The 72,089-nt window shown below is 42.2% G+C and overlaps 1 protein-coding gene across 1 annotated transcript; it reads left to right on the top strand.

The window, feature by feature from the left end:
• The first annotated feature begins 866 nt into the window (after nt 1-866).
• LOC139418736 (ADAM metallopeptidase with thrombospondin type 1 motif, 8a) lies at nt 867-32,141 on the top strand. Its single transcript, XM_071168402.1, has 9 exons — nt 867-1,920; nt 18,395-18,634; nt 19,589-19,721; nt 20,052-20,219; nt 22,190-22,506; nt 25,162-25,348; nt 25,840-26,012; nt 26,200-26,375; nt 26,595-32,141. Exons 1-9 carry the CDS (start codon nt 1,186-1,188, stop codon nt 27,325-27,327), a joined length of 2,862 nt encoding a protein of 953 aa, XP_071024503.1. The 5' UTR covers nt 867-1,185; the 3' UTR covers nt 27,328-32,141.
• The last annotated feature ends 39,948 nt before the right edge of the window (nt 32,142-72,089 follow it).

Genomic DNA, 72,089 nt, shown 5'->3' on the forward strand with positions numbered 1-72,089 from the left:
GCGATTGCATTTTTTTTCATTGTAATTTTGGAAATGTTATTTAACTCCACATTTGTGTGTTAGGTGTGGGCGTGTTTTAACTTAATTTAATGTGTCTAACGAAAACACAATTATTACATTATTATTGTTGTGTAACAAATAGCCATTTTACATTTTTACTACCAGGCTATTACTGGCAATGGCAATAGCCATAAACTGCCTACTGATCCTAAATAATGTGCACGTGTCGAGCTCAGTCAATCACTGAGAATGAATAAGCAGCACAAGCACAGCCTACAAAATTATTCCAGAGAAAGAAAAATGTGCTCAAGTCTTTCCTCTATGTATCACTCACGGCTTTATTATGTAATCTATGTAAGCGCTTCCTTTGAGCTGAAATCAAGTATTTGGTGGTAAACAGTCCAGCCACAGAGGTTCTAAATACTGTACTGTCTTCGGTCCAGTCTTGTCAGATGGAACGTGAAGATGAGACTCGAGCCTTAAGTGTGTGCATGCAGTTCTGGAAGAGATTTGATTATATTTTCAGACTTATGCTGCAGTTTGCCGCTGAAATAGAGAGCTAAGCGTAATGGAGTGAGTTGAGCCAACGGTTTGCTGCTATTACTTCGACCTTACTCGGTCCAGGGACGTCCCAAGGATCCCGTTTAGACTGTCCCGTCTAGAATATCTTTTGGATCTATTGAAGAGTGGGCGTGCCAGTGAGGTCCCATTGGATCAATTTGATTTTAGTTTATGTTTTTTTCTGTAAGCACGAGGGGGTGGAGAGAGCAGGAGCAAATTATATAAAAAAATAAACCACTTAGGCCTATGTTTAAGAAGAGCAAGGCTGTATAAATACCACAGTCACGAGAAGTCGCCGCTTATTCAGTCTGCTACAGGTCTCGAGTTCTGACTTCAACTAACTATAAGAATAATTCTTTATTTTTAGTATAGCCTACTGTTTTGCAACTCCTATAGATGTCAATGGCTATAGGTGATTGGTGGTTGTTTAATTTTGATTTATTAAGTAAAATTAAGATTTATAGCGCAATTTTATGTTGAGCACTCAAGACTGAATGGTACCTGTCATACGCGCTCTTCTTTATTCATAGCAATTTCTCTATTAAGAAGATTAAGAAGAAAAAAGATCTTATCACACATTTACATCGTTTCTTTGATATAAAGGGTGCTTGTGATAGTAATAAAATGGGTTCAACTTTACATATCACTTTATTAACCCTGTCCTTAAACAACGTTGTGCTGTCGGAATTGTTCCACTCCGAGGAGACCATACCCGTCATAAACAGTGTGAAGACCAGCGGTCGGCTCTGGAAAAGGAGCGAGGATCAACATAGCTTCAGATTGACAGCTTTCGGCCAGGACTTCACATTGAATTTGACTCCGGACGACTCGTTTGTTGCTCCAAAGTTAACCATTCAGCACATACAATCGAAACATCTGGCTGCGCTTTTCAACGGAACCAGATCAGGGCATTTTACCGGTGGTATCATCAAGACAGGGGGGAATGGGGACGAGTTTAAAGGCTGCTTCTTCTCAGGGAAGGTGAACACCGACCAGGAATCTGTTGTCGCGGTGAGCCTGTGCCACGGGATGCAAGGGTTCTTCATAGCGCATGGGGATGTGTATCTAATTCAACCCAAAGTTATTGGCCATGGTAAAACAGAGAGATCATTCTTGCAGGTGCACATTATAAAAAGGAGAGTTTTGACCGAAGTACAAAATTTGTCCAAGACTTTCCAAGCTTTTGATCAGGTGAAGGATAAAAGCCGTCTGGCCACAGATGACGGCACTGCATATCCTGTTGATGATGCTGAGCTAGCGACGGGACGGAAGCGACGGTTTGTCTCCTCTCCAAGATATATCGAGACGCTGGTCGTAGCCGACGCTTCAATGACACATTTCTATGGAGACGAAATAAAGGTGAGGGCATGAACTGGCACAAATTGATAACGATATATTCCGTTTGTGGTTAACAAAAATTATAAACCAATACACTAATTATATATTTTTTTGCATTGGATGCAATGTGATGGGCACATGTCCAAACGCGTCATTACACACAAGGGATTTCCAATGCAGTTTAATTTTCCAGGCAAAAATAAGCGCCTGAAATGTCATTTGTGAAACTGTCAAGGCAGCCCAGCCTGGTCTCATAGACCAGGCGTAATATAGTTCATGTAAATCCGTGAAAACTAAATTAGTATATGTTACTTGGTATGGTTACCTGGTAAAATAAGGGTAAAATAAATAAAAACATATTAAACAAGATAGAAGGTTATTTAATGCAAAATTAAAAGGAGGGTGGATGGGTGGGCATATAATGCAAATGTCTAGCAATCTTTGTTCTAATCTCGTCATGGATAACTTTAGCATTTTAGCTAATTAGCAACTTTGCAACTATTTACTACTTTTTATGTAGTTTGGAACCACTTAGCATGCTAGCTAACACTTCCTCAACCTTAACCCTAACCCTTTTAGCTAACCTTAACCCTTTAACCTAACTCCTAACTGTAACAATATCCCCTAGCCTACTAATGTTAGCCATCTGGCTAATTAGCATTAGCATTAGCCACCTAGACACCTACCTAACGTTAGCAACAAAAAATTGGAATTCGTAACATATCATATATTTGCATATTCGTAACATATTGTACATTTTGCAAATACGTAACATATTTTACAAATTGCACATACAGTGAAAGTCAAAAGTTTGGACCCACCTACTCATTCCAGGGTTTTTATTTATTTAAAAAAAATCTACATTATAGAATAATAGGGAATACATCAAAACTATAAAATAACACATATGGAATCATGCAGTAAGCAAAAAAGTGTTAAACAAATCAAAATATATTTAATATTTGAGATTTTTCAAAGTATCCACTGCCTTGATGACAACTTTGGACACTTGACATTCTCTCAACCAGCTTCACCTGGAATGCTTTTCTAATACTCTTGAAGTATATCCTGAGCACTTATTGGCTGCTTTTCCTTCACTCTGCAGTCCAACTCGCCCCAAACCATCTCAATTGAGTTGAGCTTGGGTGATTGTGGAGGTCAGGTTATCTGATGCAGCACTCCATCACTCTCCTTCTTGGTCAAATAGCCCTTACAAAGCCTGGAGGTGTGTTGAGTCATTATCCTAAGTGCAAACCAGATGGGATGGCGTATCGCTGCAGAATGCTGTGGTAGCCGTGCTGGTTAAGTGTGCCTTGAATTCGAAATACATCACTGACAGTGTCACCTGCAATGCACACCATCACACCTCCTCTTCAATTCTTCATGGTGGGAACCACAAATGCAGAGATCATCCATTCTCACAAAGACATGGTGGTTGGAACCGAAAATCTTACATTTGGACTCATCAGACCAATGGACAGATTTCCACTGGTCTAATGTCCATTGCTAGTGTTTCTTGGCCCAAGCAAATCTCTTATTATTATTGGTGTTCTTCTATAGTGGTTTCTTTGCAGCAATTTGACCATGAAGGCCTGATTCACACAGTCTCCTCTGAACAGTTGTTCAGATGTGTATGTTACTTGAAGTATGCAAAGCATTTCTTTGGGCAGCAATTTATGAGGCTGGTAACTCTAATGAACTTAACCTCTGCATTAGAGGTAACTATGGGTCTTTCTTTCTTGTGGCGGTTAAAGTAATGATGGACTGTCATTTCTATTTGCTTATTCGAGCCATTCTTGCCATAATATGGACTTGGTCTTTTACCAAACAGGGCTATCTTCTGTATACCACTGCTACCCTGCCACAACACAACTGATTAGCTCAAACGCATTAAGAAGGAAATACATTCCACAATTGAACTTTTAACAAGGAACACCTGTTAATTGAAATGCATTCCAGGTGACTACCTCATGGAGGTGGTTGAGAGAATGCCAAGAGTGTGCAAAGGTGTCATCAAGGAAAAGGATGGCTACTTTGAAAAATATCAAATATAAAATATATTTTGATTTGTTTAACACTTTTTTGGTTACTGCATGATTCCATATGTGTTATTTCATATTTCAAAGTAGGACAGACTATGTTTGTTTCCACTCTCTATTGGTTAAACAGACTCTTGGCCTCCCATCCTATTCTAACCACCTCTTCCCGGCTTTGTATTCATGTTTCCTGATGAAATTGCTGTACAATATGATCTTGTTTCCATTTAATGCACATTCAAATGTCATAAATCAACACTGCAGAGCTCTCTCTATCCTCTGCCGTGCCCTGATTGTATTACTGGAACATCTACCCTGGACCATCTACTGTTGCTAGCCGCAATTCAGACTTGATATCTGCACTGATTTCTGCTCTCGTAAAAGCCTGGGTTTTCTACACGTTAACCCTAGAATCTTATTACCTAAAATTGATCAATTGAAAGTGTGGGTTCACAGCTCCAATCCAGATGTGTTGGTCATTACTGAGACGTGGTTAAGAAAAAGTGTTTTGAACACTGATGTTAAACCTTTCTGGTCATAACCTTTTTCGGTAAGACAAATCTTCCAAAGGTGTTGGAGTTGCAATCTTTAACAAGGAACACCTTCAGTGCTCGGTTGTCTCCACCAAGTCTGTCCCCAAACAATTCGATTTTCCGGTTTTAAGCATTAAACTTTCAAATAGCTCTTTGTTGACTGTTACTGGGTGTTATTGTCCACCATCAGCACTGGCCTGTACTCTAAATGCCCTATGTCTGAATTTGTCCTGCTAGGTGACCTAAACTGGCAGATGCTTAAACCACCTGACCAAGTCCTAAAGCAACTAAAATAATGGGACTCCCTAATTCTTTCTCAGATTATTACTAATTCCACAAGGTATGTCTCCAAACACCCAGAAAAGGCTATTTTCCTTGATGTTATCATCACATAAAAGTCTGGTGTTTTCTGTAATGACCTTATCGATCATTGTTTTAAAGCCTGTGTTCATAATGGCTGCTCAGTGAAATGACCTGTACTGATTTGTCATAGGCGCTTGCTAAAAAACCTTAATTAGCAAGCCTTCCTTCAAATCAAATAAAATACAATTTTATTGGTCACATACGCGTGTTTAGTAGATGTTATTGCGGGTGTAGCAAAATGCTTGTGTTTAAGCCCCAGTAATATCTAACAAGTAATATCTAACAATTTCACAAAAATACCCACAATATACACAAATCTAAGTAAAGGAATGGAATTAAGAATATATAAATATATGGATGAGCAATGTCAGAGTGGCATAGACTAAGATACAATAGAATCGAATACAGTATATACTGTACATATGAGACGAGTAATACAAAATATGTAAACATTATTTAAGTGACTAGTGTTCCATTATTGAAGTGGCCAGTGATTTAAAGTCTATATACATAGGCAGCAGTCTCTAATGTGCTAGTGATATTTAACAGTCTGATGGCCTTGAGATAGAAGCTGTTTTTCAGTCTCTCGGTCCCAGCTTTGATGCACCTGTGCTGACCTCGCCTTCTGGATGATAACGGGGTGAACAGGTAGTGGCCGTGTGGTTGGTGTCCTTGATGATCTTTTTGGCCTTCCTGTGACATCGGATGCTGTAGATGTCCTGGAAGGCTGGTAGTTTGCCCCCGGTGATGCATTGGGCATACCGCACCACCCTCTGGAGAGCCCTGTGGTTGTGGGCGGTGCAGTTGCTGTACCAGGCGGTGATACAGCATGTAAAAGTTTGTGAGTGTTTTAGGTGCCAAGCCAAATTTCTTCAGCCTCCTGAGGTTGAAGAGGCGCTGTTGCACATTCTTCACCACACTGTCTGTGTGGGTGGACCATTTCAGTTTGTCAGTGATGTGTACGCCGAGGAACTTGAAGCTTTCCACCTTCTCCACTGAGGTCCAGTCGATGTGGAGAGGGGGGTGCGCCCTCTGCTGTTTCCTGAAGTCCACGATCAGCTCCTTAGTTTTTTTGACGTTGAGTGGGAGGTTACTTTCCTGGCACCACACTCCAAGGGCCCTCACCTCCTCCCTGTAGGCTGTCTCGTCACTGTTGGTAATCAAGCCTACTACTGTTGTGTCGTCTGAAAACTTGATGATTGAGTTGAAGGTGTGCGTGACCATGCAGTCATGGTTAAACAGGGAGTACAGGAAGGGGCTGAGCATGCACCCTTGTGGGTCCCAGTATTGAAGATCAGTGAAGTGGAGGTGTTGTTTCCTACCTTCACCACCTGGGGGCGACCCGTCAGGAAGTCCAGGACTCAGTTGCACAGGGCGGGGCTTCAGACCCAGGGACTCGAGCTTAATGATGAGCTTGGTGTTGAATGCTGAGCTGTAGTCACTGAACAGCATTCTTCCATAGGTATTCCTCTTGTCCAGATTGGATAGAGCAGTGTGCAGTGCGATTGCTATTGCATCATCTGTGGACATATTGGGGCGGTAAGAAAATTGAAGTGATTCTATGATGTTGGGTAAAGTAGAGGTGATATGATCCTTGACTCGTATCTCAAGGCACTTCATGATGACAGAAGTGAGTGCTACAGGGCGATAGTCATTTAGTTCAGTTACCTTTGCTTTTTGGGGTACAGGAACAATGATGGCCATGTTGAAGTATGTGGGGACAGCAGACTGGAATAGGGAGAGATTGAATATGTCTGTAAACACTCCAGAAAGCTGGTCTGAGGATGCAGCTAGGGATGCCGTCAGGGCAGCCTTGCAAGGGTTAACATGCTTAAATGTCTTACTCACATCGGCCACAGTCCTTGGCCCGCGTCGTTGGCACTGGGTTATCCTTCTTAAATGATATCAGCATTGCCCTTGATTCTAAGGAATGTTGTGCTTCTATTTTTATTTACTTGGCCAAAGCTTTTGATTTTATTTATGTTTTACCTTTCTAAATTCTTATTTTCAATGACAGCCTAGGAACAATGTGTTAACTGCCTTGTTCAGGGGCAGAACGACAGATGTTTACCTTGTCAGCTCAGGGATTCGATCTTGCAACCTTTCGGTTACTATTCCAACGCTCTAACCACTAGGATACCTGCCGCCCCTAATACGGTAGACCATTCCATTCTTGTGGGCCGGCTAAGGAGTATTGGTGTCTCTGAGGGGTCTTTGGCCTGGTTTGCTAACTACCTCTCTCAAGGAGTGCAGTGTATAAAGTTTTAAAAAACTGCTGTCTCAGCCACTCCCTGTCACCAAGGGAATACCCTAAGGCTCAATCCTAGGCCCCACGGTCTTCTCAATACACGTAAACAACATAGCTCAGGCAGTAGGAAGCTCTCTCCTCCATTTATATACAGATGATACAGTCTTATACCATCCTACCCATGCTAGATTACGGAGACGCAATTTATAGATCGGCAGGTAAGGGTGCTCTCGAGTGGCTAGAGGTTCTTTACCGCCGTGCCTCTACACCTGCATTGCTTGCTGTTTGGGGTTTTAGGCTGGGTTTCTGTACAGCACTTTGATATCATCTGACATACGAAGGGCTATATAAATACATTTGATTTGATTTGGCCATCAGATTTGCCACTAATACTTCTTATAGGACACATCACTGCACTCTATACTCCTCTATAAACGGGTCATCTCTGTATACCTGTCGCAAGACCCATTGGTTGATACTTATTTATAAAACCCTCTTAGGCCTCACTCCCCCCTATCTGAGATACCTACTGCAGCCCTCATCCTCCACATACAACACCTTGTTCTCCCAGTCACATTCTTTTAAAGGTCCCAAAAGCACACACATCTCTGGGTCACTCCTCTTTTCAGTTTGCTGCAGCTAGCAACTGGAACGATCAGCAAAAAACACTCAAACTGGACAGGTTATCTTCATCTTTTCATTCAAAGAATCAATCACGGACATTTACTGACAGTTGTGTCTGTTTTGCTTGATGTAGTGTTGTCTCTACCTCCTTGCTCTTTATACTGTTGTCTTTGCCCAATAATGTTTGTACCATGTCTTGTGCTGCTACCATGTTGTGTCGATGCCATGTTGTGCCGATGCCTGTGTTGTCATGTGTTGCTGCCATGCTATGAGGTGTCTTAAGCCTCTCTTGATGTAGTGTTGTGGTGTCTCTCCTGTCGTGATGTGTGTTTCGTCCGAGGAACCATGCCACATTTTTTCAATCTCCTAAGGGAGAATACGTTTTTCCGTGCCCTCTTCACGACTGTCTTGGTGTGCTTGGACCTTGTTAGTTTGTTGGTGATGTGGACGCCAAGGAACTTGAAGCTCTCAACCTGCTCCACTACAGCCCAGTCGATGAGAATTGGGGCGTGCTTGGTGCTTTTTCTTTAGTCCACAATCATCTCCTTTGTCTTGATCACGTTGAAGGAGAGGTTGTTGTCTTTGCACCACATGTTCAGGTCTCTGACCTCCTCCCTATAGCCTGTCTCATCGTTGTCAGTGATGTTTGTCTTCCCCAATTTTTGGGTGTGGTCGAGGGGAATTCCTGCTTATGACATGAATACCGACTTAGAGTATAGGCCTAGGGTTTCAAGCTCTGGTCGATTTAAAATGTAATTATATTTAGTGACCAAATATAAACATTTGAAGGAGATACATCTTCTGCTTGGATAGTTAAGTCTACAAAATGAATAATTGATATGTTGGATTCACGTCTCCATCTCAACGCACAATCTAAGTAAAAAAAAAAATAGGACTAAATCAAATAAACTATCCAAGCAGAAGATACATCTCTTTCAAATTTTGATATTTGGTTAGGTTGTCCTCTTGCTCAATTGTACACCGGGGCCTCCCACTCCTCTTTCTATTCTGGTTAGAGACAGTTTGCGCTGTTCTGTGAAGGGAGTAGTACACAGCGTTGTACGAGATCTTCAGTTTCTTGGCAATTTCTTGCATGGAATAGCCTTAATTTCTCAGAACGAGAATAGACTGATGAGTTTCAGAAGAAAATTCTTTGTTTCTGGCCATTTTGAGCCTGTAATCGAACCCACAAATTCTGATGCTCCAGACACTCAACCAGTCTAAAGAAGGACAGTTTTATTGCTTCTTTAATCAGTACAACAGTTTTCAGCTGTGCTAACATAATTACAAAAGGGTTTTCTAATAATCAATTAGCCTTTTAAAATTATAAACTTGGATTAGCTAATACAACGTGCCATTGGAACACAGGAGTAATGGTTGCTGATAATTGGACTCCTGTACGCCTATGTAGATATTCCATTAAAAATCTGCTGTTTCCAGCTACAATAGTCATTGACAACATTAACAATGTCAACACTGTATTTCTGATCAATTTGATGGTGTTCTAATGGACAAAAAATTGCTTTTCTTTCAAAAACAAGGACATTTTTAAGTGACCCCAAACTTTTGAACGGTAATGTAAGTGAATTTGACCCAAAACTTTTGGTCCCCTAAAATGGGGGGGACTATGTACAAAAAGTGTTGTAATTTCTAATAGTTCCTCAAATTAAAGCTGACAGTCTGCATTCATAAAAATTTTATAATTTCAAAACCAAAGTACTGGAGTACTGAGCCAAAACAAAAAAAAAATTGTCACTGTCCCAATACTCTTGGAGCTCACTATATACAGTATCTCTGTCAATACCTAATAACCTCAGAAAAGATGGAGACATTCTGGTCTTAATATATATATCGTGTGATGTTATACAATCTGACTAAGTTTGTGTCTATGAAACTGTAAATAAAAATGTTGGCACAGAGTCTTGTGTTTGAGTTTAAACCATCTGGGAATGAGAGGAAGCCAAGAGGAGTTTTGTTTTTGTGGTCTTCAACCCATTTTATTGATGGAAAGAAAAACACAAATGTTTAAACATTTGATTCCAATTGGCTTACGGATTTGGGTCCCTTCTCTGACTGCCTGCAGAGCGTGTGTTTGTCAGATCTCTTTGCAATTAATTAAGCAGTGAAATGAATCCAGGATTCAATGTTTATTGACAACAACTAGGTAGTGCACAATTGATAGTGCCTTCCCAGCAAACCCGGGAACATTCCCATAACATTAACCTAGATTCACATTAAGTTCTAGTTAGGGATGTATCTAACACTAAGAATATAACATACAAAAACATTCAGACAAATGTATTTATTATAAATGTTTTATATTAAATGTCCTTGGAATGTTCTAACGTTCGCTAAAATGTTGTGCACAACATCTGTAACAACGACCACAGAACATTCCCCAAAAAGTTTGTATGTTTGTATAAAACATTTGCCTGATGTTGCAGGAATGTTCCTATAACAATCTGTAATCTGTTCTTTAAAGGTTCCCAGAATGTTTAATTAGCTTGTGGGAAGAGTCTGGTGGGAACATTGTGGGGACAAAATATATGTTCCCAAAACACCAAAACTGTCCAGCTGTGCAGATGATTTCACAATGTTTCTTTAAGGGTGCAAAAAACATTCACCTTATGTTACAAGAACGTTCCCACAACACATTTCATCTGTTGATTCCCACAAATTTGTTGGAACTTTGTGGGAACATTGTTGGGACATAACAAGAGACACAACATACTCCCAAAACTCAAAAAACTGTTGAGTAGTTTTGACATTCAGATAACGTTTGTATCAGCGTGTACAAAACATTCATTTGATGTTGCAAGAATGTTGACAAAACAGTGTTTCTGAGTTCTTTAAAGGTTCCAAGAACATGTAATTAGGTTGTGGGAACAGTGTGGGTAAATTATGATAGGTTACCAAAACACAAAATATGCTCAGTTGTGATGACATTCATACAATGTTTAAGTTAGGTTGCACAGGACATTCCCTTAATGTTGTAAGAATGAAATGTGAGTTTTTATGAAGTTCAGAGCATATTTATTTTAAATTTAACATAATAGTCCATTGATGTTCACTCAATATACATTTTACCTTGTCTTGGAGGTCTTCACAACATTCAAGAGCATTTAGAAAATGATGTATTTACGTTTGACCTAATATTACCACAACATATGCACATTAAAGCATAGGAAAGCAGATTGGAATGCATCCACATTATGTTTCTCTCCGGATTTAATGGCAATTCACATTTGAGGACTGTATTTGACAAATAGTGCATTCGGAAAGTATTCAGACCCCTTGACCTTTTCCACATTTTGTTACGTTACGTTTTTCCTCATTAATCCACCCCATAATGACAAAGTGAAAACAGGTTTATAGACATAAAAAAAAACAGAAATACCTTTTACATAAGTATTCAGACCCTTTGCTATGAGACTCAAAACTGAGCTCAGGTGCATCCTGTTTAGATTGATCATCCTTGAGATGTTTCTAAAACTTGATTGGAGTCCACCTGTGGTAAATTCAATTGATTGGACATATTTTGGAAAGGCACCCAACTGTCTATATAAGGTCCCACAGTTGACAATGCATGTCAGAGCAAAAACCAAGCCATGATGTCAAAGGAATTGTCTGTAGAGCTCCGATTGAGGATTGTGTCGAGGCACAGATCTGGGGAAGGGTACCAAAAAATATGTGCATCATTGAAGGTCCCCAAGAAAACGGTGGCCTCCATCATTCTCAAATAGAGGAATTTTGGAACCACCAAGACTTCCTAGAGCTGGCCGCACGGTCAAACTGAGCAATCGGGGAGAAGGGCTTTGGTCAGGGAGGTGACCAAGAACCCGATGGTCATTCTGAAAGAGCTCCAGAGTTCCTCTGTGGAGATAGGAGAACCTTCCAGGAGGACAACCATCTCTACAGCGCTCCACCAATCAGGTCCTTATGGTAGAGTGGCCAGACGGAAGCCACTTCTCAGTAAAAGGCACTTGATAGCCCGCTTGGATTTTGCCAAAAGGCACCTAAAGACTCTCAGACCATGAGAAACAAGATCCTCTAAACAAGATCCTCTGGTCAGATGAAACCAAGATTGAACTCTTTGGCCTGAATGCCAAGTGCCACGTCCCGAGGAATCCTGGCACCATCCCTATGGTGAAGCATGGTGGTGGCAGCATCAAACTGTGGTTATGTTTTTTAGTATCAGGGAGACTGAGAGAAAGGATTGAGGGAAAGAAGAATGGAGCAAAGTACAGAGAGATCCTTGATGAAAACCTGCTCCAGAGTGCTCAGGACCTCAGACTGGGGTGAAGGTTCACCTTCCAACAGGGCAACAATCCTAAGCACACAGCCAAGACAACACAAGTCTCTGAATGTCCTTGAACCCAATCAAACATCTCTGGAGAGACCTGAAAATAGCTGTGCAGCGACGCTCAACATCCAACCTAATAGAGCTTGAGAGGATCTGCAGAGAAGAATGGGAGAAACTCCCCAAATACAGGTGTGCCAAGCTTGTAGCGTCATACCCAAGAAGATCCGAGGCTGTAAGCGCTGCCAAAGATGTTTCAACAAAGAACTAAGTGAAGGGTCTGAATACTTATGTAAATGTGATATCTGCAAACATTTCTAAAAAGCTTATTTTGCTTTGCCATTATGGGGTATTGTGTGTAGATTGATGAAGGATTTTTTTTTTAAATCAATTTTATAATAAGGCTATAATGTAACGAAATGTGGAAAAAGTCAAGGGGTCTGAATACTTTCCAAATGCACTGTAGAGACACAGGACATTCTTATTTAATGCGTAGGACATTTGAACAGCATTTAGTCATACAAGCACATCCGTATTTTTAACACTTCATATGTTGACAATCTGTATTTAATTTAATTCATAGGACATTTGAATTTGAACATTTAATCATACAAAAACAACCAGATTTTTTTTACACTTGCTATGTAACTAATCTGCATAGAATGTCATTAATAGGACATTTGAAACGCATTTAATAATACAAATAAACATGTATTTTTATACTTCATACAGTGCCTTCAGAAACCACATTATTCTCTATTCTTACCCCTTTTTCCACATTGGTTGTGTAACAGCCTTTTTTTCTCACCCATCTACACACAATACTCCATAATGACAATGTTAATACATGTTTTTAGAAAATGTTGCAAATGTATTGAAAATTAAATACAGAAATATCTAATTTACATAAGTATTCACACCCCTGTGAAAATACACTGCTCAAAAAAATAAAGGGAACACTTAAACAACACAATGTAACTCCAAGTCAATCACACTTCTGTGAAATCAAACTGTCCACTTAGGAAGCAACACTGATTGACAATAAATTTCACATACTGTTGTGCAAATGAATTAGACAACAGGTGGAAATTATAGGCAATTAGCAAGACACCCCCAATAAAGGAGTGGTTCTGCAGGTGGTGACCACAGACCACTTCTCAGTTCCTATGCTTCCTGGCTGATGTTTTGGTCACTTTTGAATACTGGCGGTGCTTTCACTCTTTCACTCTGACGGAGTCTACAACCCACACAAGTGGCTCAGGTAGTGCAGCTTATCCTGGATGGCACATCAATGCGAGCTGTGGCAAGAAGGTTTGCTGTGTCTGTCAGCGTAGTGTCCAGAGCATGGAGGCGCTACCAGGAGACAGGCCAGTACATCAGGAGACGTGGAGGAGGCCGTAGGAGGGCAACAACCCAGCAGCAGGACCGCTACCTCCGCCTTTGTGCAAGGAGGAGCAGGAGGAGCACTGCCAGAGCCCTGCAAAATGACCTCCAGCAGGCCACAAATGTGCATGTGTCTGCTAAAACAGTCAGAAACAGACTCCATGAGGGTGGTATGAGGGCCCGACGTCCACAGGTGGGGGTTGTGCTTACAGCCCAACACCGTGCAGGACGTTTGGCATTTGCCAGAGAACACCAAGATTGGCATTTCTTTGGGGGGGGCGCACAGCCCTCCATGTGCTGGCCAGAGGTAGCCTGACTGCCATTAGGTACCGAGATGGTGCGGTTGGCCCTGGGTTCCTCCTAATGCAAGACAATGCTAGACCTCATGTGGCTGGAGTGTGTCAGCAGTTCCTGAAAGAGGAAGGCATTGATGCTATGGACTGGCCCGCCCGTTCCCCAGACCTGAATCCAATTGAGCACATCTTGGACATCATGTCTCGCTCCATCCACCAACGCCACGTTGCACCACAGACTGTCCAGGAGTTGGCGGATGCTTTAGTCCAGGTCTGGGAGGAGATCCCTCAAGAGACCATCTGCCACCTCATCAGGAGCATGCCCAGGCATTGTAGGGAGGTCATACAGGGACGTGGAGGCCACACACACTACTGAGCCTCATTTTGACATGTTTTAAGGACATTACATCAAAGTTGGATCAGCCTGTAGTGTTCCACTTTAATTTTGAGTGTGACTCCAAATCCAAACCTCCATGGATTGATAAATTTGATTTCCATTGATAATTTTTGTGTGATTTTGGCACATTCAACTATGTAAAGAAAGAAGTATTTAATAAGAATATTTCATTCATTCAGATCTAGGATGTGTTATTTTAGTGTTCCCTTAATTTTTTGGAGCAGTGTACTTTGTAGAAGCACCTTTGGCAGCGATTACAGCTATGAGTCATGGGTAAGTCTCTAAGCGCTTTCCACACCAGGGTTGTGCAACATTTGCCCATTAGTCACAATTCTTCAAGCTGTGTCAAATTGGTTGGTGATCATTTCTATTTTCAGGTCTTGCCATAGATTTTTAAGTAGATTTAAGTCAAAACTGTAACTCGGCCATTCAAGAACATTCACTGTCTTCTTGGTAAGCAACTCCAGTGTAGGTTTGGTTTTGTGTTTTAGGTTATTGTCCTGCTGAGAGGGGAATTAATCTCTCAGTGTGTAAAAGCAGACTGAACCAGGTTTTCCTCTAGGATTTTGCCTGTGCTTATCCATTCATTTTGTATCCTGAAAAACTACCCAGTCCTTAACGATTACAAGCATACCCATAACATATTGCAGCCACCACTATGGTTGAAAATATGGAGAAGGGTAGTCAGTAATGTGTTGTACTCGATTTGCCCCAAACATAACACTTCGTATTCAGGACAAGAAGTGCATTGCTTTCCAACATTTTTTGCAGTAATACTTTAGTGCCTTGTTAGAAACAGGATGCATGTTTTGGAATATTTTTCTTCTGTACAGGCTTCCTTATTTCCCTCTGTCAATGTGGTTATTATTTTGGAGTAACTACCATGTTGTTGATCCATCCTCACTTTTCTCTTATCACAGCCATTAAACTCTGTAATTATTTTAAAGTCACCTAATGGTGAAATCCCTGAATGGTTTCCTTCCTCTCCGGCAACGGTGTTAGGACGGACGCCAGTAGTGATTGGGTGTATTGACACACCATCCAAAGTGTAATTAATAATCTCACCATGCTCAAATGTCTGCTTTTTTATTTTTACCCATCTACCAATAGGTGCCCTTCTTTGCGAGGCATTGGAAAACCTCCCTGGTCTTCATGGTTGAATCTCTGTTTGAAATGCACTGCATCACTGAAGGACCTTACAAATAACTGTATGCATATCAGCAGCATACCACCCTGTATACCACTGCTGGCTTGCTTCTGAAGCTAAGCAGGGTTGGTCCTGGTCAGTCCCTGGATGGGAGACCAGGTGGTGTTGGAGGGCCAGTAGGAGTCACTCTTTCCTCTGGTCTAAAAAATACCTCATGGCAGTGTTTGGGCACACTGCCAAGTGTAGGGTGCTGTCTTTTGGATGGGATGTTAAACGGGTGTCCTGACTCTCTGAGGTCATTAAAGATCCCATGGCACTTATCGTAAGAGTAGGGGTGTTAACCCCGGTGTCCTGGCTAAATTCCCAATCTGACCCTCAAACCATCAAGGTCACCTAATAATCCCCAGTTTTCAATTGGCTCATTCATCCCCCTCCTCTCCCCTGCAACCATTCCCCAGGTTGTTGCTGTAAATGAGAATGTGTTCTCAGTCAACTTAACTGGTAAAATAATGGATATATAAATAAAATAAAAAAATATGTGGGGGTGCTGAGATGAGGCAGTCATTAAAAAATCATGTCATCATCAAACACTATTATTGCACACAGAGTGAGTCCGGGCAACATATGTAACTGGGTAAGCACATTTTTACTCCCTAACTTATTTAGGCTTGCCATAACAAAGGGGTTGAATACTTATTGACTCAATACATTTCAGCTTTTCATTTTCAATTAATTTGTAAAAATGTAAAATGAGTAAAAAAACATCTCATTTTGACATTACAAGATATTGTGTGCAGGCCAGTGACAAAAAAAATCTCAATTTAATCCATTTTAAATTCAGGCTGTGACACCACAACATTTTGAAAAAGTCAAGGGGTGTGAATAATAAGACTTTCAACACGTGATGTAGAAAGAAAATCATGAAATACAGTGTTACAAGAACACAGCATATGAAGAGGATGGGTATATTTTTATGTGTTCTGTGTCCTGATTGACCATATTTGGCTGAACAAAGCCACAAGGTTATCCCCCAGTGGCTCAGATGGTTAATTATCTGGTTGGAAAACCCAAACATTGAAAGTTCAAACCCCACATGCAGTTTGTCAGCATATGAAGGGTAATACAGATAGCTGTGTTGTGTTTGTATGATTAAATACTGTTCAAATATCCTGTGAATTCAATTAAAATGTCATGTGTCTCTATACCATCAAATTTGATTGGTCACATACACATGGTTAGCAGATGTTAATGTGAGTGTAATGTGCTTGTGCTTCTAGTTCTGACCGTGCAGTAATATCTAACAAGTAATCTAACAATTTCACAACAACTACCTTGATACACACAAGTGTAAAGGAGTGAATAAGAATATGTACATACAAATATATGGATGAGCGATGGCCGTGCGCCATCAATGTTAGTGATGGCTATTTAACAGTCTGATGGCCTTGAGATAGAAGCTGTTTTTCAGTCTCTCGGTCCCAGCATTGATGCACCTATACTGATCTCGCCTTCTGGATGACAGCGGGGTGAACAGGCAGTGGCTCGGGTGGTTGTTGTCCTTGATGATCTTTTTGGCCTTCCTGTGACATCAGGTGGTGTAGGTGTCCAGGAGGGCAGGTAGTTTGCCCCCAGGAGTGATGCGTTGTGCAGACCTCACTACCCTCTGGAGAGCATTACGGTTGTGGGTGAAGCAGTTGCCGTACCAGGCGGTGATACAGCCCGACAGGATGCTCTTGATTGTGCATCTGTAAAAGTTTGTGAGTGTTTTCGGGGACAAGTCTAATTTCTTCAGCCTCCTGAGGTTGAAGAGACGCTGTTGCGCCTTCTTCACCACGCTGTCTGTGTGGGTGGATCATTTCAGTTTGTCCGTGATGTGTAAGCAGAGGTACATAAAACTTTCCACCATCTCCACTACTGTCCCGTCAATGTGGATAGGGGGTGCTCCCTCTGCTGTTTCCTGAAGTCCACGATCATCTCCTTTGTTTTGTTGACGTTGAGTGAGAGGTTATTTTCCTGACACCACACTCTGAGGGCCCTCACCTCCTCCCTGTAGACCGTCTCGTCGTTGTTGGTAATCAAGCCTACCACTGTAGTGTCGTCTGCAAATTTGATGATTGAGTTGGAGGAGTGCATGGCCACGCAGTCATGGGTGAACAGGGAGTACAGGAGAGGGCTGAGAACGCATCCTTGTGGGGCCCCACAAATTGGAGTGGGTCTAGGGTGTCAGGTAGGATGGAGTTGATATGATCCTTGACTAGTCTCTCAAACCACTTCATGATGACGGAAGTGAGTGCTACGGGGAAATAATAGTTTATCTCAGTTACCTTAGCTTTCTTGGGAACAGGAACAATGGTGGCCCTATTGAAGCATGTGGGAACAGCAGACTGGGATAGGGATTGATTGAACACACCAGCCAGCTGGTCTGCGCCTGCTCTGAGGACGCAGCTAGGGATGCCGTCTGGGCTGGCAGCTTTGCGAGGGTTAACACGTTTAAATGTTTACTCACGTTGACTGCGGTGAAGGAGAGCCCGCAGGTTTTAGTAGCGGGACGTGTCAGTGGCACTGTATTGTCCTCAAAGCGAGCAAAGAGGTTTTTTAGTTTATCTGGGAGAAAGACTTCGGTGTCCGTGACAGGGATGGTTTTCTTTTTGTAATCCGTGATTGACTGTAGACCCTGCCACATACGTCTCGTCTCTGAGCCGTTGAATTGCAACTCTACTTTGTCTCTACTGACGCTTAGCTTGTTTGATTGCCTTGCGGATGGAATAGCTACACTGTTTGTATTAAATCATGTTTCCGGTCACCTTGCCATGATTAAAAGCAGTGCTTCGCGCTTTCAGTTATAAAAAATTATATTTAAAAATTTGGCAAATCGGCGCCCAAAAATATCAATTTCCGATTGTTATGAAAACTTGAAATCGGCCCTAATTAATCGGCCATTCCGATTAATCGGTCGACCTCTAGTTGAGTGTTACAGATCATTGGTCAGGTCATTGTTTCCCATGCTTCCACATGTGCTTCCAGTTGCTCATTTGGTTAAAACATGGTGCTGGCAACACCAGGGTTCGATTCCCGCATGAGCCACATTTCCGTAATATATGTGTCACTGTCAATGCTGACAGTTCTACTAAATTATATATTACAAGGCATATCTCTCTCTTCCCTCTAAAGCACTACCTACTGACTCTGATGGCAGTGGCGGCGCAGGTCTACCGCCACCCCAGTCTGAAGAACTCAGTGAGCCTGGTGGTTGTGAAGATGCTGGTGGTGGAGGACGAAGATGTAGGGCCCCAGGTGTCCAACAACGGAGGAATGGCCCTCAGGAACTTCTGTAACTGGCAGCAGCTCTTCAACCCCTCCAGCCAGAGGCACCTGGAACACTACGATACAGCCATCTTATTCACCAGACAGGTGAGAACTTAGAACATTAGCCATTCCATCTCAATCACCCAGCAAGCTAGGACACAACTATCCAATTCACCAGGCAGGTGAGATGAACCCTATTACCCTTTTACTCTCTTGTGCTGACCAAACAGTACTAGCTCAAATATTTTATTTTAACATTGTCCTTTTCAGTATGGTTCCAGCAACTATGGTGGATGCAAAACCAGGCCATGCTCGGTACAGCTTGGTTTGGCTCTGTTTAGTGTGAAAAGCAGGCACGTGCACAGATAGGGTGGCACGTGCACAGATAGGGCTCCACCTGTGCAGCGCAGGAGGCTGCTGAGGGGAGAACGGCTCATAAAAATGGCAGGAACGGCGCAAATGGAATGGAAACCATATGTTTGATGTATTTGATACCATTCCACCCATTCCGCTCCAGCCATTACCACCAGCCTATTCTCCCATCAACCTCTGTGTTGTGCAGAGCACATGCCCCTTTGCCCTTCCAGTCTCTCTTCTAGTCTCCAAAGTACCCTTTTTTGGGGATGCCTGTCTGTAAGTGTAACTGAAACTAGAGCTTCAATGGCCTTGTTTTACCACACAGTTACATTTTCTTTCTCCCCAAATCTACTGGCTGCCATGTATTTGCTTCATTTTACGATGGAAACACTGACAAATATGTTTTGCTGGCAAGAGCTTCACTTTTAGGGGGAAAACCCCCTCTGTCTGGAACAAACGCAGCAATGTCTGGATATCAGTGTCTGAAATGTGTCCCTCCTCTTCCTACTCTCTAATCCCCTAGCCCTTTTCCTCTCCTCTCCTCTCCTCTCCTCTCCTCTCCTCTCCCTCTACCCCATGTAGGATATCTATGGGCAGATGAGTTGTGAGATCCCTACTCCTCTCGCCCTTTTTCTCTCATCTTGTCCTCTTTCCCATTGTGATAAAGTCCTCATGCCCTCTCTCCCTGTACCCCCTATGCAGGACATCTGTGGTCAGAGGAGCTGTGACACCCTGGGGGTGGCTGACGTGGGCACCATGTGTGACCCCAAGAGAAGCTGCTCTGTAATAGAGGATAACGGTCTGCAGGCCGCCTACACTGTGACACACGAGCTAGGTATGTTAATGCGCTATAGAAATATGGGCTTGGTATGTTACAGTAACACACTATGGAACAAATTGCATACTTGTGTGTTTCCTATCTCACAAGGTAGGAAACTTGAGTAAAGGCCAATGTGGATGGATGTCCAGTACTTCTCCTGAGTCACCTGTCATGGCTGTCCTGCTTTGCCTCTTGTTTTCATTCAGTTAATATCATAATTAGGTTCCTTGTAAACCACGAAACCATCCAACTAGCTAGAAATAAAGTTAAGTGCAGTAATAAAGTGCATGATGTAAGCCATACATACGTCAGTTCTCAGCAGCATCTTCTTCTTTATCTCCTCAGGTCATGTACTCAGCATGCCTCATGACGACTCTAATAACTGTATCAGATGGTTCGGACACCTGGATGGGCCACACATGATGGCGTCTGTGTTCTTTAGCCTCAACAAGACTTTGCCATGGTCGCCATGTAGCGCCCGCTATGTCACAGAGTTTTTCGACAATGGATATGGTAGGATAACTTACCCTTTTAAACCTTTATCCCAGTGCTTTCTTCTCTATTATTTTATTCTATTAGATTCTCTCTAACCACTGTATCAAGTGTAGATCAAGTGTAGTGTATTGAGTCAGATGTATTGGCTGAAATCATGATTCCCCGATGCACTACTTACTACCCAAGAACATAATTGCATGTAGTTTGCAGTTTGTTCTTATTGGTTAACATGTGGTTCCCAGCTTTCATTTGGTTTTGGTCATGAGGTAGCATTCCAGACAAACTGAATCTGAGTAAAAACAGTTTGCGGTTTCATTATGTTTGAATAACAGTTTTGAGACATTTGTCCTAAAAGGCCATAGGCTGTTATTATGCAGTTAATAGACACCTGCCACAGAGAGTGTGCTATGTAATTTAGGACTCAGAGAGTGGGGAGAATTCCCTATATAATATGAACCCCTAACATTTTACAAGTTTATTTTATTTCTCTCTCTTTTTAAAAAGCCCATTCTGCCTAAACTCGCTCCATCAACCTCTATTTATGGTCTCTGAAAACCACTATTTGTAATTTTGCTGAGATTGTCCAAACTAACAGTCCTTGGAGAGTAAGCTCCTCTCTCTTTGCAGTGAGAGGCTCTTCTCTTCACTTCTGTCTGCTCATGGCAGGGCAGAGACACAGACAGCACTGTAATAATTCAGATGACACACACACAGCAGACATGCCTGAGATTGCTGGGAGAAGGCATCTCAAGATGGATGTTTTTGCTCCTAGAATGGAAGATAGCAAATCTAAGGCAAAGCAGATATTTGTGTTGCGAAATAGCATCCATTTTTCTCAGTCAATGTTTTATCTCCCATCGATATTTCAATCTCCACTTTGATTTCTCTCTCAAATTCAAATTCAAGTTGCTTTATTGGCATGAAAAAAGCATTGCGTCAATATTGCCAAAGCAACAATATATACAATATACATTGTAATAAAATAATCTCTCTGTCTCTCTCTCTCTCTCTCTGACTCATCTGCTGGTGAGTCACACATTCCAGCTTTAACAACTGTTTTCCCTCACAGAGAAGAGAAAACGAGTGTAGCCAAGCACATGTTGTCTTTACCGGCCTTGCCACAGATATATAGTGAACTGATGTTGCAGAATTCTCCTTTGTTAAAGGGGCCATACCACTAAAAATATCTAACAAAATAGGATTAAGCAACATACTGTACCAGGGCAGAGAGGCAGTAACTCTTCTGTCTGACATGCACATCAATGCCAAGAGTTAAAGTTAAAGTTCTACATAGAGTTCATGAAGAAAAGCTGCTTCAGAAGTCTGAAGTTAAATGTAATGTTTGGCAATGATCTACAACCATTTCTATCACCTGATTCAGCCACTGGATATGACGTTACCTTCTGGCAACAAAATCTTTAGAGGCAAGGAATGTATCTTCCCTTAAACACATCTCTGTGTATTTGACCATTCCATTCTGCTATGAAAATAGCCCCCACAAGCTAAAACTGTTGTACACCTGTTTTAGGTTTGCAAAAAATAAACATAACAGTCCAATTTCACATGCTTCAGGCGGACTGGCACCCAGTTGCAGTTGTCGTTTCCTGGTGATTGATAGAAGAGGAACGTGTGCTCCCAGCTTTATCAGAGCTTTAGCCCCCCCCCCCCCCCCCCCTAGGTCTTCTTAACACCTTCAGTATAATACAGTATGTACAGATCTCCCAAATGTCAGTCACTGACTAACACGTCCTCCAGATCTTATTGACATTTTGTCACCCCTGAGCTTACTGGAACTTTCATGCCTGTTGATGTGTCTGTGCCTGTTTGTTAATGTAGCTAGACCATCGTTGTATGCAATCATTTATCCTCAACTGACTAAATAAATAAAAATGTGTCTCTTTCCAGGTGACTGTCGGCTGAATTAGAAAGGGCTTTATAAATCAATTTGATTGACTGATTTGTGCCTGCTTTATGTTCCTCTCTCCCAGGTGACTGTCTGTTGGATCCTCCAGAGCAGACTCTCCCTCTCCCTGTTGATCCTCCTGGTGTCTCCTACAACCTGGACCGTCAGTGCCAGCAGGCCTTCGGGGAGGAGTTCAGCCTGTGTCCGGACACCCCAGAGGACCAGACTTGCAGCCAGCTGTGGTGCCGGGAGGAGGGCCAGCCACACTGCACCACCCGGAACGGCAGCCTGCCCTGGGCTGATGGCACGCTCTGCTGGGCTGGGGCCGGGGCTGGAGCTGGGACCAACACCACCTGTCAGGGAGGTGTCTGTGCTGCAGTGACTGATCAGCAGAAAAGAGAGGTGCTATATGTACAGTTGAAGTCGGAAGTTTACATACACTTAGGTTGGGGTCATTAAAATAATTTTTTCAATCACTCCACAAATTTCTTGTTAACAAACTATAGTTTTGGCAAGTCAGTTAGGATATCTACTTTGTGCATGACACAAGTCATTTTTCCAACAGTTTACAGACAGATTATTTCACTTAGAATTCACTGTATCACAATTCCAGTGGGTCAGAAGTTACATACACTAAGTTAACTGTGCCTTTAAACAGCTTGAAAGATTCCAGAAAATTATGTCATGGCTTTAGAAGCTTCTGATAGGCTAATTGACATCATTTGAGTCAATTGGAGGTGTACCTGTGGATGTATTTCAAGGCCTACATTCAAACTCAGTGCCTCTTTGCTTGACATCATGGGAAAATCTAAAGAAATCAGCCAAGAACACAGAAAAAAAAGTATAGACCTCCACAGGTCTGGTTCATCCTTTGGAATCAATTTCCAAACGCCCGAAGGTACCACGTTCATCTGTACAAATAATAGTACGCAAGTATAAACACCATGGCACCACGCAGCCGCCATACCACTCAGGAAGGAGACGCGTTCTGTCTCCTAGAGATTAATGTACTTTGTTGCGAAAAGTGCAAATCAATCCCAGAACAACAGCAAAGGACCTTGTTAAGATGCTGGAGGAAAAAGGGACAAAAGTATCTACATTCACAGTAAAACGAGTCCTATATTGACATAACCTGAAAGGCCGCTCAGCAAGGAAGAAGCCACTGCTTCCAAAACCGCCATAAAAAAGCCAGACTACAGTTTGCAACTGCACATGGGGACAAAGATTGTACTTTTTGGAGAAATGTTCTCTGGTTTGATGAAACAAAAATAGTTTTGCCATTAATGACCATCATTATATTTGGAGGAAAAAGCCAAAGAACACCATCCCAACCGTGAAGCATACCCCAGAGTGTTGTGGGGGTGCTTTGCTGCAGGAGACATGAGTCAGGAAGTTAAAGCTTTGTTGCAAATGGGTCTTCCAAATTTTAATTTAACTAGGCAAGTCAGTTAAGAACAAATTATTTATTTTCAATGACAGCCTAGGAACAGTGGGTTAACTGCCTGTTCAGGGGCAGAATGACAGATTTGTACCTTGTCAGCTCAGGGATTTGAACTTGCAACCTTCCGGTTACTAGTCCAACGCTCTAACCACTAGACTACCCTGCCGCCCTTGGACAATGACCCCAAGCATACTTCCAAAGTTGTGGCAAAATAGCTTAAGGACAACAAAGTCAAGGTATTGGAGTGGCCATCACATAGCCCGTACCTCAATCCTGTAGAACATTTGTGGGCAGAACTGTGTGCAAGCAAGGAGGCCTACAAACCTGACTCAGCTACAACACCAGCTCTGTTAGGATTGGGCCAAAATGGAAGACTAGCTGAAACGTTTGACCCAAGGCAATGCTACCAAATACTAATTGAGTGTATGTAAACTTCACTCTCTACTATTATTCTGACATTTCACATTAAAATAAAGTGGTTTTCCTAACTGACCTAAGACAGGGAATTTATACTAGGATTAAATGTCAAGAATTGTGAAAAACTGAGTTTAAATGTATTAGGCTTAAGGTGTATGTAAATTTCCGACTTCAACAGTATTCTGAACCATTCTGATTCTCGCTCTGTCTGTCTGAGTGACTGGCTAAAATCCTCCATCCTTCTGCATAGGGATCGGATGATTGTGTCTGAGGCACTAACTCCTCCAGTCTCTGTGTGATTTATGGACCCTCTTACCTGCCTGAAAAAACATGTTTAAATAGGCTACCTCAACGATTTACTACCTACTTCAGCTTTTTGTATGCAGTGTTTATGTCATAGCCTACAGGATTTCTCTCTTGCAGTCTTTCTCTTCTGACTTTCTCTCTCTTGCGCTCTGTTTCTCTCACTGTCTACACTTGACCATGACAGGTGTTATTTCTTTTCACTGCTTTGGTGAGAGACAGTTTCTGGCTCCCGTCTGTTTCAATACTTCATCTTCAGAAATAGAATGTAGTCTCATTTTGTCATGTGCCCCCATCCGGTCCTGGCCCTATGCCCGGCCCCAGTACCAGCCCTGTCACGTGGCAGCTGAAAATAATAAATACCTCTCTTATTCAGACCCCCAAATGTCAGTCTGAGGGCCCGGCTTAGTATATTTGGTTCAGGCCTTTAAAAAGTAAGTATATTTAAATACAGCCAAGCCTGTTCCAAGGGACTAGCTTGTGATTCCAGACACTCTGGCTGTTAGAGGAGTTGTTGCAGCCAACTCGTAAAAACCCCAGAGAAATGAAATGCTGTGTCTTAGTAGCACATGCCAGGAGCTGTGAGTACGCACAAGAGGCAGTTACACGCGTGGCAGACTGCAGGCCAGGCCACTATATGCCACAAGAGATGCCAAACTAAAAACCCTAACCAAGCAAAGAAAAACTCTTATCAAGACTGCCATATAGTAATTGTTTTCAAATGACACGGGTAGGGAATTTCATTACTGAGGGTAGAGATTCCATTTTTGTAGTGTGAATAATTTAATTTCACATGTTCACTCAAAGCCTGTAAACTTTGTGACAACAGTTGAAGGGTTCTAAGCACAATTTCATTGATTTAATTACTGATTGATCTGTCTGGTTGTATCTTGTAGGAGCCTGTGGACGGAGGTTGGGGTGTGTGGGGCCCCTGGGGGTCATGCTCCAGGTCATGTGGCGGAGGGGTGGAGTTTTCCCAGAGAGAATGCACTGATCCCAAGCCACAAAACGGAGGAGCATACTGTGCGGGACAGAGAGCCAAGTACCAGACTTGTCACATACAGGCCTGCCAAGATGAGCATGGTAAATTAACACCAACAATGAATCACTATATCCAAATCAATAACTGATCAATATATCCACACCTCAACAATTACATTGGGCGGGCAACCAAGCACAGACACACACATACACATGCGAACAAACGCTCTCTACACACACGTACACATGGATTTTGTATTGTAATAATGAGATAGTAAAGTAGTGGCCTGATGGCACACACTTAATGTGTTGTGAAAAGTGTTATGAAATGTAATGTCATGTAATATTTTTAATTGTATATAACTGCCTTAATATTGCCTTGGCAGCAGCTAATGGGGATCCTTAATAAATACAAATACATCTTCCATATGGTGCATGGCAATGATAGCATTTCAAATGTATACAGTTGGCATTATCACATACAGTATAGATACAAGGCTAGTTTAATTAGTAGTATAAGAGTTTCCTTGACATGCTTGAATGTCATCAGTAGAGATAGGATTGATAATGATATGCCATGTTCGTTCTCCCAGGTAAGAGCTTCAGAGATGAGCAGTGTGAGAAGTACAACAGCGACCGATACCTGGACATCCATGGGAACATCAAGCAGTGGATCCCCAAATACAACGGTGTCTCACCCAGGGACAGGTGCAAACTGTTCTGCAGAGCAAGAGACAGCAATGAATTCAAAGTATTCGAGGCCAAGGTAGCTATAACTCTACTCAAATTTGAAATAGTTCCCAGCTGGTTGAAATGACATTATTATAACCAGAAACCAGTTTTGCCTAGTTTTGATCACTGGGTTGATTCATTTCCAACTCATCAACACGCTTGATTTACAGTGCTCTAGGAGTTGAGGCGAATACTTTGCATGTTTTTCTATGTTGTTTCAGGTTGTTGATGGCACCACCTGTGGCCCAGACACCACCTCCATCTGTGTCCAGGGACAGTGCGTCAAAGCTGGCTGCGATCAGGTGATCGGCTCCAGTGTGAAGCTGGACAAATGTGGCATGTGTGGGGGTGATGGAACAACCTGCAGGAAGATCACTGGATCGATGAATAAAGCCATGTGAGTAAAATAAATATATTCAGGATTCAATTCCTTTGAGGGCAGAGTTGTTTCTCTGAATTCGTGAAAATGGTTGACTGATTCACGTCTTTTCAAGATGATTCTGATGTCATAGAAATAATTCAAATGCTGGTCATGGAAAGTCATTAGCATACATCCTGTAGATAAGTATAAGCTTTCAACTGAAACTTTCCTCTGTCTTAATTTAATTCAACACAGTTTCGGCTACAACGACATTGTGACCATTCCGGCCGGGGCCACCAACATCGACATCAAGCAAAAGAGCCACCGCGGGATCAGACACGACGGCAACTACCTGGCCTTGAAGACAGAGGTTTCCTACATCCTGAACGGGAATTTCTCTGTGTCCACAGCAGAGCAGGACATCCCAGTCCTGGGCGCCGTACTCCGGTACAGTGGTTCCTCCACCACCCTGGAGAGGGTCTTGAGTTACCAGAAGCTCCGACAGGCAGTCGCTGTCCAACTCCTGTCCACAGCCGGAGACGCCTCTACCCCTAGGGTCAAGTACAGCTTTTTCCTCCCCAGGGATGTCCCCTTCACCAAGCCTGGAGCTGAGGGTAGAGCTTCGCTACATGCGATTCTGCCACTAGGGGGCTCAGAGTGGGCTCTGGGGGAGTGGTCCGAGTGCTCCAAGAGCTGTGGTTCAGGTTGGTCAAGAAGGAACGTAGAGTGCCGGGACGGGTCAGGCACCCTGTCCTTCTCCTGTGATGAGGACCTGCGGCCGGCAGACATCCGGCCGTGTGGGGACCTGCCCTGCCCTGTCTGGCAGATGGGTCCCTGGTCGGCATGCTCGAGGACATGTGGTGTGGGGGTGCGCCATCGAAGCGTGCTGTGTATTGACTACACCGGTAAGATGGTGGAGCTAGGAAAATGTAACCTCGCCAAGAGGCCAGAGGTGGTTTCGTCAGAGTGTAGCTACCAGGACTGCTGAGTCTGTGCTGATAAAGCAGGAAGGGAAAGGGCAGTTGGTGGCAGTTGTGGGATCCAAGGCCGAGGGAAGTAGTGTAGGAAGCTAGTTAGTTAGTCAACTAACCAATGCACAACCCTTTCCCAACCACCACAACCCTGCTTCAGAGACAAGCAGGGAAGCTAGAATCATCAAGAGTGGTCGGTTCACTATATCAGCCAGAACTAAAACTGTGGTTTGGCTTGGTTGTAGAAATATTTCACATTTGATAGATTAACTTAATTATTTCAATGTTTATTTCCTTGATGATGTCATAGCTTCAAAACGCCTATTGACGGTTTGTTTTCCAACAGAGATCTACCTCAAAGGATGTAAAAATAATCAACTATCACTTCTTAACCTAAAGTTTCTGTTTGCGTCTAGCTTAACACATTATCAAAGGTACATCTTAACTTTCCACAAATGCTGCTGATAGTCCACTGGAGTGGTTGAATACCACTGTCATTCATTTTTGTCGGGCCACATGCCCCCCTTTTGAACACACATGCCCTCAAATCAATTCAAAGTATACTACCTAATCAAATCAAGTGACATTCAATATTTTAGGGAACAAAGAAAAACCTTTCATATGAATAGAGAGACAATACCTCAAATCAAATCAAATTTTATTTCTCACATGTGCTGAATACAACAGGTGTAGGTAGACCTTAAATGCTTACTTACAAGCCCTTAACCAACAATGCAGTTATAAGAAAATACACAAAAAAAGTGAAATAAGAATAACAAATCATTAAAGAGCAGCAGTAAATAACAATAGCAGGCCTGTATTCAATGAGTACCGGTACAGAGTCCATGTTCGGGGGCACCGGTCTCGAGGTAATTGAGGTAATATGTACATGTAGGTAGAGTTATTAAATTGACTATGCATAGATAATAACAGAGAGTAGCAGCAACATAGAAGAGGTGGAGGGGCAATGCAAATAGTCTGGAGCTGCTGTTCAGGAGTCTTATGGCTTTGGGGTAGAAGCTGTTTCGAAGCCTCTTGGGCCTAGATTTGGCGCTCCGGTACCGCTTGCCGTGCGGTAGCAGAGAGAACAGTCTATGACTAGGGTGGCTGGAGTCTTTGACAATTTTTAGGGCCTTTCTCTGACACCGCCTGGTATAGAGGTCCTGGATGGTAGCAAGCTTGGCCCCGGTGATGTACTGGGCCGTACTCACTACCCTCTGTAGTGCCATGCGGTCAGAGGCCGAGCAGTTGCCATACCAGGCAGTGATGCAACCCGTCAGGATGCTCTCGATGGTGCTACTATAAAACCTTTTGAGGATCTGAGGACCCATGACAAATCTTTTCAATCTCCCAAGGGGGAATAGGTTTTGTGTGCCCTCTTCTGCTTGGACCATGTTAGTTTGTTGGTGATGTGGATGCCAAGGAACTTGAAGCTCTCAACCTGCTCCACTACAGCCCCGTTGATGAGAATGGGGCGTGCTCGGTCCTCCTTTTCCTGTAGTCCACAATCATCTCCTTTGTCTTGATCACGTGAGGGAGAGGTTGTTGACCTTGCACCGCATGGTCAGGTCTCTGACCTCCTCTCTATAGGCTGTCTCATCGTTTTTGGTGATCAGGCAAACCACTGTTGTGTCATCAGCAAACTTAATGATGGTGTTGGAGTCATGCCTGGCCCTGCAGTCATAAGTGAACAGGGAGTACAGGAGGGGACTGAGCACGCACCCCTGAGGGGCCCCCGTGTTGAGGAGCCATATCGGAACATCTGAAACCCTGTTCCATTCTGTCTGTGTTTCTGGAACACTGGAGCATGTTTTTGATGCCAAGTCTCTGGCCACAGAGTTAAACTCACACTATCATATTTCTCACATAAAATCAGAGCTATTTAATCAAGTAGGGATGATTGAAACAAACCCACATAACCTTTTTAATTTGCTTGACTATTTATAGCTTGCTGAAATATGCATATTCATGATAGAAGTACTAGTTCTTTAGACTTAATTGTGTATCTACAGCTAGTTGGAATGGTTTTGTGGCATTCTTTTAAAACAAATGTCTGTCATGTTAATAACAAGGAGATTGTATTTATTTTCTTAACTTTGTGTTTTCGTTATTATTCTTGGCCATGGTGAATGCTGTAGATAAACATTTTATGAGTTGTTTTTTCTTCAACTAATGACAAGGAAAACAATGGAATATCTGTATCTAATGTAAAACATGTATATGATGCTTCATTTGAAATATGCTGTCCCAGAAAATATGGCATTATGAAAGGTTAGCTGAAGAATAATACTTTTGAGCTCAACTGAAACGAGCATAGCAGCTATTGAAATGGTGTAAATGTACTTTATGATGCCACAACCTAGATGTCATTCATTAATTTGTGTTAAATTGCATGTAGAATCACAGCTTCTTTTAGAAGTGAAATAAGAAATGAGAAGTTGTTTACGTAGATAGTAGATACACTCCTAATGTGGTTAAAGTCTAATCCACACACTCTTAGAAAAAAGGGTTCCAAAAGGGTTCATCAGCTGTCCCCATAGGATAACTATTTTTGGTTCCATGTAGAGGAAACCAGAACCCTTTTGGGTTCCATGTAGAGGAACCGAAAAGGGTTGTACCTGGAACCAAAAAGGGTTCTCCAAAGAGTTTTCCTATGTGGGTAGCCGAATAACCATTTTAGGTTCCAGATGGCACCTTTTTTTCTAAGACTGTACAACTCAGAGTAACAGAGAAAGAGGTAATGGTTTCCATGTCCTCTGTTAAGTAGAAATAAAATATATTGTATATTTGAGCTAAGAGTCATTTCCACTCTCTGGGTGGAATGAGAACAGAAGTTTATAAGACACAGCAACAACTGAAATTAATGGTCATTTTAGTTAATAGTTAATAGCTACAGTTGAAGTCGGAAGTTTACATACACTTGAACCAAATACATTTAAACTCAGTTTTTCACAATTCCTGACATTTAATCCTAGTAAAAAATTCCCTGTCTTAGGTCAGTTAGGATCACAACTTTATTTTAAGAATGTGAAATGTCAGAATAATAGTAGAGAGAGTTATTTATTTCAGCTTTTACTTCTTTCATCACATTCCCACTGGGTCAGAAGTTTACATACTAATTGAGTGTATTTGGCAGCATTGCCTTTAATAAGTTGGGTGAATTTTGGCCCATTCCTCCTGACAGAGCTGTTGTAACTGAGTCAGGTTTGTCGGCCTCCTTGCTCGCACGCGCTTTTTCAGTTCTGCCCACAAATTTTCCATGGGATTGAGGTCAGGGCTTTGTGATGGCCACTCCAATACCTTGACTTTGTTGTCCTTAAGCCATTTTGCCACAACTTTGGAAGTATGCTTGGGGTCATTGTCTATTTCAAGACTGATGTCTTGAGATGTTGCTTCAAAATATCCACATAATTTTACATCCTCATGATGCCATCTATTTTGTGAAGTGCACTAGTCCCTCCTGCAGCACAGCACCCCCACAACATGATGCTGCCACCCCTGTGCTTCATGGTTGGGATGGTGTTCTTTGGCTTGCAAGCTTTCCCCTTTTTACTCCAAACATAACAATGGTCATTATGGCCAAACAGTTATATTTTTGTTTCATCAGAGCAGAGGACATTTCGCCAAAAAGTACGATCTTTATCCCCATTTGCAGTTGCAAACCATAGTCTGGCTTTTTTATGGCGGTTTTTGAGCAGTGGCTTCTTCCTTGCTGAGTGGCCTTTCAGGTTATCTCGATATAGGACTCGTTTTACTGTGGATATAGATATTTTTGTACCTGTTTCCTTCAGCATCTTCACAAGGTCTTTTGCTGTTGTTCTGGGATTGATTTGCACTTTTCGCACCAAAGTATGATCATCTCTAGGAGACAGAACGCGTCTCCTTCTTGAGTGGTATGACGGCTGTGTGGTCCCATGGTGTTTATACTTGCGTTCTATTGTTTGTACAGTTGAACGTGATACCTTGTGTGATTGGAAATTGCTCCCAAGGATGAACCACTTGTGACTTGTGGAGGTCTACACATTTTTTCTGAGGTCTTGGCTCATTTTCCCATGATGTCAAGTAAAGAGGCACTGAGTTTGAAGGTGGGCCTTGAAATACATCCACAGGTACACCTCCGATGGACAAAAATGATGTCAATTAACCTATCAGAAGCTACGAAAGCTTCGACATAATTTTCTGGAATTTCCCAAGCTGTTTAAAGGCACAGTACACTTAATGTATATAAAATTCTGACCCACTGGAATTGTGTGAAATAATCTGCCTGTAAACAATTGTTGGAAAAATTACTTGTGTCATGAACAAAGTACATGTCCTAACCGACTTGCCAAAACTATAGTTTGTTAACAAGAAATTTGTGGAGTGGTTGAAAAACGAGTGTATGTAAACTTACGACTTCAACTGTATATTAAAATGATTATATTTCTGCCAGGTAAATCCCTGAGTGTTAAAACATCATTGCTTTATTTAATTGAAGATGCTGCTGGTGACAGAGTAAAAGGGGGGAGTTAGCTATTATGCCACCCCTTATGTGTCGTTAGTTGAAAACAGCTTTGTTTTCAGATTTCCTCTCACTAGGTATGTAATGATAGAGCATTCCAGAATGTATTTAAAGGAGAAAAGATGTAGAACTGATTTCAAAGCATTCTATCCCTTCAATGAAGGTCTTTATGATGCTATTGTTATAGCTTCCCTACAAAGCTATTTATTTTTTAATACTTTCAGACTAATTACTACAGTTTCATCTTTATGTTGCTGCTGTCTATCTTCCCGAATTGTAAGAAATTAGACTGATTCATAATTTAACAATAAAGATGTCTCTTGACTGAAACACTTTTGTTGGGTCTGTCTTGTTCAACCAGTTCTTCAACACAAGAGGATTCTCTTGTCTTGCAAGCCTCATTGTCCACATTTTGAGGCCTGAAAATGTTTTATTTTAAAAATAAATATAATAAATTATATATACAGTACCAGTCAAGTTTGGACACACCTACTCATTCAAGTTTCTTTTTTCTTTTTACTATGTTCTACATTGTAGAATAATAGTGAAGACTTCAAAACTATGACATAACATATATGGAATCATATAGTAACAAAAAAAGTGTTAAACAAATCAAAATATATTTTATATTTGAGATTCTTCAAAGTAGCTACCCCAGGTTTGCACACTCTTGGTATTCTCTCAACCAGATTCATGAGATAGTCACCTGGAATGCATTTAAATTAACAGGTGTGCCTTGTTAAAATGTTATTTGTGGAATGTCTTTCCTTTTTAATGTATTTGAGTCAATCAGTTGTGTTGTGACAAGGTAGGGGTGGTATACAGAAGACAGTCCTATTTTGTAAAAGACCAAGTCCATATTTTGACAAGAACCGCTCAAATAAGCAAAGAGAAATGACATTCCACCATTACTTTAAGACATGAAGGTCAGTCAATGCAAAAATAATTCAAACTTTAAAAGTTTCTTCAAGTGCAGTCAAAAAAAAAACATTAAGCACTAGGATGAAACTGTCCCTTATGACGACTGCCACAGCACTTATCAACATCAACTGTTCAGAGGAGACTAGGTGAATCAGGCCTTCATGGTCAACTTGCCACAAAGAAACCACTACTAAAGGACAAAAATAAGAAGAACAGACTTGCTTGGAGAGAGAAACATGAGCAATGGACTTTAGACCGGTGGAAATCTGTCCTTTGGTGTGATAAATCCAAATTTTGAGATTTTTGGTTCAAACTGCCGTTTCTATGTGAGAAGCAGAGTAGGGGAACGGATGATCTCCGCATGTGTGGTTCCCACCATGAAGCATGGGGGAGGAGGTGTGAGGGTGCTTTGCTGGTGACACTGTCAGTGATTTATTTAGAATTCAAGGCACACTTAACCAGCATGACTACCACAGCATTCTGCAATGATACGTCATCCCATCTGGTTTGCGCTTAGTGGGACTATCATTTGTTTTTCAACAGGACAATGACCCAAAACACACCACCAGGCTGTGTAAGAGCTATTTGACCAAGAAGGAGAGTGATGGAGGGCTGCATCAGATGACCTGGCCTCCACAATCACCCGATCTCAACCCAATTGAGATGGTGTGGGATGAGTTGGACCGCAGATTGAAGGAAAAGCAGCCAACAAGAGCTCAGCATATGTGGGAACTCCTTCAAAACAGTTGGAAAAGCATTCCTCATGAAGCTGGTTGAGGGAATGCCAAGAGTGTGCAAAGCTGTCATTAAGGCAAAGGGTTGCTACTTTGAAGAATGTAAAATATATTTTGATTTGTTTAACACTTTTTTGGTTAACTTCTTATGGCTGCAGGGGCAGTATTGAGTAACTTGGATGAAAGGTGCCCATATCAAATGGCCTGCTCCTCAGTCATAGTTGCTAATATTAGCATATTATTAGTATTGGATAGAAGACACTCTGCAGTTTCTAAAACTGTTTGAATTATGTCTGTGAGTATAACAGAACTCATATAGCAGGCAAAAACCTGAGAAATTCCACTTCCTGATTTGTTTTCTTCTGGAGGTGGCAGATTTTCAACCAAGGTCTCATTGAAATTGCAGCGAGATATGGATGAATTTTCACTTCCTACGGCTTCCACTAGATGTCAGCAGTCAATAGAACTTTGTCTGATGACTCTAATGTGAAGGGGGGTCGATTGACACAGGAAATAGTCAACACAGCCATGAGTGGACCATGCTTTCACCAGGCGCGTTCACAGGGGAAGGACTTGCGTTCCACCGCTCATCTGAAGTAATTCTAATTCTCTGGTTGGAACGTTATTCAAGATATATGTAAACAACATTCTAAAGTTTGATTCAGTACATCGTTTGACATGTTTCTACTGACTGTTACGGAACCTTTGGACATTTCGTCACGTTATAGTGGACACGCTTTTTGACTTTGGAATTGTTTAGCAAACGTGCTAACCAAAGTAGCTAATTGGACGTAAATAACGGACATTTTCGAACAAATCAAGCATTTATTGTGGACCTGGGATTTCTAGGACTGCATTCTGATGAAGTTCATCAAAGGTAAGGAAACATTTATTTTGTATTTTCTGCTTTCTGTTGACTCCAACATGGAGGCTAATTTCGTAAACTTTTTCTGAAATTGAACACAGCAGTTGCATTAAGGAGAGGTATATCTATAACTCCATGTGTATAACTTGTATTATCATCTACATTTATGATGAGTATTTCTGTTGATACGATGTGGCTATGCAAAATCACTTGATGTTTTTGGAACTAGTGAATCTAACGCACCAATGTAAACTCAGATTTTTTTATATAAATATGAACTTTACCAAACAAAACATGCATGTATTGTGTAACATGAAGTCCTATGAGTGTCATCTGATGAAGATAATTTAAGGTTAGTGATTCATTTTATCTTTATTTATGCTTTTTGTGAATGCTACATTTTGTTGGAAAATGGCTGTGCTTATTGTGGTTTGGTGGAGACCTAACATAATCGTTTGTAGTGCTTTCGCTGAAAAGCCTATTTGAAATCGGACACTTTGGTGGGATTAACAACGAGAATAGCTTTAAAATGATATAAGACACATGTATGTTTTAGGAATTGTAATTATGAGATTTCTGTGGTTTGAATTTGGCGCCCTCTATTTTCACTGGTAGTTGTCATATCGATCCCGATATCGGGATTGCAGCCATAACAAGTTAATACATGATTCCATATGTGTTATTTCATAGTTTTGATGTCTTCACTATTATTCTACAATGTAGAACATAGTAAAAATAAAGAAAACCCCTTGAATGAGTAGGTGTGTCCAAACTTTTGAATGGTACTGTGTATATAAAATACATGGTATTTTCCAATACGAAACACTCTGAAAACCATGTAATTACGACCTTGGAAGGACATTCTATAGAACAAGATAGGTGTGTCCAAACCTTTGGCTGGTACTGTATATATATATATATATATATATATATATATATATATATATATATATATATATATATATATATATATACACACATTGGACCAAATGAATTTCCCAAGCTTGGGATAATCATAGTTTTTTTTTTGACCTGGGTACTGAACCGTACCATACTGAGTCTCTTTTTATGGGTTCGGTTCTGTTCTGATTTGGCATTTAAAAATGAACAGATAGGTAGGTTTGAACGTCGTTGCAGATAGCCTGGATATGGACACTCCATTACCAAAAGTATGTGGACACCTGCTCGTCGGAAATCTCATTTCAGAATCATGGGCATTAAAATGGAGTTGTTCCCCCCTTTGTTGCTTTAACAGCCTGCACACTTCTGGGAAGGCTGTCCACTAGATGTTGGAACATTGCTGAGAGGACTTGCTTCCATTCAGCCACAAGAGCATTAGTGAGGTCAGGCACTGATGTTGGGCGATTAGGCCTGGCTTTCAGTCAGCTTTTCAATTCATCCCAAAGGTGTTCGATGGGGTTGAGGTCAGGGCTCTGTGCAGGCCAGTCAAGTTCTTCCACACTGATCTCTACAAACAATTTATTTTTGAACCTCGCTTGTGCACAGTGGCATTGTCATGCTGAAACAGAAAGGGCCTTCCCCGAACTGTTGCCACAAAGTTGGAAACACAGAATCGTCTATAATGTCATTCTGTGCTGTAGCGTTAAGATTTCCCTTCACTGGAACTAACGGGCCTGAACCATGAAAAACAGTCCCACCAACATTTACAGTTGGCACTATGCATTCGGGCAGGTAGCGTTCTCCTGGCATCCGCCAAACCCAGATTCGTCCGTTGGATTGCCAGATGGTGAAGCGTGATTCATCACTCCAGAGAGCCCGTGTCCACTGCTCTGGAGTCCAATGGTGGCGAGCTTTATACCACTCCAGCCGACCCATGGCATTGCACATGGTGATCTTAGGTTTGTGTGCGTCTGCTCAGCCATGGAAACCCATTTCATGAAGCTCCCGACGAACAGTTCTTGTGCTGGCGTTGCTTTCAGAGGCAGTTTGGAACTCCTTAGTGAGTGTTGCAAACAAGGACAGACGATTTTTACATGCTACGCACTTCAGCACTCCTGTTTTGTGAGCTAATGTGGACTACCACCTCTTGGCTAGATGGTTCCACTTCACAATAACAGCACTTATAGTTCACCAGGCAGCTCTAGCAGGGCAGAAATGTGTTAAAAGCCACTGTGCTCTTCAGTAAGGTCAAATCCAATATTTTTTGTCACATACTCATGGTTAGCAGATGTTAATGCGAGTGCAGTAGATGATATAGAGTACAGTATATACATATACTGTATGTGAGAATGCTGTTCATCAACTACAGCTCAGCATTTAACACCATAATACCCTCCAAACTCGTCATCAAGCTCGAGACCCTGGGTCTCGACCCCGCTCTGTGCAACTGGGTACTGGACATCCCCCAGGTGGTGAGGGTAGGTAACAACATCTCCACCCCGCTGATCCTCCACACTGGTGCCCCACAAGGGTGCGTTCTGAGCCCTCTCTTGTACTCCCTGTTCACCCACGACTGTGTGGCCATACACGCCTATAACTCGATCATCAAGTTTGCGGTTGACACTACAGTGGTAGGCTTGATTACCAAAAACGACGAGACGGCCTACATGGAGGAGGTGAGGGCCCTCGGAGTGTGGTGTCAGGAAAATAACCTCACACTCAAGGTCAATAAAACAAAGGAGATGATCGTGGACTTCAGGAAAAAGAAGAGGGAGCACCCCCCTATCCACATCGACGGGACAGTAGTGGAGAGGGTAGTAAGTTTTAAGTTCCTCGGCGTACACATCACGGACAAACTGAATTGGTCCACCCACACAGACAGCGTTATGAAGAAGGCGCAACAGCGCCTCTTCAACCTCAGGAGGCTGAAGAAATTCGGCTTGTCACCAAAAGCACTCACAAACTTCTACAGATGCACAATCAAGAGCATCCTGTCGGGCTGTATCACCGCCTGGTACGGCAACTGCTTCACCCACAACCGTAAGGCTCTCCAGAGGGTAGTGAGGTCTGCACAACACATCACCGGGGGGAAACTACCTGCCCTCCAGAACACCTACACCACCCGATGTCACAGGAAGGCCATAAAGATCATCAAGGACAACAACCACCCGAGCCACTGCCTGTTCACCCCGCTATCATCCAGAAGGCGAGGTCAGTACAGGTGCATCAAAGCAGGGACCGAGCGACTGAAAAACAGCTTCTAATCTCAAGGCCATCAGACTGTTAAACAGCCACCACTAACATTGAGTGGCTGCTGCCAACATACTGACTCAACTCCAGCTCACTTTAATAATGGAAATGTATGGAAATGTATGGAAAAAAATGATCACTAGCCACTATAAACAATGCCAATTAATATAATGTTTACACACCCTACATTACTCATCTCATATGTACAGTAGATGGGTTAGGGCAGTGTGCAGTGTGGTTGCGTCGTCTGTGGACCTATTGGGGCGGTAAGCAAATTGGAGTGGGTCTAGGGTGTCAGGTAGGGTGGAGGTGATATGGTCCTTGACTAGTCTCTCAAAGCACTTCACGATGACGGAAGTGAGTGACGGTAGTCGTTTATCTCAGTTACCTTAGCTTTCTTGGGAACAGGAACAATGATGGCCTTCTTGAAGCATGATGGAACTGCAGACTGGGATAAGGATTGATTGAATATGTCCGTAAACACACCAGCCAGCTGGTCTGCACATGCTCTGAGGACGTAGCTGGGGATGCCGTCTGGGCCTGCAGCCTTGCGAGGGTTAACACGTTAAAATATTTTACTCACGTCGGCTGCAGTGAAGGAGAGTCCACAGGTTCTGGTAGCGGGCCATGTCAGTGGCACTGTATTGTCCTCAAAGAAAGCAAATAAGTTATTTAGTCTGTCTGGGAGCAAGACATCCTGGTCCGCGACGGGGCTGGTTTTCTTTTTGTAATCTGTGATTGACTGTAGACCCTGCCACATACCTCTTGTGTCTGAGCCATTGAATTGCAATGCTACTTTGTCTCTATACTGACGCTTAGCTTGTTTGATTGCCTTGCATGAGGGAATAGCTACACTGTTTGTATTCGGTCATGTTTCCGGTCACCTTGCCCTGGTTAAAAGCAGTGGTTCGCGCTTTCAGTTTCTCGCGAATGCTGCCATCAATCCACGGTTTCTGGTTTGGGAATGTTTTAATAGTTGCTGTGGGTACGACATCGCCAATGCACTTTCTAATGAACTCGCTCACCGAATCAGCGTATTCGTCAATGTTGTTGCTGGACGCAATGCGGAACATATCCCGATCCACATGATCGAAGCAGTCTTGAAGTGTGGAATCAGATTGGTCGGACCAGCGTTGAACAGACCTGAGCGCGGGAGCTTCCTGTTTTAGTTTCTGTCTGTAGGCTGGAAGCAACAAAATGGAGTCGTGGTCAGCTTTTCCGAAAGGAGGGTGGGGGATGGCCTTATATGCGTCTCGGAAGTTATAATAACAATGATACAGGGTTTTACCAGCCCTGGTTGCACAATCGATATGCTGATAGAATTTAGGGAGTCTTGTTTTCAGATTAGCCTTGTTAAAATCCCCAGCTACAATGAATGCAGCCTCAGGATATGTGGTTTCCAGTTTACATAGAATCAAATAAAGTTAGTTCAGGGCCATCGATGTGTCTGCTTGGGGGGGAATATATACGGCTGTGATTATAATCGAAGAGAATTCCCTAGGTAGATAATTCGGTCGACATTTGATTGTCAGGTGAACAGAAGGACTTGAGTTCCTGTATGTTGTTATGATCACACCACGTCCATGGGACCACATAGCCGTCATACCGCTCAGGAAGGAGACGCGTTCTGTCTCCTAGAGATGAACGTACTTTGGTGCGAAAAGTGCAAATCAATCCCAGAACAACAGCAAAGGACCTTGTGAAGATGCTGGATGAAACGGGTACAAAGTATCAATATCCACAGACATTACTAGAAAGATGCTTGCTTGCTTCTGTCGGCGCGATGCGTGAAGAAACCAGCTGGCTTGCACCAACTCCGAGAGCGTCTCTCGAGTGAGCCATGTTTCCGTGAAGCAAAGAACGTTACAGTCTCTGATGTCTCTCTGGAATGCTACCCTTGCTCGGATTTCATCAACCTTGTTGTCAAGAGCCTGGAAATTGGTGAGTAGTATGCTCAGGAGTGGTGTGCGATGTGCCCGTCTCCGGAGCCTGACCAGAAGACCACTTCGTTTGTCCCTTTTACGGCGATGTTGTTTAGGTTCGCCGGCTGGGATCTGATCCATTGTCCTGGGTGGAGGGCAAAACACAGGATCCGCTTTGGGAAAGTCATATTCCTGGTCGTAATGATGGTGAGTTGACTTTGCTCTTATATTCAGTAGATCCTCCCGACTGTATGTAATGAAACCTAAGATTACCTGGGGTACCAATGTAAGAAATAACACGTAAAAAAAACAAAATACTGCATAGTTTCCTAGGAACGAGAAGCGAGGCGGCCATCTCTGTCGGCGCCGGAAGTCAAGCAGGTCATTCTACTGCCAATGTTTGTCTATGGAGATTGCACGTGTGCTCAATCTTATACACCTGTCAGTAACGGGTGTGGCTGAACTAGCCGAATCCACTAATTTGAAGGGGTGTCCACATACTTGTATATACACTGCTCAAAACAATAAAGGGAACACTTAAACAACACAATGTAACTCCAAGTCAATCACACTTCTGTGAAATCTTACTGTCCACTTAGGAAGCAACACTGATTGTGCAAAAAAATTCACATGCTGTTGTGCAAATGGAATAGACAACAGGTGGAAATTATAGGCAATTAGCAAGACACCCCCAATAAAGGAGTGGTACTGCAGGTGGTGACCACAGACCACTTCTCAGTTCCTATCTTTCCTGGCTGATGTTTTGGTCACTTTTGAATGCTGGCGGTGCTTTCACTCTAGTGGTAGCATGAGACGGAGTCTACAACCCACACAAGTGACTCAGGTAGTGCAGCTCATCCAGGATGGCACATCAATGCGAGCTGTGGCAAAAAGGTTTGCTGTGTGTTTCAGCGTAGTGTCCAGAGCATGGAGGCGCTACCAGGAGACAGGCCAGTACATCAGGAGACGTGGAGGAGGCCGTAGGAGGGCAACAACCCAGCAGCAGGACCGCTACCTCCACCTTTGTGCAAAGAGGAGCAGGAGGAGCACTGCCAGAGCCCTGCAAAATGACCTCCAGCAGGCCACAAATGTGCATGTGTCTGCTCAAATGGTCAGAAACAGACTCTATGAGGGTTGTATGAGGGCCCGACGTCCACAGGTGGGGGTTGTGCTTACAGCCCAACACCGTGCAGGATGTTAGGCATTTGCCAGAGAACACCAAGATTGGCAAATTCACCACTGGCACCCTGTGCTCTTCACAGATGAAAGCAGGTTCACACTGAGCATGTGACATACATGACAGAGTCTGGAGACGCCGTGGAGAATGTTCTGCTGCCTGCAATATCCTCCAGCATGACCGGTTTGGCGGTGGGTCAGTCATGGTGTGGGGTGGCATTTCTTTGGGGGGCCGCACAGCCCTCTATGTGCTCGCCAGAGGTAGCCTGACTGCCATTAGGTACCGAGATGAGATCCTCAGACCCCTTGTGAGACCATATGCTGGTGCGGTTGGCCCTGGGTTCCTCCTAATGCAAGACAATGCTAGACCTCATGTGGCTGGAGTGTGTCAGCAGTTCCTGCAAGAGGAAGGCATTGATGCTATGGACCGTTCCCCAGACCTGAATCCAATTGAGCACATCTGGGACATCATTTATCGCTCCATCCACCAACAGACTGCACCACAGACTGTCCAGGAGTTGGCGGATGCTTTAGTCCAGGTCTGGGAGGAGATCCCTCAGGAGACCATCCGCCACCTCATCAGGAGCATGCCCAGGCGTTATAGGGAGGTCATACAGGCACGTGGAGGCCACACACACTACTGAGCCTCATTTTGACTTGTTTTAAGGACATTACATCAAAGTTGGATCAGCCTGTAGGGTGGTTTTCCACTTTAATTTTGAGTGTGACTCCAAATCCAGACCTCCAATGGGTTGATACATTTGAATTTAATAAGAATATTTAATTCCTTCAGATCTAGGATGTGTTATTTTAGTTTTCCCTTTATTTTTTTGAGCAGTGTATATATAGTGCACATCCAATGCTAGCATCAGTAATAGACACATTTTTATGGGAACGTTGCACGGACTTTTATGTGTGCAAAACATAAATAATTACACATCATGTCTTTTGCCGAGGCCCTGATTGTTGAACGACTGATCCACTCATTGCTCTTTGCCTGTTGGCAAGGTTTGGGATACTCACGCACACAGTGCTTTTAGTATACAGTGCTTTCACCATACATATTTGACAGACATGATTACATTTGCATGTTAATTTATTCAGTAATTCTTATTCAACATGTCTTCACCTGGAATTTGAACTCACAACATCTTAGTTCACGGGACTCCGATCTTCCTGCTACGCAACCATGTCTTGTCGGGTATCAGTTAATCTGACTATTCTCTCATTATTGATTTTATTTACTTATTTCAGCAATTGAAGGGCTTTCTGTATAGTTTGTCTATAGTTGTGTCATGTTAATTAGCCTGTTTTAATGATACTCCTGAATCACTATGATCAATAAAATATTTTAACAGAGCTGAGATTTACTTCTGGACAGATTTTTTCTGGACAGGGCCTAATAAGCACATCCCCTGTGGATATTCCTTATTGGGACAGTGGTTAGGGTGGTTGTCATTGGTGCTGGTGGCCTGGGTGTGAGACCGGCTAGAGGAGTCACCCTACTCTCACATTTTTAGCAATACATGTTCATGTCATTATTGCTGTGTGAATAGCATTTATCAGACATTTCAACTGTTTATATGGAAATTTCATTAGAACACTTGGAAATAATATTTGTTTATTTCCATAGTGTGCATATATTTCTCCTATTTCATCCACTTCTAAAACTTTGGCTTTTAGCATTGTGCCTTTGTGAGTGACCTCCAGAAGTTTTTTCAGGTTTGATGTGGTGTTTCTGGACAAAGAGATCTTTTTTCTCATTTAACTCAAAATAATGGTAGCACTACCACAAGGAAAACATTAACCTATTGAAGCTAGTGGGCACTATTTTTATGTTTGGAAAAACAACGTTCCCAAAGTAAACGGCCAATTTCTCAGGACCAGATTCTAGAATATGCATATAATTGACAGATTAGGATAGAAAACACTCTAAAGTTTCCAAAACTGTCAAAATATTGTCTGTGAGTATAACAGAGCTGATATTGCAGGCAAAACCCTGAGGAAAATCCAATCAGGAAGTGCCTCTTATTTTGAAACCCTTCTGTTCCTATGCATGCCTATCCTCCATTTAAAGGGATATCAACCATATTCATTTTTCTATGGCTTCCCTAAGGTGTCAGTCTTAGACATAGTTTCAGGCTTTTATTTTGAAAAATGAGCGTGAAAGATCACATTGCGTAAGTGGCTAGGTGGGGGCTCTGAGTGAGTTTTTGCGCTACAGAATAAAGTGGCCATTATTGAATAACCTACACACGGTTGATATATTATCGAATATATATTTTAAAAACTACCTGGGGAATGATTATAAAAAACATTTGACATGTTTCTGTGGACATTATGGAGACTATTTGGAATTTCCGCCTGCGTTGTCGTGACCGCTCTTTCCTGTGGATTTCTGAACATAACGCGACAAACAAACGGTATTTTTAAATACCAAAAGGTATTTTGGGTATAGAAATAATCTTTATGGAAAAAAATGAACATTTGTTTGTGTAACTGGGAGTCTCGTGAGTGAAAACATCCGAAGATCATCAAAGGTAAACGGTTAATTTGATTGCTTTTCTGATTTTCGTTACCAAGCTTCCTGATGCTAAGTGTACATAATGCTATGCTTGGGCTATCGATAAACTTACACAAACACTTTTTGAGCGCAAATTAAGATGACTTTTGAGTAGTAAGACATGTATAAAAGCAACAGATACCATTAATAAGAAGGGGCTAGAAGAGTCTTATATGGTGAGGTACCGAGTGGCTAGGACAGGCAAGCCCCAAACTATTGTGGGGGACATAGTTCTTCCTGCTGCCGCGGATATGGCTGGGACAATCCTGGGGGAAAAGACCAAGAAAACTATACAGAAAATGCCTTCATCACACAACACTGTTCCAAGACGCATTGATGACATGGCAGGAGATGTTTTGAAACAATTACTGTTTCGCAGGCCTGGCACAGCTCCTGGTATATGTCCATTACGTTTATGGGGGTTCAATTAAATGATTAGGAGAACATCCCCTTAATTAAAGAAAAACTACACCAAAAACGATATTTTGGTATTTATTTCATTAGTCCATGGTTGATATAGTCCCAAAATGTTTTGCATGTCAGCAAAACATTAATTGCATGCAGGCGTTTCCAGCTTTGGGCTGCTTTGCACCACAGCCCGGAAAGTTACCCCTCTTCAAATACATCTTCAAGGCATTCTGTAATCATTAGCTACTAACCGTAGTGGCTCCCCTGGCTGCATGCGTCTATTAGTCAATTCGGAGCACTGCAGACCAGTGGGTCCTGGGTGTCGTGAGAGTGAAATCAGGCGCAGGAAAGCAGAGTTAAATAAAGTGCTTTTTTTTATGCACACACGGTGAACTACGGTCACCCCACTTACGGGTGCTCAAACCAAATGCCCCAGACACAGGGAAACGAAAAGAGTCTAGCACTAAGTACACAAACATGTACATCTAATGCAAACACCAGGGTTACAATAATCAATCCCGCACAAAGAACCAGGCGGGCCGGCTGACTAATAAAGCCTCACTAATTATAACCAACAAAACAGGTGTACTCAATAAACACATAAGGAGGGGGAGAAAAAGAATCAGTGGCAGCTAGTAGGCCGGCGACGACGACCGCCGAGCGCCACCCGAACGGGAAGGGGAGCCACCTTCGGTCGGAGTTGTGACAACCAGAAAATAAACAATGTTCAAAACGCCTCTTCAGTGCCCCATAATCACATCTGTCCTCCGGGCTAATTAATATCGAACAGAACAGAGCATCGTCCGTGAGGCACAAAGCTAGCTGAAGTGCCTTATCTTCAACCAACCACTCCCGTGATTAAGCTAACAGTTGAAACTAGGCATGAAAAGCTTCCCAATGTGCCTCCTCCTCCTCCTTTACTCTCGGACTACCACAAAGTATTTTCAGTCCTTTTTCTCAGCTACCATAATCCACGTAGCTATCTAGCCACCACAATGTTTGTCAGCTAACTACCTCAATTTTTTGTTTCTGCTTCTGACACCAATGTAATGACCTCAATATATCATTAATAAAATAATTTCCAGGACAGTGGATCGTGTTCTCGAATTAAACGGTTTATTATGCAACTCAAACAGGTTACTGTAGCCTATGCCAAATAAATCCTTATACACAAATCACAAATCTCCAACTCTGAGAGAAAGCTCACTAATCCAGGACGTAAAAGAGAGGGAATGCCAGCATGGCAATTTAACAGAACCTGTGTTCAATCCCCCGTTGTTCCACCAACCACAAGGACGCCTGGCATGAAACATTCCAGGCATCCCAGCTAACAATTCTAGGGTGAGAGAACGCTTACGTAATGTTGCCCATAATGTTCCCCAGATGTTTGAGTGTCCAGGTTTACAATAATTAGGGGAACATGTCTGTTACAAAAACCTCCTGAGAACCAATTTAGCAAGTTTGGGATTAGAGTTAGGAGAACACTCTCTAAATGGCAAACAGAACCTCTCAGAATATCCAATATTAATATCCTAGACACGTTTCATTGGAATGTTGCAAGAACATTCCTTTGTCCAGTTTTCTGAGGGTTAGGACAATATTTAATTTAACGTCCCACAAAAAAATATACAGAACATGGTTGCCAGTGTTGCTACTTCGTTTCGTGCCTAACAGAATCCGTGTCAATAAATCCCCCAAATACCGGCTTCTCTGGCATTATCACTTAACTGAAATGCTGCTGGGTTTTTCATACTCAACAATTTATCTTGTGTTTCAAGAATGGTCCACCACCCAAAGGACATCCAGCCAACTTGATACAACTGTGGGAAGCATTGGAGTCAACATGGACTAGCATCCCTGTGAAATGCTTTGGACACATTGTAGAGTCCCCAAAGAATTGAGGCTGTTCTGAGGGCAAAAGGGAGGGGGGTACAACTCAATATTAGGAGGGTGTTCCTAATGTTTGGTATACTCAGTGTACATGATAACATTGTGCATGTTAATATATACAGAATTTATTATTCAGCATATCCTCACCTGGGATTTGAACTGCTTAGTTCACGTCTTTCCAAACTTCCTGCTATGCCACCATGTCTGTGTCAGTTATCAGTTAATCAAATATTATTACATTGACTGCTCTCATTGACTACTTATTTCAGCAATTTTAGGGCTTTTTGTATAGTGGTCTAATATTGGTGGTCAATAAAATAGTTGAGATTTACTTCAAAGTGCGTTTCAGGAAGACGATGGAGAGAGCTCAGCTATATAGAATAAATAAATACTGATCGTTTAAGAAAGATAGTGGAAATGTGGTCATAATTTGTGCTCAATGGGTAATCCTACAGATTCCCATCTTTCAATAAGAAACCGATTTTAATATTTGTTTGTAATATATTTAGTATATATCAAAATGTGCCACAGAACAAATTATGTTTGGTGTAAATGCATAAAATGCGGTGTCAACAAAGTTAGTACAAGTATCTAGACAGGCCATATTGACATTTTAAAATTGTCAATATCTATCATACTTCCAGTGTCAAACAAATCTGCGATTTTGAGAAAATGTTTTTAAAAAAATCAATAAAATGACATCATATATATATATATATTTTGAAATACATTTCAGAAGTAAATTGTTTAAAAGCATATAGTATTGTTATTTGACGTGTTCTAAGACCAAATATAACAAATAAATGAGGTCCATGTACGTGTGGTTAATTCCTTTTCTGTGTTAAAACGGAGCAATCGGCAACGTTACCACAATCTAGTATTTCGGGGTTTGTTGTGTTTTTTTAATGGAAAAACAGAAAATGCCACTGATGCAGACCTTTGTAACATCTATATTTTAAAAAGACTAATAAATCCATGTAATATAGCCTACACCTTCACAATAAATCCATTATTTATTTTAGACAGGTCTAAAGAAACATGATATGAAGAAAATGTAGTCTGTTTCAGAAGAACAGAATAGCATACTCTGAGTTGTCCTTGTGTTAGGTCCTGATCTGGCTATGCCAGTTAACAAAGAAATAGGTAAGGCTGCATGATGCGACTCTAATGATGATTTGAAAACAGTTGCTTGAAAGGCATGAGCTCTGCTTTGTTTTTTTTTGTGCAGGCTGTACACTGCATCATTCACTCACTCATAATTTTACAAGCATTTGATAATGCCTAGAATTTCACGGTGGCATCCCATAAAAAAAATCCATGCCTTTTGTGGCCAGTGGCCATTGTGCCCTTCTCCTTATTATTAAGTGCTGAGTGCTCTGAGTCACCTCTCACTCACATGGCTCTCCATCACGTGATCGGATCTCTATCTCTCTCTATCTAATTCCGAAATGCATATTGAAGATATTGGAAAAACTGTCCACATTTACTTTTCGTCAGCCAACAAGACGAGTAGGCCTAATGGGATCAGCAAAAGCACTAGCCTATGTCATTCTACTATTCCCCATAGTGCAAAGGACGCCATATTCTATTCTGTGCGATAAATAAATATTCCAAACATAGTCTAGGACAGTTGTGGGATAGGATAGATCCCAAATGAATACAACCACTAGCAACAGAGCAGACGCAACATTGACCTTCAATGCTGCAGACATTCTTTGGTACCCTTCTCCAGATCTGTACCTCGACACAATCCTGTCTCGGCGTTCTAAGGACATTCCCTTTGACCTCATTGCTTGCTTTTTGCTCTGACATGCACTGTCAACAGTGGAACCTTATATACAGTTGAAGTAGGAAGTTTACATACGCTGAGGTTGGAGTCATTAAAATTTGTTTTTCAACCACTCCACAAATTTCTTGTAAACAAACTATAGTTTTGGCAAGTCGGTCAGGACAGCTACTTTGTGTATGACAACAAGTAATTTTTCCACCAATTGTTTACAGACAGATTATTTCACTTATAATTCACTGTATCACAATTCCAGTGGGTCAGAAGTTTACATACACTAAGTTGACTGTGCCTTTAAACAGCATGGAAAATTACAGAAAATTATGTCATGGCTTTAGAAGCTTCCGATAGGCTAATTGACATAATTTGAGTCAATTGGAGGTGTACCTGTGGATGTATCTCAAGGCCTACATTCAAACTCAGTGCCTCTTTGCTTGACATCATGGGAAAATCAAAAGAAATCAGCCAAGAAAAAAAAATTGTAGACCTCCACAAGTCTGGTTAATCCTTGGGAGCAATTTCCAAGTGCTTGAAGGCAACACGTTCATCTGTACAAACAATAGTACGTAAGTATAAACACCATGGGACCTCACAGCCGTCATACCGCTCAGGAAAGAGATGCGTTCTGTCTCCTAGAGATGAACGTACGTTGGTGTGAAAAGTGAAAATCAATCCCAGAACAACAGCAAAGGACCTTGTGAAGATGCTGGAGGAAACAGGTACAAAAGTATCTATATCCACAGTAAAACGAGTCCTATATCGACATAACCTGAAAGGCCGCTCAGCAAGGAAGAAGCCAATGCTCCAAAACCACCATAAAAAAGTCAGACTACGGTTTGCAACTGCACATGGGGACAAAGATCGTACTATTTGGAGAAATGTCCTCTGGTCTGATGAAACAAAAACAGAACTGTTTGGCCATAATGACCATCATTATGTTTGGAGGAAAAGGGGGAGGCTTGCAAGCCGAAGAACACCATCCAACCGTGAAGCTTCGAGGTGGCAGCATCATGTTGTGGGGGTGCATTGCTGCAGGAGGGACTGGTGCATTTCACAAAATAGATGGCATGATGAGGATGGAAAAGTATGTGGTTGGAAAAGTACGTGGATATATTGAAGCAACATCTCAAGACATCAGTCAGAAAGTTAAAGTTTTGCCGCAAATGGGTCTTCCAAATGGACAATGACCCAAAGCATACTTCCAAAGTTGTGGCAAAATGGCTTAAGGACAACAAAGTCAAGGTATTGGAGTGGCCATCACATAGCCCTGACCTCAACCCAATAGAACATTTCCAAATACTAATTGAGTGTATGTAAAGTTCTGCCCCACTGGGAATGTGATGAAAGAAATAAAAGCTGAAATAAATCATTCTCTCTACTATTATTCTGACATTTAACATTCTTAAAATAAAGTGGTAATTCTAACTGACCTAAAACAGGGAATTTCTATTAGGATTAAATGTCAGGAATTGTGAAAAACTGAGTTGAAATGTACTTGGCTAAGGTGTATGTAAACTTCTGACTTCAACTGTAGGTGTGTGCCTTTCCAAATCATGTCCAATTAATTCAATTTACCACATGTGGACTACAATCAAGTTGTAGAAACATCTCAAGGATGATCAATGGAACCAGGTTGCACCTGAGCTCAATTTCGAGTCTCATAACCTTGGGAGTATTCGTATTTTCAAATAGTAAACATAAAAATGTAAAACCCTTGATAAAAATGTATATATTCTTTAGTTTATCATATTACCGTCATCAACATTTGAATGATTTTATAATGAACACTATATAATGAACATACATCAATAATTGTAAAGCTGACTACACAAAATTACACATAATTTAAAAGTGTTATAAATTGGGCTATATTCCCACACGCCAAAATATTTTTCTTCATTCACTAAATTATGTGTGGTTATCTTTGGATATATTCTCCAGACTTGCCCAGAGGGAATTGTTGATATGTTGTAATAGTTTTTTCTAGATGACATTTTCTTTAGAAAAATGCGACAAAAAAACATTTTCTGTACATGTCTTTAGTACTGTATTTTACAGATAGAAAGATGAAAAAAGTATTTAAGTCCAATCCTGGAGTGACTTAACAAAATTAAACCAACATTTTTAGGTTGACTTCATCCAGTGTCCAGAAGAATGTATTTGTATAATAAGATTTCACCTCGTTTGCATATTTTAATACAATATTTCAAAAAAATTGTATCACAAAAAAAGTATTATTTTTGTGTCTATATTCAGCTGCTAAATTTGATTGTGATATGATTAAGACATTTTTCCCCCTAAGAGGGTGTGGTGCCTTGCCTTAAAAAGTTGGGAATCTGAGCTTTCCAACAATGCCCAGAATATTTACTGTACTCCTAATATTAATAGAAATAGTATTTTTAATATCGGGAAGAGGCAACTGCACTTACATTTGACAAATGCAAGAGAGGAAACAGATTAATTAACAATGCACATGGCAAAATACAGTTTGGGATGTGAGCAAAGATTAAAAAAATATATAATAATTGCATATATGAAAGCAAAGATTATCAAATACATTGTTTCTAATTGAGGTAAATTACAATTGAAATGTCCTGGTTGCGCATTAGTTCAAAAGAGAGATGAGTGACCGAATGGTAGCTGTGTGTGTGGGAAAGCCAGGCAGATCAGCTCAATCAGCCCATACAACTGAAAGACCAATGAGAGGATTGTATTATATTCTGCTAAGGCATGGGTGATTATGATCGGACAAAACAAATCAAAAGGAGATCAAAAGGAGCCGAATGTCCATCAAACTGAATGCCAATTTGTCTCTCGTGGAATTCTCTTCTCGTTACATTTTCATCAACTAAAATTAAAAGTAATTTGTAAACGTTTTTTTTGGGGCATCTCCTCTCATTATTGTCATTTGTTTTTCTCAGGAAAAATAGTAGTTGATTAATATTTTTCGTCATAGTTATTGTTGACAAAATTAACACTGGTGCTAAAGGTACCCCACAAACCCACCTTGTTTCCTTCATTCTTTGCCTCCCTCTGAAACCACATTTGGGGAAAGAATTGCAGGTTCCTCCCCTCGGGCCTCCTCCTCCGATGCGCTTTGAAAGAGAGGCAAGGAATGAAGGATACATGGATTTGAGGACGGAGGAGGCATGGATTTGACAGCTAGTGATGAGTATACTGAAGGTGTGTGTGTGGTGGCCTGGCCAGTCCTTTGTGGGTTGTTTCTGTCGCCTCAGGCCTTTGGTTCTTAATCTGAAACTCTCACCCTGCTCTCTACCTCTTTACTGTCACTCTGTGCTGTCATTCTCTGACTCCTCCACTCTCCTCCTTTCCTGAGCCCATGCCCTCGACAGACAGAATAGCAACACCAGCAGAGCTACAGCACCCCTCATTCTGAAATGGCACCTCTTTAGAAATGATATGGTCTAAAATGCTCAGATTACCAATGTTTAACTAGGTAGCTAGGACAGTTAACAAACCATTTAATAGCACCAGGGTTCATTAATAAGTGAATGAACACTATCAATGCTGTGACTAGCTTATAATCTAATGTAGAAATTGAGAAATATCACCTTATATTGGCATTAATAAATGAATAGATATTAGATTGATAGAATGAAGTTAAAAAGGTGAACTCATGTTTTGAAGGGACAGGAAGTGTTGGCTGTGCATTTAACCCTGCCCACTTGTGAAAATCAAACTATTAAGCCATTTTACATTTTTCCATAAAAAATGTAATTAAAAAAGGGTTGTTTTCATGTTGCCGATTGCTCTGTTTTAACACAGAAAATGAATTAAAGATCTACACGATGGCGCCGGAGGGTAGGGCTGCCGTCGTATCGGCTCTTAACCAACCATGCTATTTAAAACAAAAAATGTTTAGGTACATATAATATCTTATATCGCCTGAAAGTTTAAATTCTTGTTAATCTAACTGTACTGTCCGATTTACAGTAGCTATTACAGCGAAAACATGCCATGCGATTGTTTGAGGACGGCACCCCACATCAAAATATTTTTCCACTGGCACAGGTTTCATAAATTCACATATAATGATAAAATATTCACTTACTTTTTGAAAATCTACCTCTGATTTGTCATCCAATGGGTCCCAGCTATAACATGTAGTGTATTTTTGTTAGATGAAAACCTTCTTTATATCCCAAAAAGTCAGTTTAGTTGGCGCCATCGATTTGAGTAATCAATGTGCAGAGAAAGGAATCTGAAAATCTACCCTTAAACTTTGTTTCAACAAGTCAAAATGAGTTTCTATTTACTCCTCACATACCCTAAAATGTAATCAAACTAGAATATTTCTATAGACTGCTGACACCCTGTGGAAGCCATAGGAATTGCATCCAGGGAGCTCATTCTCAATGTGACATTTCTCTTGCATTTGTAAGAGGATGGTCTCTCTCCAAAAATAATTCTGGTTGGTTTTTCTTTGGATTTTCTCCTCTCATATCTATTGTGTTATATTCTCCTACATTATTTTAACATTTCTACAAACGTCAAGGTGTTTTCTTTCCAATGGTACCAATTATATGCATATCCTGGCTTCAGGGCCTGAGCTATATGTAGGTTACTTTGGGCATGTCATTCAGACAGGAAGTGGAGAAAAATGGGGCCTAGCACAAAGATTAAGTACTGCAGTGCTTCTCCTTCTCATGGACTGCACCAGATTTGCTAGTTCTTGCTGTGAGATGTTACCCCACTCTTCCATCAAGGCACCTGCAAGTTCCTGGACATTTCTGGGGGGAATGGCCCTAGTCTTCACCCTCCGATCCAACAGGTCCCAGACGTGCTCAATGGGATTGAGATCTGGGCTCTTTGCTGGCCATGGCAGAACACTGACATTCCTGTCTTGCAGGAAATCATGCACAGAACGAGCAGTATGGCTGGTGAGATTGTCATGCTGGAGGGTCATATGTCAGGATGAGCCTGCAGGAGGGGCACCACATGAGGGAAGAGGATGTCTTCCCTGTAACGCACAGCATTGAGATTGCCTGCAATGACAACTAGCTCAGTCCGATGATGCTGTGACACACCGCCCCAGACCATGACAGACCCTCCACCTCCAAATCAATTCCGCTCCAGAGTACAGGCCTCGGTGTAACGCTCATTCCTTCGACAATAAACACGAATCCGAACATCAACCCCTGGTGAGACAAAACCGCGACTCGTCAGTGAAGAGCACTTTTTGCCAGTCCTGTCTGGCCCAGCGACGGTGGGTTTGTGCCCATAGGCGATATTGTTGCCGGTGATGTCTGGTGAGGACCTGCCTTACAGGCCTCTCTCAGCCTATTGCGGACAGTCTGAGCACTGATGGAGGGATTGTGCGTTCCTGGTGTAACACGTGTTGCTACACGTGGTCTGCCACTGCAAGGATGATCAGCTGTCCGTCCTGTCTCCCTGTAGTGCTGTCCTAGGCATCTCACAGTATGGACATTGCAATTTATTGCCCTGGCCACATCTGCAGTCCTTATGCCTCCTTGCAGCATGCCTAAGGCACGTTCACGCAGATGAGCAGGGATCCTCGGCATCTTTCTTTCTGTGTTTTTCAGAGTCAGTAGAAAGGCCTCTTAGTGTCCTAAGTTTTCATAACTGTGACCTTTAATTGCTTACCGTCTGTAAGCTGTTAGTATCTTAACGACCGTTCCCCAGGTGCATGTTCATTAATTGTTTATGGTTCATTGAACAAGCATGGGAAACAGTTTTTAAACCCTTTACAATGAAGATCTGTGAAGTTATTTGGATTTTTACGAATTATCTTTAAAAGACAGGGCCCAGTTTCTTTTTTTGCTTGAGTTTAATACATTTTATGGACACAGTATATTTTACAATAGTTATTTTTTGTTTGTTTTTAGTCTCAGCTTTCAGCTCCACTCAACCACTTCCATCTATCTCTGAACACCATCCAGTTTAGATTTCTATTTTCCATATGTTTTTCAACTGTGCTGTGATGTTTCCCAAAAGTTCTGAACCTTTCTATTTTCATAGATTCTACATATTGTACATTAAAAATAAACATTTTTGCTAAGATTATTATTATAGTATCGATCAATTGACTAGGACTTTTTAAATCACCCAGCAGTGCTATTTGCAGATTGGGACATAACTTGGCAGGAGTCTGGGGGCCCTCCCATTTTTTGGCGCATCTAAACCACATTTCCTGCATTTCTACACAATCTAATATGACCCATGGCCCTTCTAGCCCTCTCTATTTACAACAACAAAAAGTAAGCAAAAATACCCACAGTCATCGACCTAGGTAAGAGATTATAAAATATATTTAAGTGAATGATAAGATTGAACTACATCCATGATAATTAAGTAATCAATATTGTGTTCCACCTTTAACCAATTGCCTAACAAATGAACAACTCTTACAATTAAAGTACAAGACAACTTTTGATTGTCTTAAAGACATCCTCCATATCAAATTTCAGCCAAACCACACAGCCAACCGCCTATACGCGGCTCTAGTCAATAACTCAAATCTCTCCCCAACACAACTTCCTACCCATCTTTTTTTAATGTATCAAGGGAAAGGTTTGGATAACAAAAGTTGAATGAAAACACACATACGCCTACACATTAACACACAGAAACAGTACACCCACCATATAATTCATATCATAGGCCTAATAGTAGCTATTTTTACTTGCACACAATATTTCTGGGTCACCCTGCCCTGCCCCTAGGGGTCCACGGCCCTGCAGTGCCCCAACCCAACACACCCCACACAGCTTTAGGATCTTAGTGAAACATTCATTATGGGTTTCAGGTGTGTTAGGCCAAGGCCAGAGTGACAGCAGTACAGCAAACCCCCAGGTCCAGGACTGAGCAGCCCAGCAGCTAGGGATTGTCTCCCGAGTGGTGCAAGCGTTCTAAGGCACTCAGTGCTAGGGGCGTCACTACAGACACCCTGGTTCGGATCCAGGCCGGTGTAGGCCGTCATTGTAAATAAGAATTTTTTTCTTAACTGACTTCCCTAGTTAAATAAAAAAATTAAATAGGTGTCTCCCCTGACGTGGGCATGTTTTCAATACAGACGCCTTTCGTTATACAGTATTCCATATAAGGCATCCAGACCTTATGAAAGTTGCACAGTAAACCCTTAATCTTAAAACAAATATAGTGATACTGTACGTAACTTGACATTTCTTCCGTACCTTTCAATTAATGGCAATGCATTTATTAGCCCCCCCCCCCATACAGTAAATGCTAGGTCACACCGTTTCTTCTTCTTCCAGCATGTACTTCTGAAACGTAACAAAACAATGGCTACAAAAATGTTCCATACAAACAACTGCTGTTAGATAGTAAAAATAGCCAGATAACTAGAGGCTAGAGCTGACCTGATTGTGGTAACTACTCATTAGCATAACTTATTCATTCACCTCAGTCGAGAAGGGATGAAACATTAGCGACCCCGGTCTCTCGCCCTTTGAGCGTTCCCTGGGTTAACAGCCCCTGCTCTTCCCGGAGCAAGAGGAAGAGGTTGGCATACCCTCGGCCAAGATGCTCGTCCACCACTGTCGACGTACCTGAAAGAGAGCCTGGTAGGCTTTTCTCAAGACCTTACCGGCACCCCGGTATCGTCTCAGGCAGAGGGTATGGCTGTCCACCCGAGATCTGCCCCACTGGGTGGAGTCCCGCAAACTTTCCCCTGGTTTATCATCCCTTTCCCCATCTCCAAGATCATTAGCCCCTCTGCCCCGTACCCTCTGTATACAGTGGGGCAAAAAAGTATTTAGCCAGCCACCAATTGTGCAAGTTCTCTCACTTAAAAAGATGAGAGAGGCCTGTAATTTTCATCATAGGTACACTTCAACTATGACAGACAAAATTAGAAAAAAAATCCAGAAAATCACATTGTAGGATTTTTAATGAATTTATTTGCAAATTATGTGGAAAATAAGTATTTGATCAATAACAAAAGTTTCTCAATACTTTGTTATATACCCTTTGTTGGCAATGACAGAGGTCAAACGCTTTCTGTAAGTCTTCACAAGGTTTTCACACACTGTTGCTGGTATTTTGGCCCATTCCTCCATGCAGATCTCCTCTAGAGCAGTGATGTTTTGGGGCTGTTGCTGGGCAACACGGACTTTCAACTCCCTCCAAAGATTTTCTATGGGGTTCAGATCTGGAGACTGGCTAGGCCACTCCAGGACCTTGAAATGCTTCTTACGAATCAACTCCTTCGTTGCCCGGGCGGTGTGTTTGGGATCATTGTCATGCTGAAAGACCCAGCAACGTTTCATCTTCAATGCCCTTGCTGATGGAAGGAGGTTTTGACTCAAAATCTCACGATTCATGGCCCCATTCATTCTTTCCTTTACATGGATCAGTCGTCCTGGTCCCTTTGCAGAAAAACAGCCCCAAAGCATGATGTTTCCACCCCCATGCTTCACAGTAGGTATGGTGTTCTTTGGATGCAACTCAGCATTCTTTGTCCTCCAAGCACGACGAGTTGAGTTTTTACCAAAAAGTTATATTTTGGTTTCATCTGACCATATGACATTCTCCCAATCTTCTTCTGGATCATCCAAATGCTCTCTAGCAAACTTCAGATGGGCCTGGACATGTACTGGCTTAAGCAGGGGGACACGTCTGGCACTGCAGGATTTGAGTCCCTGGCGGAGTAGTGTGTTACTGATGGTAGGCTTTGTTACTTTGGTCCCAGCTCTCTGCAGGTCATTCACTAGGTCCCCCCGTGTGGTTCTGGGATTTTTGCTCACAGTTCTTGTGATCATTTTGACCCCACAGGATGAGATCTTCTGGTGTCCTTTGGCAGCTCTTTGGTCTTGGCCATAGTGGAGTTTGGAGTGTGACTGTCTGAGGTTGTGGACAGGTGTCTTATACTGATAACAAGTTCAAACAGGTGCCATTAATACAGGTAACGAACGAGTGGAGGACAGCGGAGCCTCTTAAAGAAGAAGTTACAGGTCTGTGAGAGCCAGAAATCTTGCTTGTTTGTAGGTGACCAAATACTTATTTTCCACCATAATTTGCAAATAAATTCATTCAAAATCCTACAATGTGATTTTCTGGATTTTGTCATGGTTGAAGTGTACCTATGATGAAAATTACAGGCCTCTCTCATCTTTTTAAGTGGGAGAACTTGCACAATTGGTGTCTGACTAAATACTTTTTTTCCCCACTGTACATCCCACTTTTCATGTGTCTAAGATCAAACCCATGTCTCACAGTCCTGTGTCTCCTATTTCCAGTATCATTCTCCACCACATGGCATCAAACTGCACCATTTTGTTTCTCTCCATTGCCCATGCACTTTCAACATTTAGATAATAAAGCATTTGACCTTTCCATTGTGTTAACGATGGAGGACTGGTTGATTTCCAGTTTTTATGAACACGTTTTTTTAAAGATTAATGATTGACAACAAAACTATTGTCCAACCCATCGGTTATCTCACTGCACCTTCATATGCCATGTCTTGAAATATACAGACAGACAGATTAAAAGTTAATTTACATTGTAAAACTTCTGACAGCCAACTTTATAGACTTTATAGCATTCCATGAAGGAATGGATTATTGAGTCATTGTTAGTTTTACTCTGCCGTTGTGCTGTAGAATTTGTGAATGTTGTCACGTGTTGTAAATTCTGTACATTAATTTATACTGGATTAAGCGTACATTTACGTTAACTGTAATTTAGTTAGTTCCAACCATCTCTCCATCTTGTGCCAATATCAGTTCTTTAAGTCTTGGTTCCAAGTTGGATAGGCTCTCTACGAGGTTTTGTATATCTTACCTATCATATGAATTACTCTGATGTCAAAAAGATTTATTGATCTGAAACTTTTAAGTTGGATGTATTAAAATGTATCTACATAGGTCAGTCCAAAATGGATTTTTAATTCTGTCATGGAATTACATTTATTTCCTATCACCAAGTTATTTAGGGTTTCTATGCCTTTAGTCTTCCATGTATATCACTTTAGCTGTGAATTCTGAAAAGCTATCCAAATTTTGTTCCATAGGGTTGTGTTTTTATTGAGTGATATATGATGTTCTTGTAATGTCACGTTCTGACCTTAGTTCCTTTTTTATGTCTGTGTTAGGTTGGTCAGGGCGTGAGTTGGGGTGGGTAGTCTATGTTATTTTTTCTATGTTATATTTCTATGTGTTTGGCCTAGTATGGTTCTCATTCAGAGGCAGGTGTTGTTAATTGTCTCTGATTGAGAATCATACTTAGGTAGCCTGTTTTTCCCATTTTGGTTGTGGGTGTTTAATTTCTGTTCAGTGTCTGTTCAGTGTCTGTTCAGTGTCTGTTCACCGTCTGTTCACCTGGCAGAACTGTTTCGTTTTCTCTTCGTTGTTATTTTGTGTAGTGTTCAGTTTTTCAATTAAAATATGACGAACACTTACCACGCTGCATATTGGAGATTCGTTACATAGAGGAGATTCGTTACATGTAGATTACGTTTAATTTTCTTCCATATTGTTATAGTGTTCTTAACTATGACATTGTTAATGTTCTTAGCTCTATCCTTAAAAAATTAAAATGTAAAAAGATTCTGGGGATGAGCATGCGCATCTTCAATACATACCCATTGTCCCTCTTTAGTGCATATAACTGCATATATGTCGCAAGTAAAAACCCTGGGCGAGTTAATACAATTCCAAGTCTGGAAGGTTAAAATCAACCTCTGCTCTCTTTTTTATTCTATGAGTTTGTTTTGCGTTATTTTAATTTAATTTTAACAAGTTCTCATTTACAACTGCGACCTGGCCAAGATAAAGCAAAGCAGTACGACACAAACAACAACACAGAGCTACACATGGAATAAACAAGCGTACAGTCAATAACACAATAGAAAAAAAAGAACATCTATATACAGTGTGTGCAAATGGCGTGAGGAGGTAAGGCAATATAAGGCCACAGTAGCGAAGTAATTACAATTTAGCAAATGAACACTGGAGTGATAGATGAGCAGATGATGATGTGCAAGGAGAAATACTGGTGTGCAAAAGAGCAGAAAGGTAAATAAAAACAATATGGGAATGAGGTATGTAGATTGGGTGGGCTATTTACAGATGGGCTATGAACAGCTGCAGTGATCGGTTAGCTGCTCAGATAGCTGATGTTTAAAGTTTGTGAGGGAAAAATAAGTCTCCAGCTTCAGCGATTTTTGCAATTAATTCCAGTCACTGGCAGCAGAGAACTGGAAGGAAAGGTGGCCAAAGGAGGTGTTGGCTTTGGGGATGACCAGTGAGATATACCTGCTGAAGCATGTGCTATGGGTGGGTGATGTTATCGTGACCAGTGAGAGGAGATAAGGCGGAGCTTTACCTAGCATCGACTTCTAGATGACCTGGAGCCAGTGGGTCTGGCGATGAATATGTAGCGAGGGCCAGCCGATTAGAGCATACAGGTCGCAGTGGTGGGTGATATAATCAAATCAAATCAAAACAAATGTATTTATATAGCCCTTCGTACATCAGCTGATATCTCAAAGTGCCGTACAGAAACACAGCCTAAAACCCCAAACAGCAAGCAATGCAGGTGTAGAAGCACGGTGGCTAGGAAAAACTCCCTAGAAAGGCCAAAACCTAGGAAGAAACCTAGAGAGGAACCAGGCTATGTGGGGTGGCCAGTCCTCTTCTGGCTGTGCCGGGTGGAGATTATAACAGAACATGGCCAAGATGTTCAAATGTTCATAAGTGACCAGCATGGTCCAATAATAATAAGGCAGAACAGTTGAAACTGGAGCAGCAGCACGGCCAGGTGGACTGGGGACAGCAAGGAGTCATCATGTCAGGTAGCCCTGAGGCATGGTCCTAGGGCTCAGGTCCTCCGAGAGAGAGAAAGAAAGAGAGAAAGAGAGCACACTTAAATTCACACAGGACACCGAATAGGACAGGAGAAGTACTCCAGATATAACAAACTGACCCTAGCCCCCCGACACATAAACTACTGCAGCATAAATACTGGAGGCTGAGACAGGAGGGGTCAGGAGACAATGTGGTATAAGGGGCTTTGGTAATAAAACGGATGGCACTGTGATAGACTGCATCCAGTTTGCTAAGTTTGTTGCGAAATAGTAAGCCGATTCTAGATTTAATATTGTATTGGAGATGTTTAATAAGAGTCTGGAAGGAGAGTTTACAGTCCAGCCAGACACCTAGGTATTTGTAGTTGTCCACAAATTCTAAGTTAGAACCGTCCAGAGTAGTGATGCTAGTCGGGAGGGCGGATGCGGGCAGCGAAGGGTTGAAAAGCATGCATTTGGTTTTACTAGCGTTTAAGAGCAGTTGGAGGCCACGGAAGGAGTGTTGTATGGCATTGAAGCTCGTTTGGAGGTTAGTTAACACAGTGTCCAAAGAAGGGCCAGGTGTGTACAGAATGGTGTCGTCTGCGTAAAGGTGGATCAGGGAATCACCCGCAGCAAGAGCGACATCGTTGATATATACAGGCCCTCCGATTTGAACTGAACTGTCTGAGAAGTAGTTGGTGAAACAGGCGAGGCTGTCATTTGAGAAACCAAGGCTGTTGAGTCTGCCGATGAGAATACGGTGATTGACAGAGTCTAAAGCCTTGGCCAGGTCGATGAAGATGGCTGCACAGTATTGTCTTCTATCGATGGCGGTTATTGATATCGTTTAGTACCTTGAGCGTGGATGAGGTGCACCCATAACCAGCTCGGAAACCGGATTGCACAGCGGAGAAGGTACGGTGGGATTCGAAATGGTCAGTGATCTGTTTATTAACTTGGATTTCGAAGACTTTAGAGAGGCAGGGCAGGATGGATATAGGTCTATAACAGTTTGGGTCTAGAGTGTCATCCCTTTTGAAGTGGGGGATGACCGCGGCAGCTTTCCAATCTTTAGGTATCTCGGACGATACGAAAGAGAGGTTGAACAGACTGGTAATAGGGGTTGCAAACTGCAACCAGTTTAGAAAGAGAGGGTCCAGATTGTCTAGCCCAGCTGATTTGTATGGGTCCAGGTTTTCAGAACATCTGCTATCTGGATTTGGGTGAAGGAGAAGCTGGGGAGGCTTGGGCAAGTAGCTGCGGGGGGTGTGGAGCTGTTGGCCGGGGTTGGGGTAGCCAGGAGGAAAGGATGGCCAGTCGTAGAGAAATGCTTGAAAATTCTTGATTATCGTGGATTTATCAGTGGTGACAGTGTTACCTAGCTTCAGTGCAGTGGGCAGCTGGGAGGAGGTACTCTTATTTTCCATGGACTTTACAGTGTCCCAAAACTCTTTGGAGTTAGAGCTACAGGATGCACATTTTAGTTTTAAAGTCTTTGCTTTCCTGATTTAAAACTTATGACCGAGTACACTTTTTTAAAGAATGTCTTCATTGGGGTAATTGGTATTACAGAGAATAAATATAACAAAACGGATGACACTGTGATAGTGTCACGTTCGTTGAAATGAGCGGACCAAGGCGCAGCATGCATAGAGTTCCACATGTTTATTATTAAAATAAAACTCACCAACAAAAACAATAAACAGCAACCGAGACGTAACGACTGGAGTGCTCAAAGGCACTACACAAAAACAAGATCCCACAAACTAAAGTTGGAAAAAGGCTGCCTAAGTATGATCCCCAATCAGAGACAACAATAGACAGCTGCCTCTGATTGGGAACCATACCCGGCAAACAAAGAAATAGAAAAACTAGAATGCCCACCCAAATCACCCCCCCTCCAAAGGTGCGGATTCCGGCCGCAAAACCTGACTCCATGGGTGAGAGCCGGGTGGGCATCTAGCCTCGGTGGCGGCTCCGGTTCGGGACGTAGACCCCGCTCCACTCGCTGATCCCTCCGCTTCCATGGAACCGGACCGTGGATCGTCGCCGGAGGCTCCGGACTGGGAACCCTCACAGGAGGCTCTGGACTGGGAACCCCCGCTGGAGGCTCTAGGCTGCAGAGCGTAGCTGGAGGCTCTGGACCACAGACCGTCGCTGGGGGCTCTGGACCGCAGACCGTCGCTGGAGGCTCTGGACCGCAGACCGTTGCTGGAGGCTCTGGACCGCAGACCGTTGCTGGAGGCTCTGGACCGCAGACCGTTGCTGGAGGCTCTGGACCGCAGACCGTTGCTGGAGGCTCTGGACCGCAGACCGTTGCTGGAGGCTCTGGACCGCAGACCGTTGCTGGAGGCTCTGGACCGCAGACCGTCGCTGGGGGCTCTGGACCGCAGACCGTCGCTGGGGGCTCTGGACCGCAGACCGTTGCTGGGGGCTCTGGACCGCAGACCGTCGCTGGAGACTCTGGACTGCAGACCCTTGCTGGAGAATCCGGACCTTGGCTCATCACTGGAGGCTTCAGGCCATGGATCATCACTGGAGGTTCCAGGTCATGGATCATCACTGGAGGCTTCGTGCCATGGATCACCACTGGAGGCTTCGGGCCATGGATCACCAGTGGAGACTTCGGGCCATGGATCACCACTGGAGATGTCGGTCCATGGATCATCACTGGAGGTGTCGTGCCGTGGATCGTCACTGGAGGTTCCAGGCCGTGGACCGTCGCCGGAGGTTCCGGACCGTGGACCGTCGCCGGTGGTTCCGGACCGTGGGCCGTCGCCGGAGGTTCCGGACCGTGGGCCATCGCCGCAGGTTCGGGACCGTGGGCCGTCGCCGGAGCTTCCGGACCGTGGACCGTCGCCGGAGATTCCGGACCGTGGACCGTTGCCGGACGCTCAGGACCGGGAACCGTCGCCGGAAGCTCTGGACTGGGAACTGTCGCCGGAAGCTTGGTGCGTGGGGCCGGCACTGGTGGTACCGGGCTGGTGACACACACCTCAGGACGAGTGCGGGGAGGAGGCACAGGACATACTGGACTGAGGAGACGCACTGGAGGCCTGATGCGTGGGACCGGTACAGGTGGCACCGGGCTGGTGACACCTACCTCAGGGCGAGTGCAGGGAGGTAGCACAGGACGTACTGGGCTGTGTTGGCTTACATCAGAGCGAGTGCGGGGAGCAGGCACAGAACGTACCAGACTGGGGATACGTACTTCAAGGCGAGTTCGAGGAGGAGACACAGAACGTACCGGACTGGGGAGGCGCACTTGAGGCATGATGCGTGGGACCGGCACAGATTTCACCGGTCTGGTGACAAGCTCCTCCAAACGCCTACGTTTCCGCATACTCCTCACCAACTCCATTCACCTCCTCGCACTGTTCTATTGAATCCCAGGTGGCCTCTGGCACACCGCCGGCCACCCCCGTGTGCCCCTCCCAAAAAACGACTGGAGTGCTCACAGGCACTACACAAAAACAAGATCCCACAAACTAAAGGTGGAAAAAAGGCTGCCTAAGTATGATCCCCAATCAGAGACAACAATTGGGATTGGGAACCATACCCGGCCAACAAAGAAATAGAAAGACTAGAATGCTCACCCAAATCACACCCCAACCTAACCAAATAGAGAAATAAAAAGGCTCTCTAAGGTAGGACGTGACAGATAGACTGCATCCAATTTGCTGAGTAGAGTATTGGAAGCTATTTTGTAGATGACATCGCCGAAGTCGAGGATCGGTAGGATTGTCAGTTTTACTAGGGTAAGTTTGGCGGTGTGTGTGAAGGAGGCTTTGTTGCGAAATAGAACGCCGATTCTAGATTTGATTATGGATTGGAGATGTTTGATATGAGTCTGGAAGGAGAATTTACAGTCTAGTCAGACACCTAGGTATTTGTAGTTGTCCACGTATTCTTGGTCAGAACCGTCCAGAGTAGTGATGCTAGTCGGGAGGGAGGGTGTGTGCAGCGAAATGTTGAAAAGCATTAATTTGGTTTTGCTAGCGTTTAAGAGCAGTTGGAGGCCACAGAAGGAGTGTTGTATGGCATTGAAGCTCGTTTGGAGGTTATTTAATATAGTGTCCAAAGAAGGGCCAGATGTATACAGAATGGTGTCGTCTGTGTAGAGGTGGATCAGGGAATTACCCGCAGCAAGAGCGACATCATTGATATATACAGAGAAAAGAGTCGGCCCGAGAATTGAACCCTGTGGGATCATTCTCAAATCATTCTCTCTTCTATTATTCTGACATTTCACATTCCTAAAGTAAAGTGGTGATCCTAACCTAAATAGGGAATTTTTACTAGGATTATATGTCAGGAATTGTGAAAAACTGAGTTTAAATGGATTTGGCTTAGGTGTATGTAAACTTCCGACTTCAACTGTATAATACCATCACTTGTAAGGGCCATCCCCTGACTTGTAATATCACTGTTGTTGTGCACTAGAGGGCAGTCTTTGTTGGGTTAACACATTCAGGGTTTTTCCTGGCCCTAAAAAGGGCTTATGTGACAAGCACAATAGGATAAAAAGAGAGTGAGAGAAGGAGAGATGGAGACAAGAGAGACTAACAACAGTCCAAAAGTTCCTCACTATTAATTTACATTTCAACAGATTTGAGAAATCCCGAAGAGCAAATGCTGACTGATGTCTCCAGAATTCATATCGCACAGAAGATTGTTCATAAACCTCATAGTGAAAACAGGCATCTAACCTGTAATATATGTGTGGCAGGATCTAAGGTATACCATACGATGCATTTATGAGGGCATGAGTGGCTCGGATGGCTACTCAATTTGGCCTGAAACCAGTGTTTTCAGAATTTATGGGAGAGAGGAAAAACTTATCTTCTGAGATTGTGGACCCGTCCAATAGCTTGGCGGTGAACTGTATACTACATCAGGGTGTAATCCTGTCATCCCGCCAGAACACATACAGTACCAGTCAAAGATTTGGACACACCTACTCATTCCAGGTTTTTTTTTTTTTTTTTTTTTTTTTTTTTACTATTCTCTACATTGTAGAATAATAGAGAATACATCAAAACCATAAAATTACACATATGGAATCATGTAGGAACCCAAAAAATGTTAAACAAATCAATTCTGTCCTTGGTCTGATGAGTCCAAATTTGCGATTTTTGGTTCCAACCGCCCTGTCTTTGTAAGACGCAGAGTAGGTGAACGGATGATCTCCGCATGTGTGGTTCCCACCGTGAAGCATGGAGGAGGTGTGATATGTGGAGGTGCTTTGCTGGTGACACTGACTGTTCTGCCCCTGAACAAGGCAGCTAACCCACTGTTCCTAGGCTGTCATTGAAAATAAGAATTTGTTCTTAACTGACTTGCCTAGTTAAATAAAGGTACAAAAAATAATTCTGCAGTGATAGTCCTACTAAGCGCAAACCAGATGGGATATCATTTGTTTTTCAATAGGACAATGACTCAAAACACACCTCCAGGCTGTGTAAGGGCTTTTCTCAAGGAGAGTGATGGAGTGCTGCATCAGATTACCTGGCCTCCACAATCACCCAACCTCAACCCAATTGAGAGGAGTTGGACCGCAGAGTGAAGTAAAATAAGCCAACAAGTGCTCAGCATATGTAGGAACTCCTTCAAGACTGTTGGAAAAGCATTCCAGGTGAAGCTGGTTGAGAAAATGCCAAGAGTGTGCAAAGCTATCATCAAGCCAACGGTTTGCTACTTTGTAGAATCTCAAATATAAAATATATTTCAATTTGTTGCGACGACCAAACCCGGATCCGGGATTCTATTTATAGACCTAAGCTCATTACCATAACGCAACGTTAACTATTCATGAAAATCGCAAATGAAATGAAATAAATATGCTAGCTCTCAAGCTTAGCCTTTTGTTAACAACACTGTCATCTCAGATTTTCAAAATATGCTTTTCAACCATAGGAAAACAATCATTTGTGTAACAGTAGCTAGCTAGCATAGCATTTAGCGTTAGCATTAGCGTTAGCATTAGCGTTAGCATTTAGCAGGCAACTATCACAAAAACAAGTAAAGCCTTCAAATAAAATAACTTACCTTTGAAGAACTTCTGATGTTTTCAATGAGGAGACTCTCAGTTAGATAGCAGATGCTCCGTTTTTCCAAAAAGATCCTTTGTGTATTAGAAATAGCTCCGTTTTGTACATCACATTTGGCTACCAAAAAAAAAAAAAAAAAAAAAAAAAAAACGAAAATTCAGCCCTCAAAACGCGAACTTTTTTCCAAATTAACTCCATAATATCGACTGAAACATGGCAAACGTGGTTTAGAATCAATCCTCAAGGTGTTTTTCCACATATCTCTTCAATGATATATCCTTCGTGGAAGCCTGGTTTCTCCTTGCTCTCAAATGGAAAAATAATTGCACCTGGCTTTACGCTCCAATTTCGACGCAGGGACACCAGGCGGACACTTGGAAAATGTAGTCTCTTATGGTCAATCTTCCAATGATATGCCTACAAATACGTCACAATGCTGCTAACACTTTGGGGGAACGACAGAAAGTGTAGGCTCATTCCTTGCGCAAACACAGCCATATAAGGAGACAATGGAAAACAGAGCTTCAGAAATTCTGCTCATTTCCTGGTTGATGCATCATCTTGGTTTCGCCTGTAGAATGAGTTCTGGGGCACTTACAGACAATATCTTTGCAGATTCTGAAACTTCAGAGTGTTTTCTTTCAAAAACTGTCAAGAATATGCATAGTCGAGCATCTTTTCGTGACAAAATATCGCGCTTAAAACGGGAACGTTTTTTATCCAAAAATGAAATAGCGCCCCTAGAGATCAAAGAGGTTAACACCTGTTTAGTTACTACATGATTTCATATGTATTATTTCATAGTTTTGATGTCTTCACTATTTGTCAGGAACCGGTTATGAACTCGGGTCTCCGGTGTGAGAAACAGTCACTTAGTAAACTGAGCCACTAATAGTCGGCAGAACCCAGAAGATGAGGCAGACACAGCAGTACTAGAGACGGTGGATTTAATAAAGAAAAAAGGAAAAGATCTTCAGACAAAAATATAAATCCACAACGTCAAAAGTAATTCCAAGAGAAAAAATGTATATCCTCCAAGACACAAGGAAAATCCAGCAGGGAAAAAACAACAAACCTAAGAACAGCAGGGAAAAAACAAACCTCAAAAGAATAATAAAAAATAAACAAGAACAAAACCAGAGTACCTCAAGAAAATCCAACTAGAGAGACAAAAGTTCACAGCATGGCTGGGTTCTAACATACAAACACAGAGCAAAGAACTGAGGAACACTAAGGGTTTAAATACATTCAAGGGAAATGAGGCACAGGTGCAACTAATAACTAGAACAAGGGAAAAACAAAAGGGTCAAAAAAGCACAATGGGGGCATCTAGTGACCAAAACCTGAACAATCCTGGCCAAATCCTGACACTATTATTATACAATGTAGAAAATAGATAAAATAGATAAATACCCTTGAATGAGTAGGTGTGTCCAAACCTTTGACTGGTATTGTATTTGTCATCATTTCAAATTAAGCTTAGAATTTGTTTAGTTTTCTGGCATCATGATGAATAGTAATTTACTTTTGTACTCTTGTCCTCAGATTTGACATCAAAACAATACATATGGGGTCCTACTTCACCGCCAACATTGAGCCGTACCCAACCACAGCATCACTGAGTGTGACCAATATGTGGGTATTTTCCTTAGGTGAGCTATATTACTCCATGGTACAGTGTTACTGGTGCCACAGTGGTGAGACTGTACTCTGATTTTGAACTCCAGTGTTATTCAATTGTGGGTTTTTTTCCTACTGAGAACCATCCAGGTTTACTTGAAGGGGAAACCTCTCAGACCCCTCAACAGACGGGATCCTTTGTCAGGGTGTGAAGAGTTCATCCAAGAAGGCCAGGTCCATGTGTTTTTCACAACCTAAATTGGGAATTGGAACGAGATCTACAGGGACACATGGGGGCAATATTGTGAACTTCGTAACAACAATCATGATGAGAACAAGGTGTTCCTCGGGATCAGACACTTACACTGTCATGTAGAGTAGTCATTATATCAGCTGCCGGGGTGAAAGTAGATTTCATTTCTTCCCAGTACGGGGACATCCAATGTGTGCACGTGCTTGCGTGTAAAGGTAGTAAAGATTTGTTGTTTAGCTTGTTTTAAAATGTATTAGCCTACACTGTAAGACTTTTCTGTAATTTCAACAGTAAAACAATGTAGAATGCACAGTAAAATACCATAAATGTGTTTAACGGGCATTCATGTTGTAGATTGCACTGCATTATGGGTAAAAGCTGAAAATACTGTTAACTGTAATTGGAATCCTCCTTTAAAAATTACTCTAACATACTGTATTTCTACTGTAGATTCAAATGATCAGTTTCAGGTGTCAACCTCATGCTCTAGGGTGAGACACATGAAGCTTAGACTATTGCTGAGTAGGTACCTTGACTTGTTTATAAGTATCTTTATTGCAACGCAACGGTGAATTACTGCATGTTTTCTTAGTATTGTTTGCTAGCTAGCTAGAGCCTCTTAAAGGATCTGCCCTTTTTTGTCAATTTTCGCCTAAAAAGACATACCCAAATCTATCTGCCTGTAGCTCATGCCCTGAAGCAAGAATATGCATATTATTGGTACCATTTGAAAGGAAACACTTTGAAGTTTGTGGAAATGTGAAATGAATTTAGGAGAATATAACACAATAGATAAAAGATAATACATCATCTTTGAATAAGTACCATCATCTTTGAAATGCAAGAGAAAGGCCATAATGTATTATTACAGCCCAGGTGTAATTTAGATGTTGGCCACTAGATGGCAGCAGTGTATGTGCAACGTTTTACACTGATCCAATGAACCATTGCATTTCTGTTCAACATTTTGTATCAAGACTGCCCAAATGTGCCTAATTTGTTTATTAATAACTTTTCATATTCAAAATTGTGCACTCTCCTCAAACAATAGCATGGTATTATTTCAATGTAATAGCTACTCTAAATTGGACACTGCAGTTAGATTAACAATAATTAATATATCAGATATGTCCTGGGAAATATTTGTGTTACTACTACATTAGCCCAACTGTCCCATGAAAGGGACATCGATCCCGAAGAAGCTAGCTAGTTAGCTCAAATTGAGACAAGCCATTTCGGTCTGCTCTAAATTGCTCTTAAATATCTTGCTGTGCAACATAGAAAAACATCTCCCAGATAATAATTGCGGTAATGGTGATAGGCTTCGGTGTACCGCAGCCTCTGAGTGCCATGAGAATACACTGAGTGCAGATTCATGACCGTTTTTTTCACCATTACTACAAAGAAAATGGCTTGTTTCTAGCAGTTTAAAAGATAATACCCATAATACCAGCAGAAGGTTTTTCAGGGGGGATTGTCGGGCCGCATTTGACACATAAACCATATTGAGGGCACGGCTAAAGCTGATGCGAATGATGAGTGCACCGGTGTTGTAACAAGGTAACTGACGACCTAAGGTGCAGTGGGCACTGGGCCGCTGTAGCCTTTCACAGTGTCGTCAGCGGTAGTTATTTTTTCACAGTGTCGCCGGCAGTGGCCAATTTTTTTTCCCTCCCAGGATTATATTTCAAGTAGGATAGCAGCCTATCTAAGAAATAACTAATATTGGTAGCCGTCTAGATGTCACCTTGATATAGTCTACTCAATGGTGAGAGCATGAACGGCAAAAAATCCAGGACTCAATGTCCTCCTTAGCTGTCACAACCCTGTGTGATTCAGTTCACTTGGCTCTCAGCTGTGCGACATACAGTGGGGCAAAAAAGTATTTAGTCAGCCATCAATTGTGCAAGTTCTCCCACTTAAAAAGATGAGAGAGGCCTGTAATTTTCATCATAGGTACACTTCAACTATGACAGACAAAAGTCCAAAAAAAATCCAGAAAATCACATTGTAGAATTTTTAATGAATTCATTTGCAAATTATGGTGGAAAATAAGTATTTGGTCACCTACAAACAAACAAGATTTCTGGCTCTCACAGACCTGTAACTTCTTATTTAAGAAGTATAAAAGACACTTGTCCACAACCTCAAACAGTCACACTCCAAACTCCACTATGGCCAAGACCAAAGAGCTGTCAAAGGACACCAGAAACAAAATTGTATACCTGCACCAGGCTGGGAAGACTGAATCTGCAATAGGTAAGCAGCTTGGTTTGAAGAAATCAACTGTAGGAGCAATGATTAGGAAATGGAAGACAAACAAGACCACTGATAATCTCCCTCGATCTGGGGCTCCACGCAAGATCTCACCCTGTGGGGTCAAAATGATCACAAGAACGGTGAGAAAAAATCACAGAACCACACGGGGGGACCTAGTGAATGACCTGCAGAGAGCTGGGACCAAAGTAACAAAGCCTACCATCAGTAACACACTACGCCGCCAGGGACTCAAATCCTGCAGTGCAAGACGTGCCCCTCTGCTTAAGCCAGTACATGTCCAGGCCCGTCTGAAGTTTGCTAGAGAGCATTTGGAGGATCCAGAAGAAGATTGGGATTTTTAAGTGGGAGAACTTGCACAATTGGTGGCTGACTCAATACTTTTTTGCCCCACTGTATATCATTGTTTGCATTTTACAGTACTATTTTCTTTACTGTAAAACATTACAGAATCACTGTACATTTACAGCAGGGATGCTGTAATGTATGCGGTAAGAAAATAGTACTGTAAAATATATCACAGCACCTCTACTGTAAAGCAAAATTACAGTATTAGTCTGGTGACCGTATTATGTTGTAAATTTGTAGGGATATTTTTTACAGTGTACCTTTTAATTCGGCATAAACACAACCAGTCATGATGATTCCATTTGAATGTCAAACAATTACTTCAAAAGGCTGCTGTTACTCCACTCTAAAATAATTCTCACATCCATTCAGTGCGCTGTGCAACCGCCATTTGATAAATGCAAAGAGACATCAGTTACAAAACACCAAAAAGTGTTATGAATAAGTGACATTCGGGTATTGTCACTTACACAAGTCTTGTAACTCTATTTGTACATTTTGTGATTGTCCATCCATGAATCCACAGCTTCCAAATGGCCTACAACCATGTCTATTTTTTTTTTATTGAATCAATAATTTTGACAGTAACCCTCCAAAAGTCATTCATAAACCTTTTTAATTTCCAAATGTACTTTGTTTGTTTCTTGGGCTTCAAGAATGTGACAGAAAAAGTGCCTCAGACGTTAAAAAAAAAGTAAATGAAAGTAAAGGGATATCGGTGAACAAATGCCGTGGTCAAGGCTACGATGGCGCTAATGCAATGAGTGGAGCTTACTCAGGTGTTCAAAAGTGCATATCAGACCAAGAGCCTAATGCTTCTATAGTTCTTTATGAGTTTTGGTTTAGAAAAGGATCTTTCTGCAGCAGTGACAGTTACAGGGATGGTAAATAGCTTGATTTCCGGTCGTGGGCACAAAGGAGTGATGCTTCAAATACAGCAGTTGTGTAACTTATTTAACTGAGCCTCTCATTCTCCTTCATTTCCGGCCTCATTTGTGTAGGCCAAAGAAAATCCGCTGAGTTCGACAATAAATAGTGGTTGAATTTATCCTCAAGGCGATTACTTTTTCCCTCATTGTTAGGCTATTTGATGTGTCATTTTTATAAAAAGTGTATCTATAAATAGTATAAATGCAGTAGTTTAGCAATGTGTTTTGAGCGTGGACTGACTATTATTTGGCATTAATAGACTGGTTTTACGCATAGCAACTTTATATCCAAGCTGGGAGAGAGCGAACCTGTTATGCAGGTTCAGGCAGGCTATACAGGACCGTTGCATATTCCCAAAAATAAATTGGTAGCTGATTAGTATGCTGTTATTGAAAATATATTTTACAATCTGCAATTTCCAACTTTAATTACTGAATAAGTAATTACATTATTGCCGCCAGCCGGCAGACACTGTGTAAAGCTTCGTGAAATATTAGGCTTAACATGAGAAAAGTATGACCAAATAGGCCTACCAATAAACATTTATCCATTAGCTAAAGCAAAGCTATAGGCTACATGCCCTAGCACCACAGAAAGCCTATGTGACAGTATAGTGAAAAAGCCTGGCACGATGTGACGCACCTCTCCTAGGGATGTCATGGAAGAGCACTAGTAAGCCAGTGCCTGAGCCCCCGTAATAGGGTCAGAGGCAGAGGATCCCAGTGGAGAGAGGGGAGACAGCAAAGGCGGTTCGTCACTCCGGTGCCTTGCCGTTCACCTTCGCACCCGTGGGCCAGACTACAGTATGTCCGATGATTGAGTGTAGAGATTATTCTTCAGTAAAGATGTAAAGGTCAAGAACGAGGCTGCATCTCTCACATGGATAGGCAGACCATTCCATAAAAAAATGTGCTCTATAGGAGAAAGCCCTGCTGTTACGGATACCATTATCCTGTGTGTGTGTGTGTATCCTGTGTGTGTTTCTTTTCTCTCCGTCTCCCCTCACAGGTGAAAATCATCACTCCCCAATCAGTCAACAATCAACCCATCAATCAGAAGACACATCTCCTCCTGTTTCCTACCCTATCACAGTTCCTTCCCCATGGTTTAAAAACCCCATCATTTGTTTGCTCTAGAGCTCAATCTCTGTGTAAATGCCATGTATGTAGATCTCTCTGTTTTTTCGACTCTCTCTCTGTGTATTAATTAACCTCTCTTTTGTTTGAGCACCTCCATAGCACTTTGTAATCTCCTGTGAGTATTGTTTTGGTTATGGTGTTTGTTTGTTGCTGGTGGGAAAAGGGGGAAACCAAGACAAGTCGCCCATGGGCATACACTACCCGTAGGTAAACTTTGTTAAACACACTAGTTAGAACTGGGCGGACCACCCACTGTATTTTTGGTTAGTTAGTTAGCTGTTGTTAAAGTAGGCTAGTCTAGCTTAGGGGTGTTTTTGTATACTTATTGTTTCTTTCCTTGGGTCCAGCTCAGCCCCTTTTCCTGCTCCCCCCATTACCGTGTGTTTATAAATAAACCCTGAGTTTGACGGTATTATTTCAGTTGTCGTGGTTATTTCGTTCACACTTACTTTGTC

This window comes from Oncorhynchus clarkii, chromosome 10, assembly GCF_045791955.1.
Source record: "Oncorhynchus clarkii lewisi isolate Uvic-CL-2024 chromosome 10, UVic_Ocla_1.0, whole genome shotgun sequence".
Taxonomy (NCBI): domain Eukaryota; kingdom Metazoa; phylum Chordata; class Actinopteri; order Salmoniformes; family Salmonidae; genus Oncorhynchus; species Oncorhynchus clarkii.

Bases quoted from the DNA above. Each gene is read 5' to 3' on its own strand.
- LOC139418736 (XM_071168402.1), top strand. From the start codon at position 1,186: ATGGGTTCAACTTTACATATCACTTTATTAACCCTGTCCTTAAACAAC. The intron at 20,220-22,189 runs GTAGGATAACTT...CCTCTCTCCCAG, and splicing joins GTTTTTCGACAATGGATATG to GTGACTGTCTGTTGGATCCT. The intron at 25,349-25,839 runs GTAAATTAACAC...TCGTTCTCCCAG, and splicing joins GGCCTGCCAAGATGAGCATG to GTAAGAGCTTCAGAGATGAG.